The sequence below is a fragment of the Vitis vinifera genome, chromosome 7 (genome assembly GCF_030704535.1).
Source record: "Vitis vinifera cultivar Pinot Noir 40024 chromosome 7, ASM3070453v1".
Lineage (NCBI taxonomy): Eukaryota > Viridiplantae > Streptophyta > Magnoliopsida > Vitales > Vitaceae > Vitis > Vitis vinifera.
This window is the reverse complement of record NC_081811.1, coordinates 7,641,668-7,713,756: the sequence shown is the minus strand read 5'-3', so window position 1 is coordinate 7,713,756 and position 72,089 is coordinate 7,641,668. Positions and strand designations below refer to the sequence as shown.

General features: G+C 33.3%; 4 protein-coding genes across 9 annotated transcripts; 2 read left to right on the top strand and 2 right to left on the bottom strand.

The window, feature by feature from the left end:
- Positions 1-18,670: 18,670 nt before the first annotated feature.
- On the top strand, positions 18,671-23,576 carry LOC104879820 (homeobox-leucine zipper protein ROC7-like). Of its 3 annotated transcripts, XM_019220908.2 has the most exons (12): positions 18,671-18,929; positions 19,412-19,484; positions 19,683-19,765; positions 20,079-20,132; positions 20,215-20,556; positions 20,970-21,083; positions 21,214-21,429; positions 21,594-21,774; positions 22,392-22,639; positions 22,715-22,822; positions 22,924-23,200; positions 23,303-23,576. In XM_019220908.2, the coding sequence occupies exons 5-12, from the start codon at positions 20,284-20,286 to the stop codon at positions 23,329-23,331; spliced, it is 1,446 nt and encodes a 481-aa protein (XP_019076453.1). In that variant the 5' UTR covers positions 18,671-18,929; positions 19,412-19,484; positions 19,683-19,765; positions 20,079-20,132; positions 20,215-20,283; the 3' UTR covers positions 23,332-23,576. The 3 variants fall into 3 exon arrangements, with proteins under 3 accessions (XP_019076453.1, XP_010652409.1, XP_019076451.1); XM_010654107.3 differs by lacking the exon at positions 19,683-19,765 and having other exon boundaries at positions 18,671-18,835; XM_019220906.2 differs by lacking the exon at positions 19,683-19,765.
- Positions 23,577-26,023: 2,447 nt separating this feature from the next.
- On the top strand, positions 26,024-46,624 carry LOC100243013 (probable inactive histone-lysine N-methyltransferase SUVR2). 4 transcript variants are annotated; one of them, XM_019221322.2, is made up of 13 exons: positions 26,025-26,335; positions 27,330-27,367; positions 31,462-31,548; positions 31,692-31,927; positions 32,037-32,072; positions 32,182-32,800; positions 33,385-33,627; positions 33,757-34,622; positions 34,884-35,149; positions 38,029-38,095; positions 38,208-38,258; positions 44,020-44,113; positions 46,240-46,624. In XM_019221322.2, the coding sequence occupies exons 4-13, from the start codon at positions 31,745-31,747 to the stop codon at positions 46,266-46,268; spliced, it is 2,454 nt and encodes an 817-aa protein (XP_019076867.1). In that variant the 5' UTR covers positions 26,025-26,335; positions 27,330-27,367; positions 31,462-31,548; positions 31,692-31,744; the 3' UTR covers positions 46,269-46,624. The 4 variants fall into 4 exon arrangements, with proteins under 4 accessions (XP_059593966.1, XP_010652406.2, XP_019076867.1 ...); XM_010654103.3 differs by having other exon boundaries at positions 33,385-34,622; XM_059737983.1 differs by lacking the exon at positions 46,240-46,624 and having other exon boundaries at positions 26,024-26,335; positions 33,385-34,622; positions 44,020-44,201.
- Positions 46,625-47,933: 1,309 nt separating this feature from the next.
- Positions 47,934-50,340, bottom strand: LOC100265305 (uncharacterized). The gene is made up of 3 exons (XM_002270319.5): positions 49,523-50,340; positions 48,323-48,572; positions 47,934-48,233 (listed from the first exon to the last, which is right to left on the bottom strand). The coding sequence occupies exons 1-3, from the start codon at positions 50,305-50,307 to the stop codon at positions 48,042-48,044; spliced, it is 1,227 nt and encodes a 408-aa protein (XP_002270355.2). The 5' UTR covers positions 50,308-50,340; the 3' UTR covers positions 47,934-48,041.
- A 4,377-nt stretch (positions 50,341-54,717) lies between these two features.
- On the bottom strand, positions 54,718-55,449 carry LOC109122879 (uncharacterized). The gene has a single exon (XM_019220974.2). It carries the CDS (start codon positions 55,447-55,449, stop codon positions 54,718-54,720), a length of 732 nt encoding a protein of 243 aa, XP_019076519.2.
- Positions 55,450-72,089: the final 16,640 nt, after the last annotated feature.

The window sequence follows — 72,089 nt, the reverse complement described above, 5'->3', positions numbered from 1 at the left end:
TGGGCAAGAAATGTCTGGTCAGCATTTATTATCAGGTTGACAAATGAATAATTAGCCACTTACTTGGGTTTGGATTGAACAAAATTCAAAATTCAAAATTTAAAATTTAAATAATTAATAAATATTAATTGTATTTCAAATATAAAAATATTTTACATTTGAACCCGGATGATCATGGGGTTGAAAAAAAAAATATTAAAAAATATTTTAAAAAATTATAATATTCTAAAATATATTTTCAAAATTATGATGAAAATTATCTTTTGAAAACATAACTTTGGTTTCAAAAAATAATTTCCTCCCTATGTTTAAACATGATTTAAAAATGTGTTTTTGGTTACCACCACAGGAATTGACATGTATGATTAATGGTTGGGAGGGAGCCTAAGCCTTCTTTACAATTGGCTTAAAAGTCAAATAGGACTTTTGACAAGAGGGCAGTGATTTAAAAAAATTATTCTTAAATTATCCTAGGAGAAAAAGTTATTTCAAATATATAATAGTTTTTGCTAAATAGGAAAGAGGGGTTGGGGATAAAAAAATTTTTAAGCAAAATCGTCTTTCGAAAAGACGATTTTAAAAAAAATTGAAAAAAAAAAATTTCAAAAGGGAAATCGTCTCTTCAAGAGATGATTTTCCATTAAAAAAAATTAATATTACAAAAAAAAATAATTTAAAGCAAAATCGTCTTTTGAAAAGACGATTTTAAAAAAAAATTCAAAATGGAAAAAAAAAAATTCAAAAGGAAAATCGTCTATTTATTAAAAAAAAATTAATATTAAAAAAAAATTTAAGCAAAATAAAAAAGACAATTTAAAAAAAAATTAAATGGAAATCGTCTCTTTAAAATTAATATTACAAAAAATAAATTTAAAAAAAATTCCAAATTAAAAAAAAATATTACAAAAAATTGGAAATCCAAACTAATTAAAAAAAATCAAAAGGAAATCCAAACTAATTTAAAAAAAAAATTCAAAGGAAAAAAAAAATCAAAAGGGAAATCGTCTCTTGAATAGACGATTTCCCATTAAAAAAAATTAATATTACAAAAAATAAATTTTTAAAAAAATTCCAAAATTAAAAAAATTTAATATTACAAAAAATTTGAAATCCAAACTAATTAAAAAAAATCAAAAGGGAAATCCAAACTAATTTTTTTTTAAAATTAATATTACAAAAAATTGGAAATCCAAACTAATTAAAAAAAAAAATCAAAATCAAAAGGGAAATGTAGACATCTTCATGGTAAAGTTTTTGAATGAAAACTTTATTATGAAAATATTAAAATTATAGATGCCAGTGAGTACTCAAACCTACAACTTGTTTTTGTTCAATTAATATGATGTTTATAAGACTTGAATAAAATTTAATTTGGTAGAAAAATATCTATATTGAGCAAAATTTAGATTAAGAGTTTAGACAATTCAAACTTAATTCAAACTTAATTAATTCTTTATATAAAATTTAAATTATATATTATTTATACTATTATGTAGATTTTTTTCTTAATATTTTGCTTTGTTTGTTTTCTTTTTCTTAATTATTTTTATTTTTTATTAGAAGTTGTGTATAAAGCTTAAGCTCAAATCCTAGCTTAGGCAAGGGGTCAAGATTAGGAATTAAATATTTAGGAAGAAAAAAACATTTAGAGGGAAGTAAATTTTAAACCACTTGAAATGCAAGGCACTTTTGAATTGGTTTAAAATGATGAAAAAGGAAAGATTAGAATTCAAAAATCTTTTTGTTTTTTGAGAAAATAAAATAATATTTGCATATGAAATATCCAGAATACTCTCTTGTTCAATCTCACCCATCCATCCTTTTCAAACCATAACCCTTTTCTTCTCCATTATATCTTCTTTTCCTTTCCCTTTTCCTTCACCTTATTCCTCAAATTTTCCTTCAACCCTCCATCTCATGACTCATCATTTAATTTTTTATCATTTGCTTTTGTGATATCCTATAAAAAATAAAGGAGATAGTTCATGATGCTACATGAATATGAAATCCTTTTAACTATATAAATACGTTTTAAAGTCGTAAGAACCCCCTTTAAACCCAAAACAGACCATATCTATATAGTTAGGTGTGGGGTGTTATAAATAGTATCAAAATCGATCCTCGACTCGGGTGTGCGAGTTTGTTTAGTTTCGTAAGAAGTGTTTGTCTATTTAACCTCGTAACCTCATGGGACACAATAAGGACATTTTCTACATTGAGGGGTGCATCAAATAAGAGAGAAAGTTATTGGCGCTATATAAGTATAGTTCCTCTTAACTATGTGGACGAGTTTTAAAAATGTAAGGACTCTTTTGAGTTCAAAGTAAATAATATCTATATGATTGAATGTGGATCGTTATAGTTTTAGTGGCACTAAACATGAAAATATCGATTTTAATAAATATATTGGTAGCACCAAACATGAAAATATCAATTTTTATAGATACATCAATAGTATTTGGATTATAGAAACATCAAGATATATCATAAAATATCTATACGAATACATCGACATGTACTAGAAACAATGAGACAAAAATAATGAAAACTTAAAAAAAATAATAGAAGAAACAATACATGTATGAAGTTGTTTTGTATTTTATTGAAAAAATATATGTATAATTTTTGTGATATTAAGTAATAATACATAGAACTTGAAAATATATTTATAGATATCTAATTTGGATGTATTAAAAAATTAAAAAGAAATGATTATATATTTATGGTATTTTTAAATGTTTATAATTTTATTTTCGAATTTATATTTATCTTGTATTTAATTAATATATAAAAAATAAACAAAGACTCATGAAAAACTATGATGATTGTTTTTATATTTTAATAATAAATAATAAATGAAATGGGATTTGAATATAAGATAATTAAAATTAATTTGTGTGGACCTTGCATTTCGCATGATGTGTTCCAACTCGATGGTAAAACTTATTTTTTATTTATTTTGTGAAAATTTGATTTTTTGAAAAAAAAAAAACTTGGAGTCGCCATTTATTTTTGTTTTATTTTTAAAGGGAAAGCAAAATAAGAAAGAAAAACCTTAAGTATGACTCTTGAAGGAAAAACAGGTCTATGAAAAACCAAAGTCGGATCCGGGGGTCAAGTTACCTATTGGAAAGATACGGTGGTGAGTTGTAGCACCCCTCTAAGCCCTATAATAAGGTCTCTATTAAATAAGGTAAGACAAGTGTGACAATTGATAAAGAAATCAATGGATACCAGTGAAATGATCAAATAATAGAACGAATCATGTATAAAAATAAGCAAAGTGGGAGTGAGATCGTACCTTAGCAACAAGTAATAGTGCGCTATAATGGAAATAAGGTTAGCCCAAATATAAAATTATCATATGCATAACAAAGAGTAAGATAAAGATCAAACAATATTCATTAAGCATAACAGTTGGTAATCAGAAGAGAAAACTCATATGTAGGGCCCCCACCAAAGCTCAATTGATTTTGCATGAATTAATCCCACAAATTTCATTATTTTGAAATTATGAAAAATTCATTCATGCTTATTAAAAAAAAAAAATCAAAGAAAACCAAAGATTATTTGAAAATCAAAGAAAATTTGTGAATTAAAAAAATTTTAAAAAATGGAGCGGAATTAAAACTATTTGAAAGAAAATTGGAGTTTTGAAAATTGAAATCTTCAAAAATTACATTAAAAAAATGGAATTAAAAAAATATTTGAAAATTGGAGTCCTGAAATTAAATTTAAGAATTGGAATTTTGGAAATTAAATTTGAAAGAAATTGGAATTTTGAAAATTATTTGAGAATTGGAGTTTTGGAAATTAAATTTAAGAATAGGAAATTTGAAAATTATTTGAGAATGGAATCATTAAAAAAAATTAAATTTGGGAATTGGAACTTTGGAAAATTATCCGAAAATGGACGTTCTGAAAATTAAATTTTAAAAAGTGGAATTTTGAAGAATTATCCGAAAACTGAATTTTTGAAAATAAAATTTAAAAATAGTTAAAGTTTGGAAAGTTAAAGATTTGAAAATTAAACTTAAAAATTAGAGTTTTCAAAAATTAAATTAAAAAATGGGAGTTTTGGAAATTTATTTGAAAATTAGAGTTTTAAAAATTACTTGGAAATTGATTTTTTTTTTAAATTAATTTTTGAAAATCAGAATTTTAAAAAGGATTTTTTTTAATATATATATTTGACACCAAGAGATGACAGATTAAGAGAATGGTTTTTTGGGTTGCATGTAGGAATAAGACCCATTTCCAAATGCTTTCCCTAAATTTTATGAGGCCAAACATTTTATTGAATTTTCTATTCCCCGTATCCAGGTATTTTAGCCTTCTATGTCAACATATAGTGTACCAGAACTCTTCTCCAAGGCTTGACTCAAGAATGCCGACATTTGTGATGATGCTTACTATGCAAAGAACCATAAATATCCAAACATGTCTCCCAAAAGCCACCACAACCAAAACAACCAACCCGACCATAATATTCAGTACCCCAAACACACTAGAAATGGACGAATGATAGCAAGAATATAAACTAGGGCAAAAACTAGAAGTTTTTTTCCAAAACTCCATTACCACTTTTTTTTTTTTTTTTTTTTTCCGACTCAAGCAATGCATGCAGACTGTACTCCCTTCCATATCTAAGCTTCTTTAATTTCTCAAGCCTCTCTTTGAATAGCTCACAGTCAGTAAAATCTCAAACAGATGGCACTAAAAAAAATCCAAGAAAGAGAACATGCTCTAAACAAACAACCTATAAAACTGGACTCCATTTCATGATGTACTTAATGGATCTAAGCAAGTGGAACAAAAAGGTAGCGTCTTGTATGATTAAACAAATACCGAGCTCTAAGAAAATAACCCATATATCAATCATTTACAGGAGGAATCAAAGAAACCAGAAAGAGAACAAAATAGAGCAAGCATGAAATGATGAAGAACCGTGAAAATGAGAAAGAAGGAATAAAAAATCCGCAAAAATATCCTTACCTCACAGTGCTCCTCTGATCTTCACCTTGGTACTATGTTTTTTTTCTCTCTCAATCTCTGTTTTTCTCCCAACTTGTCTCCTTCTTGCCATTGCCAATTTTTTTTTTCTATCCCCAACCTCCGAAAAATCTCTCACTAGTGGACAATCCTCCCTCATCATTTTCTGTTTCTCCCATCTTGCAAGCCTCCACCTGCTCTCTGCTACCACCATGGCAAGTCAAGTCTTTGCCACCCGTCCATGCAGCATGCTTCTAGCATCAAGAGGTCCCCCACTCTTCCAAAAATGCTACCAACTCTCCTGGGGTTGTGAGAAAAAAAAAACCTTTGGTCTTAAGAAGGGTCTACAAATATGTCCCTCTTCGGTAGAGTTCACCAGTGTAAGAAAATATAAACACTAGAGTGAAAAGAAAGTGTGAATAGTGAGTAGAACAAAGTGAATTGTACTAAAGAAGAAGAAAGACCCCCCAAGGTGCACAAGTAGAACACAAACTCGCTTAATCCAAAAACTGAACAAAAAATGCTCTAAAATCCTAAAACAAATGTAGCTCTCAGGGTGCCTCTAAAGCTGCACTAGGGATCTAGACTCTCTTTAAGATGTCTTTAAAAGTGACTCGAAAATCAATGCCAAAGTTGAGTAATAGTCGAACCACTTAGGAGCATAAGAACAAACGTATACAAAGAGAGAAAACACACATCTATTATATGAAAAATGATGGAATATGAAGTTGTGAGGGCAAGGTGTGCAAAGACTAGAGTCACCAAAAATAGAGAAAGAATGGGACATGATCGTAATGACCGGAATCACCAAACCAAAGGAAGGATCGAACGCGGTCACAAAGACCAAAATCACCGAACTAATGGAAAGACGGGACGCAACCTCAATGACTTAAACTAAACTGACATGATAATGACTGATCAATATAGGTGCGGTCCTAACTCGAAAACTCAAACTGACATGACAATGATTGATCAATATAGGTGCGGTCCCAACTCGAAAACTCAAACTGACATGACAATGAGATGGTTGATCGATAGGTGTGACCCCAAAAACTCAAACTGAACTCAAACTGATAAGACAATGACCGATTGATATAGGTGCGGTCCCGACTTGAAAACTCAAACTCAAACTGACATGAAGATGACCGATTGATATAGGTGCAGTCCCAACTCGAAAACTCAAACTCAAACTGACATAAAGATGGCCGATCGATATAGGTGCGACCCAAAAAACTCAAACTAATAGGAAAATAGCCAATCGATATATGTGTGACCCTGAAAACTCAAACTGATAAGACAATGACTGATTGATATAGGTGCGGTCCCAACTCCAAGATTCAAACTCAAACTGATAGGAAGATGAAAATGGTCGATCGATATAAGTGTGGCCCCAAAAACTCAAACTGAACTCAAACTGACAGGAAGATGGTGGATCGATATAGGTGAGACCCCAAAAACTCAAACTGATAAGACAATGATCCATCGATATAGGTGCGGTCCTAACTCGAAAACTCAAACTGACATGAAGATGATCGATCGATATAGCTGTAGCAAAAAAAACTCAAACTGAACTCAAACTGACATGGACAATGACCGATCAATATAGGTGCGGTTCCAACTCGAATTAAACTCAAACTGACATGGACAATGACCGATTGATATAGGTGCAGTCCCAACTCGAAAACTCAAACTGATAGGAAAATAATCGATAGATATAGGTGCGGCCCTAATTCAAATGAAATACAAACTGACAGGAAGATCACCGATCAATATAGGTGCGACCCTAACTCGAACTCAAACTGACAAGACAATGACCGATCGATATAGGTGTGGTCCCGAAAACTAAACACAAACTAGTAGGAAGATGACCGATTAATATAGGTACGACCTTGACTCGAACTCAAACCAACAAGACAATGACCGATTGATATAGGTGTGGTCCCAACTCAAAAACTCAAACTGATAGGAAGATGATCGATCGATATAGGTACGACCCTGACTCAAACTCAAACCGATAAGACGATGATCGATCGATATAAGTGTGGTCCTAAAAACTGAAATCTAACATAAGATGATAGAAAGATGGCGATCGATATGGGTGCGGTCCCAACTCGAAAACTCAAACTAACAAAACAATGACCGATCGATATAGGTGCGGTCCCGAAAATAACTCAAACTGACAAGAAAATGGTCGATCGATATAGGTACGACCCCGAAAAGTCAAACTAAACTGACATGATGATGATTTGATCAAGTGGCTCAAAGCCAGAGGACAACTAAAATAACAATGCAAGCAAACTCGACAAGAGATGATATGCCCTAGTATGACAACTCATAAGGATCAATAACTAGGTCAAAAGATAATGAAGCTTGTGATGTCCAATGATCCCAGGGAAGGAGGGTATGCCCTAGTATGCAACTCGCATGAGTCAACAACTAGATCAAAATGTGAAAGTCTGTTGAAACGTCTAGTGCTCTCGGAGAAGGGGGTATGCCCCAGCATGTAATAGTGAACAAACAGAGATACAAAATGCCTCAAAACTACTGTACTCTGAAATATGCTCATCCATCGTGTAATGAAAATGTCCAACCTCAAATAGGTAATGTCAAACATGACCATGTATCGTGATACCATGCTGACAAAACAAAAGTAACTGATAGATAAAAACAATGATGATCAATGCTCAAAATGCAAAGAGCAAGCAAATCAACACTCAACATGCCAATTATCAAAATGAAAACATAATCACTATAAATCAACAACCTGTCATGCCCTGCCATCATGGAAGATGTTGAACCTAAAGTCCACAAGATGTATGAAAGAACAACCAAGGAAATCGATGACTGATCTACATCTTCTCCTAATCGAGAGAGGAATGTGAGGTCACGTGACACAGTGAGATGTGTGGGATAAAAGAAGGTAATGATTAAGCTCTGGTAAGATAGAAAGTATCAAAGGTGAAATGTCTAAGTACGAAATGAAAGGTAGGTAGGTATCCAAGATCATCCAAGTACGCTAAGAAGACTAAACCCAATGTGTCAATAACTCCATAATCTATTGAAAACAACAATCATAAATAAAAAGTCAAATCTGAATGTCAAAACATCCAACTAGGTGGCTATGCCCCAGTATGCAAAGAAAACAACATGAAACAATCCAATGATCTTTATACCCCAGTGTAAAGGATCCAATGGGGTGGCTATGCTCCGATGAAAAATACTCTCCATCCCAGCTATGCCCTAGTATAAAGGAGTGTATCTGAGTCAACAACTGCTGAGGAGGACCATGTCTAGTATACGTCAACAAATCAATCAATCTCTACTTCTGGTGCAAAAAATGGAAACATCTCTACATAATCCATATGAATTAGAATCCCAGTGCTCTATGAATGTGAATGAAGTGGCTATGCCCCAATATAAACCATCTGAAATGACTATGCTCCAAGATAAATCAAAGTCCATCACCGATGAGAGGACTATGTCTCAAAATAAATCGTCATCTCAAAAATCAACCATCGATGAGAGGAGTGTGTCCTAATGCAGAATATCGAGTAAAATGACTGTATCTCAGATAAAAGTGCTCTTTGAAATGGCTATGCCCCAATGTAAGGTCATCCCATAACTCCTAATCCATCATAATCCAAGTGAAGAAATGAACTGGCTATGCCTCAGAGCAAAGCATCATCCAGAAAGAAAATGTCATTGATGAGTGGGGTATGCCCCAATGTAGATCACATCACCTCCGAAAATCCATCACTGATAAGAGGGGTATGCCCCAGTGTAAATCATATCATAGCTCCTCATTCATCATGCTCCAAGAAATAATCTCCAACCAATGTCAAGTATAGCCCATGTGTGAGCTATCAAGCACAATGTGAAGTCATGGCCTCAAGGTGGTCTTAAGACATGAGACGTAACATAGGCTAAGGTCTTAGGGTGAAAAAAAACGAAAGGAAACTAGGCTCAATAATCCCAATGATATAATCCTCATACCTCTTAAGCATGAGATGCAATGCATAGAAAACATCATGAGTCGCGAACCTAAGGATCCTCACATGAAAAGTGGTGATAAAGGAATAGACGTATCGAATAAGCAAGAATAAAGTGTGGATGCTGAACCCAAGTCAAACATCATGCAGGATGATAAAAGAAGGAAATCAGATGAGGTAAAGTGAAATGGAGGAACAAAATAAAGATATGAGAAGACAAAAAGATAGGAAAGTGAGTGATGGTCAACCTGCATCAAAGCATGGAGATAAGTCATATAAAAATGGATGTAATGGTGAATAGGGCAAGGATCCAGAGATCCTAAAGAAAGGTCGCTTGCCTCTCTTACAAAAAAAATCGAATGGGCGACTCATACTCTTATCCAAAACATATACCAAGATAGAATCTCAGAGAGAAGCTCTCATATGAACTCTCTCTAACATATAAACTCAATAAAACAAACTAACACATCCATACATGTGCTCAATGGAAAATGGTATTATCAACAATGCATTTTTTATTTTTATTTTTGTGCATACTCTAATCAATAATGAATGAACTCCCATGAAAATACATACCCAAATGATCAAACCCTCTCCACATATGGATGTAACATGAATCCTCACTAACAAGACAACTTCTCAAACTGAAATCTCTGAACCATTGCCCATGGGGTGAACGGGGGGAAATAATGTGACAATCCTCCGTGCAGTGACATGTGAAAAACCACCACTCAAGGTGAAACAAGGATAGTGTCAGGTAAGCAATGATGAAAGAAAAGACAGAGAACGAATATCACAAGTGGTGATATATGATGTCGGAAAAAGTGATGAGATGATGTTAAAGAGGAAAATATCACAATGAAGAGTGAGGAATGAGGCCTGAATATGTATATCAGATCTAGAACTCATGACGTATCTAATCAAAGCGTGCAAGCACTATAGGGTCTCCAACCCGGTGTAATAAGTAAATGAGGTGATGAAAGAAAAGACTATGGTGCTTGTGTGAGGCTCAATGGGCTAGCAACGGGTAACTCTATATGTAAGGGTGATAGGGTAAATGAGATCATGAAATGATGGCCTTCCATCCTTTAACCACAACCTCGAACATCGTGTTTTCAAAATCTCACATGGCCAATACTAAAGACTGACATCCGTCCAACATAGTCGTATCAACCTTTCTGAAATCGTGTGACAGCTCCCGCTAATGCTCTGTGATAATCATCAATGTCATCTGACAATCGCCTTACTCTATCATCACATGTCACTAATAACCCGACTCTTGGTAGCTTGGCATGTAAGGGTATCAACAAAATTTATACCTAAGGTCCTTACACTAAAGTAGCAAAGCTACTATAGCATAGTGGCTCTAGGATCGAACACTGGGAAGGGTTTTTACTTTAACTGGTGAAGTTCGGAGGATGGAGTGAACTTTTCTTAATAAAAATTAGGTTAAGATGAAAACATAAAAAGATGAAGGTGTTGTAAACTAAACTAACATGAAAATAGGTTAAAAGATGGAAAAAGAAGTTTCTCAAAGCTTTGGATAGCCATGCTTAACTCACTGTGTAAAAATGGAGATTTTGGGACTTTTCACCTCGAGTTGGGGAAGCAACTAAGGTGATGCTTACTTCCCGAACCGGTATGAGTTTAACAACTGAGTTTTAGTCCTTGAAAACTTACAAAAAGGGTAGCTGAACCTCATAAATGCTCTTTTATTGATATAGGTCATCTCCTCGACTTGCAATACAATGGCTCGTAGGAGATAACTAATGAACGTCAGTGGATCTAACAATAAGAATCCACTGAGACCAAAAGATTATCAAGTATTGGCCATTCAAAGCAAGTCAGAGGGATTAAAAGCTTTACTTTGAATGAAAACATTTATGACGCTCAGCTACTTACATTTATGGCTTGGAAATCTCCATCCTGACACGAGAGCTTCACATGACATCCATTACTTCAAGAAACTAAAAGGTTTTAGCCTCTCATCCTTGGGGATTTCATCCTCCAAGGATGTTTGGCTACTAAGAAAATGAGAAAGAAAAGAGAAAAGAAACGTATGAATAAAAGTGCTCTTATAACTTATAAAGTTACAGGTTACAAGATTAGATGATCATTGTCTGAGGTTCTTCACCTCTATTTAAAGACAATAACAAGCTAAATTACAAGAGCTATTACAAAAGCAACCTATTCATTGGTTGATTACAAGGGTAAAATAGGTATTTACAAAGCTAAAAATCAAGCAAAATATCTTGGAGAACCGGTAGTGGAATAACATCAACAACGTCTCAAAACAGGGGATTCAAAGGAATTTCGCAATGTGCCTAAATCCTCCTTGCGAAATTTTCGCAATGTGTTTCTTCATGGTGCGAAGTGGCAAAATTTCGCACCATGAAGAAAATCTCCTTGCGAAATGGCAAAATTTCGCACCATGAAGAAAATCTCCTTGCGAAATTCTCGCAATGTGAAATTCACATTGCGAAATTGGTCATTTGACATGATGCAGTTGCCTTCCAAAGGCCATATCTTCCTCATTTCAGCTCCAAATCATACACGGTTTGAAGCGTTGGATTCTTGACTTCCTAAGCTTTCAAATGGTATATAGCATGCAAAAAATGGACTTCGAGAAGTGCTCCAAAAGTTCAAAGGAAGACTGCAGCTGTTTTCTTCACTCTGTTTTCTTCACTCTGTTTTCCTCTTCTCCATTGCTTGTGCTCGTGTTTCCACTTGAAATTCAAGCCTATAAATGTACAAAATCCTTGCTTAACTCGCCCAAGTAGCTCCTCCATCAATTGGCATGCTTGAATCGATTCATAAGCTGATAAAAACATGTCAACTTTGCCACAAAAAGGTTAAAACCAATTACTAAGGACCTTAATGAATTAATTGGGTTAAATGAATATGATTACTACTCAAAGGTGCTTAAAACCATTATAATTAGGTCTACAAAATAGCACTTTTTGGTAGTAATCAGTCACTTACCATCGTCTCATAAAATCACCATCTCTAGTCATCCCGACTCTTTGAAGTCATGTGCAATGGCTCAGATTTGGATGTTCCACGATAACCCCTCTGCCTCAACAATATCATCAAGCAGTCAAACCTATCTCTCATCATGATCCATCTATCATCATACAAAGCTCACCTTAAGTCTAACCATCTCGGACTCTAGCTATCAGATCAAGGAAATGATGGAAAAAATAGACAATGGTACTATACTAGGGTAAGACAAGCAAAAATGGTATGGTCGTACAATGGTACCAAGGGGTGGTGTCATGTCAGGCTCAAAATGGGTAAGTTATCAAGTCTACAAAGTCAGGATATGGATATAGATATGGTATTGCTCTTATAAAAAAGTGAAATAGGTCACAATCTCGAACTCTTTATGTCAAATCTCTAGTCCTAGGCTAATAAGCTCAATATCCTCCATGATAGGTCAGGTTAGAGTAATCATGATGCATAAGTGAAAGGATGTCTCATATCGAAAACATAACATACATCAAGGCAAGATATGTAAAGCATACTCAAGAGAAAGAGAATAATACATACTCAGAATAAAAAGATCATATCACTAAATGAACCAATGAGTACATCAGGTGTGAAGCGATAAAAGACTACAAACGAACTGGACTCTCAACATGAACTATAAACAACGACTTTGAACCAAACTGAACTCAACAAAGCAAAAATAACCCTAATGAACTAAAAAAAACTAGACTCGACAAAATGGAAACGACTCTGATGACGACCATCATCAAAATGAAAAGTGCTCTGAGCTAAACTGCTACAAAATGATGTACCTATGTCGACTAAACCAAGTCCTCAACTTGGAATATCCCAAAATAACATATGACCATCAATATCATCAACATCCAAATCAATGTATTGGAGACTAGGAGAAGGGGGTACTGCATGTGTAGAATGCGTAGGCAGGGGATTGGTGGTCACACTTGGCCCAGACAAGTTGAACAACCCTGAATCAATCAAATCATGTATCGCATGATGGAGCGTCGCACAACGCTCAGTATCATGCCCCTGCATCTGATGATATAAGCAATGTTCATGTAAGCGGAAATGGGGAGGAATAGGATGCGACAAAGGGCGTGGTGCCAAAGGAACAATCACACTTGCATCTCTAAGCTTCTCAAAAGCTCTAGTCAAAGTCATGCCCAATGGAGTGAACTGTCTTATGGGCCTTTGTGCATATGGTCTAGGCGACGGGAGACCAATAACTCTCGAAGGTGATAGTCGTGGCAACATGCTAGTCTGAGCAATGTACGACTACTGAGCATAAATTGGCTGATATTGATGCTGCAAATGAGGGAAATAAACTCTAGCTGTGGGAGACCTATAGTATGAGTGATGTTCATGTCTTTGATGCTGGTAGGTAATAGTGTCAACCTCTCCAGATCTACTAGATGATCCAACTATCCTCTTCCCCTTACTATCAAAGGAAGGAATAATATTTGTCCACAATCCTCAAGCAATGGCCTCCCCAACACTGAAAACTGCCTGAACCAGACTCCTGAGATCCTGAAATGAAATGCCCACAAGACATCTAACAAACCTCGGTTGTAGGTTCCGAAGAACCATATCAATCTGATTCTGTTCCTTAGGTCGGTCTATCATACTAGCCACATTTGCCCTCCAACGACTAACAAATGAAGAAATAGACTCGTTTGGCCTCTGTCTAGTAGCCTCTAACTCTCATTTAAATACATCAATGTCGGCACTGAAAGAAAACTGAGTCAGAAACTCATGAGCCACATTATCCCAGGTGTGAAGTCTCAAAGGCTCAATTGAGGCAAACCATCTCTAAGTTGTCCCACAAGTGACATGGGGAAAAGGGCCACCAGTTGTGCATCATCTATCTCGTGTGCTCTCATGACTGTGCTGTATAGTCTCAAGTGGATCTTAAAATAACCAATCCCACTATAATGCTCAATGTCTGGCATGCGAAACTTGGCAGGCAAGCTAGCCGCCGGTATGCCATCCCTATCATCCCAAGGCAAACCTTCATCCTATAATTTGATCTATCTCATCCTGGACTCAAGTCTCTCAACTGTGGTTTCCTGCTCGTCCAATCTAATATCATTAGTAGTAATAACAATGGGAGGCGACACTGTGGCAGCAGGTGGTGGAGTAGTCTCACAATGATCTGATAGATGGAATGGAATGCCATATGAAGTCCCAGGTGAAAGAACTTGTGATGTTTGAGATGCATGGGGAGTTGTCCCGTTAGTGCTAATGTTGACTGGACAATGATCCTGTCGTAAACTCTCTATCTAATCCAAACGCCTATTGACCTCGACTATGAACTCCTGAATAGAAGCTAGCTCGTCTTAAATCTCAACTGAACTGTCTGAACTCTGATGTGAATCTACTCTAATCAATCGACCTCCAACTTTCCTCCAAGAATGTGGCTCTAGACTCAACCAATTCCTAAATTGACTCCCTACATTGCAAACGAAATGGATGAAGGACACAAGATAGAACCCTAAAAGACAACATACAACATGCAAACACATGGTCCTGAGGTGGCAATCTGAAATCTGGATGTATGATGAGAACTCTGGAGTCATAAAGGTGTCCACTGTGAGATTGCTACAGATGTGACTAGAGAATTTGTATCAATAATCTAAGATGAAAGAGGTGTGAGAAACACACTATCACGAGATCAGTACTCCATCTATAACCATATATCCTTAACTCAACCTTCAACTCGAGCTCCATGAATAGAAAAAATGATAAGGTGATCAAGACGAATTTCTTGAAAAAAAATGTGAATGTGAAAACGTGTCTTTCACCTTTCTATAATGAAAATATGAGCACCAAGTCGAAAATCGAATCAAGGATTGTACAAAGAATGGGGTATTGAGCCCATGATAGGTGTACGATGTAAAAAGATGATCATGATCAACAAACATATCCTAAAGCATCAAGCAAAGGACAACCAACTAAAAAAACGTGTCAAGCCAAGAAAGGAAGACGAAAACCCTAGGGAGAATAGAAATTTTGAAAGAAATTAGAATTTCGAAAATTATTTAAGAATTGGAGTTTTGGAAATTAAATTTAAGAATAGAAATTTTGAAAATTATTTGAGAATGGAATCATTAAAAATAAATAAATTTGGGAATTGGAACTTTGGAAAATTATTCGAAAATGGAAGTTTTGAAAATTAAATTTTAAAAAGTGGAATTTTGAAGAATTATCCGAAAACTGGATTTTTGAAAATAATTAAAGTTTGGAAAGTTAAAGTTTTGAAAATTAAACTTAAAAATTAGAGTTTTGAAAAATTAAATTAAAAAATTGGGAGTTTTGGAAATTTATTTGAAAATTAGAGTTTTAAAAATTACTTGGAAATTGATTTTTTTTAAATTAATTTTTGAAAATCAGAATTTTAAAAAGGATTTTTTTTTAATATATATATTTGACACCAAGAGATGACGGATTAAGAGAATGGCTTTTTGGGTTGCATGTAGGAATGAGGCCTATCTCCAAATGCTTTCCCTAAATTTTATGAGGCCAAACATTTTATTGAATTTTCTATTAGCCTTCTATGTCAACATATGGTGTACCAAAACTCTTCTCCAAGGCTTGACTTAAGAATGCCGACATTTGTGATGATGCTTACTATGCAAAGAACCATAAATATCCAAACATGTCTCCCAAAAGCCACCACAGCCAAAACAGCCAACCCGACCATAATATTCAGCACCCCAAACACACCATAAATGGACGAATGATAGCAAGAATATAAACTAGGAAGTTTTTTTTCCAAAGCTCCATTACCACTTTTTTTTTTTCTTTTTTTTTTTTCGGTTCAAGCAATGCGTGCGGACTGTACCCCCTTCCATATCTAAGCTTCTTTAATTTCTCAAGCCTCTCTTTGAATAGGTCACAGTCGGTAAAAGCTCAAATAGATGACACTAAAAAAAATCTAAGAAACAGAGCATGCTCTAAACAAACAACCTCTAAAACTGGACTCCATTTCATGTTGTACTGAATGGATCTAAGCAAGTGGAACAAAAAGGGAGCATCTTGTATGGTTAAACAAATACCGAACTCCAAGAAAATAACCCATATATCAATCATTTACAGGGGAAATCAAAGAAACCAGAAAGGGAACAAAATAGAGCAAACATGAAATGATGAAGAACCGTGAAAATGAGAAAGAATGAATAAGAAATCCGCAAAAATATCCTTACTTGACGGTGCTCCTCTAATCCTTACCTTGGTACTTTGTTTTTTTTCTCTCAATCTTTGTTTTTCTTCCAACTTTTCTCCTTCCTGCCATTGCCAACTTTTTTTTTCTATCCCCAACCTCCGAAAAATCCCTCACTAGTGGACAACCCCCCCTCATCATTTTCTGTTTCTCCCATCTTGCAAGCCTCCACCTACTCTCCACCTGCTCTTTGCTACCACCATGCCAAGTCATGTCCTTGCCACCCGTCCATGCAACTTGCTTCTAGCATCAAGAGGTCCCCCACTCTCCCAAAAATGCTACCAACTCTTACGGGGTGGTGAGAAAAAAAACCTTTGGTCCTAAGAGGGGTCTACAAATTGTTATTAAAAATTTATTTTAATATTTTTTATTTTGTAGGAATGTATTAAAAAGTATATTTATTTCTATAATTTTTTTTATTAAATTAAGATAAAACAACTTTAGTATATATTCAATGCTAGCAAATAAATCAAGGAAGATAAGTTAGCCCAAGTGGTTGTTACTTGTCATCTCTTTTGTTCTGCCCGAGAATTTGGGAAACATCAAAATATCATGGACGTTTTCCCGAAATATTGAGAGGATGACTTGTCTATTCAAATATTTTTTGGAACATCCAATTTATTAATGTGAAGGAAAGAAAATAAAGAGAAAAAATAGAAAGAAAAAAAATTTAATAAATTATTTTTTATATATTTTTTTAAATTTATTTTACTTATTTATCTCTATTATAGTAAGATTAAATAATTTAAAAATATATAAATTTTAAATTAAATTTAATTGTATTTGATTTACTTTTTTTTTTTCTATAGTGAAACCAAAATGAGAAAATTATTTTCCTTAATATGTATATATTTTAGCATTTTTCGAAAATCAAACATAGTTTGGGTTTTTGTCACCAAATTCGATATGTAGGCCAATGATTTTGTTTTTGTTTGCTTTTCTTAATTATGTATGGTACTAAGAAAAAAAATATTAAGGAAAATAATTTTTTTATATTTGGTTCTTGAAAATTTTAAGAAAAAATGCGAGGAAAAAAAAATACAAATAAAAATAGAAGGAAAATAAAAAATAAATTAAAACTTAACAAATTATTTTTATTGCTACTTAATATTCATTTTATTTATTTTAACTCATTCACATAAAGATTAAATAATTTTAAAATATATAAGTTTTTAACTAGTTTTAATTATATTTATTTTTTCTTAATATTTTTTTATAGGACAAGAAAATCATTTTTTAAACATTTTTTTGTCCTTTCTTAATATTTTTCGGAACCAAACATAAATATAAATAAAAAAATATTTTGATAATATTTTTTATAATATATTAAATAACAAAAAATGAAAAAAAAATGATTGTCCAAGAAAAAAAATATTATTTTCTTATACTTAATTTTATCGTAAAAATACGAAAAAAGTTAAATATAATTGAAATTAATTTAAAATATATATTTTAAAATTATTTAATTTTTATGTAGAAGAATTGAGATTGTATTTAAAATAATATATAAAAATAATTTATTAACTTTAAATCTTCTTTTTTTTTTTCCTTTTGATCATTGGTTGAAAAAAAATAGGGTTAAGTGGGTAGGGAAAAAAAATAGGGTTAAGTGGGTATGGAAAGCTGAAATGACGAGGGAAAGTAGGTGCAAGATTTTCCCCATTTTATCTTCGATCTTTTGGATTTTCCGATATTATCTCCGATTTTATTTTACTTTATTTTATTCTAAATTCTGGCTTTTCCCAAAAAATCTGCTAAATTTCGGGTGAAATTTTATTTCATGTGTATTGTAAAAATCAAATTCCCGCCCGAAAATAAACCCTTAACCATCGTGCTATTTTCACAATTGATAAACTTATTATCTTCGTAATAATTATTATTTTTTATTTTATTATAATAATTAAATAATAAAATTAAAAATAATTTTAAAAAATCATATTTATCATCTATTTTTTTTTTTTTAAGTACATATAAACTAAATAAATTATTTTAATATTAAATATATTTTTAAGTAATATCTATTATTATCTAAAAATAAATATTTTACATATATATATATATATATATATATATTTTTTTTTAAATACGTAATATTTTTATAAGTTTTGATTAATTTATATTTAATCTATATTTTTATATTTTGATAAAATTTGATGACCGATATTTTTGTAATTTCTCGATAAATTTGTAGCTGGTCATAAAAAAGTGGACCATTTCACTCCCATTAGGACACAAACCGAACCCCTCTCGCAAATCCTAAAATTATAATTTTGAACTATTATTAATATTTTAGTATAGTAATATGTGAAATATTTTTGGATGAGTTGAGTTTCTTGGCTGTTTTCCCAAAAAGGTACATTCCAACAGAAATTTCTAGATTAAATTTGCCTTCAATACTAGGGACAAATTTGTACTTTCACCTAAGAAAATAAGACTTCCAAGCCTGTTACGAGAAAACCGAAAGCCCTGGCGCGGGAAAGTAACAGAAAACAGAAACAAAACCTTTCAAAATCCACACTCTCGTTTTTTTCTCCTATCTCGTTTCTCTCCCCCCCTCCATAATCAAAGAAAGATGAAGACTTTGAGTTCTTCAACACCAACCCTTTGAATTTTTCACGGATTCTTCCATGTATCCAATCCTCAAATATCGATTGTACTTTGATTACTACATTTATGCTATTAGAATTTTCTTTTAATGGTTGGAGTTTGTTGTTAGGTTTTGGGTACGTTCCATTGTCAGTTCTCGAGGTTTTTGGTTGAGCTTTTTAAGTCATATAATCAAGATCAATTTTTATATATACCAGCATTTGGTTTCTGGGTTTAGGGTTTTAGATGTTAATTTCCATACCAATACAATGTTTGTTCAATTGTTTGCTCACATCGGTATGATTAGGTTTGAGTTCTTTCTTTAAATTTGGACTCTCTGGAGAATGTAGTGAGAAATTTCACTTTTTAAGGGTTTTGAATGAGTAGGAAACCAAAAAGCCCAACTGTGAATCAGTAGAAGTTTCAGGGCAATGCAAAATTGTAGCTTTCATATGAAAATTTATTTGAGTAGAAAGTTTCATCGATCATCTACCAAGAAAATCTGATTGATTCTTTTTAATATTGTTTAATGGTTTTGTTTCCTTTATTTTGCTTTCAAGAATGCTGTTCTATCAATTTTATTTGATTGATTTACTTTATTTTATTTTTGTGAGTATAGTGTTATGCCAGAAGTTGAGAAGAAGTAAAAAGTGGATCTTCTGTATTCTAACATGGATAAAGGAAAATCAAAGGTGGTCTTATAATACCCTTCATCACCCTGTTCTTTCAATTGATTTATTTGAATTTGCACTAACTTTCACTGCTCGATATAGAACAAAAAGTTTTGGACCAGAATATCGGTTCGGAGATGTTCATTCATGTCATGGAAACGGCAGATGTAATTGTTATCCGAACAAGATGGTTTAGGGCATAATACCTTTGTTTTGCAGGTTCAATTGACTTCTTTCCTTGAACCCTGATTGTTTGAGCAGTAATTCCAAGCCCTGCCAAACAAACTGACTTCCAACATACTGTGAGGATATTATCATTTTAGGAAGTTACTATCATCATTCCTGTTTTGGGATTTTTCAGAAGTAGGGAAATACCATATTTTCCTAGTAGTCAGTATGAATGATACAGTGTTTGAATGATCCTTATTGGTTTTTGACAACATTGGGATGCCTTGTCATTTTCCTCTCATTTTCCACAATTGGCTGCCTGCATTCCATGTCCAATTTCTAGCAGCTGACAACAGTCTTTTTGTTAGACTGTCACTGACTTTCTGAGAATGATATAGGTTTAAGGTACAGGAATCCATTGTAAATTTATTTATATATCCTCTACAGGTAATTGAAAGGGAGGCGGACAAGTGTGAGAATCCTCCTCCGAGAAAAGAGAAGGTTTGAACTGTTCAACCACATTTATCATTTGTGTTTACTTTGATTAGTATGCCAATGATGTCCTTCTATGCTTATGTTGCAGGGTTATGGATCATCTTCTAGGCAAAGTGAGGTTACTGCCAATAGGACTGAACAGCCAGTGAAAACATTGATGCGCGAAGTTGATGACTGTGAGGATGATGAAATGTTTTATCCTGAACTACAAGAAGCAAATAACATCTTCAAGGCGGTCTACAAGGAAATTATGACCATTGCTTTTGAAGCAAATTATTATGTTGAGGCTGTTCCAGCATTAGGTTCAATCGAGGAGTTGCAGAAAGTGTTCCGGATTTCACCTCCATCTGATTGGAGACTTGAAACTACCACTGAGACTGCCATAGTTCCAATTTCTGCACGATCGTTATGCATGAATATGATGAATCTCGTAAGATCATTAATCCTCACATTAAAAATGTACTAGTTTGCTGTTAATTGACTGAGCCAAGTTTTCTTTATTCGATGACTGTTGTCTTAGTCTTGTATTTAATTTAAACCTTGAAAACTCCTGTACAAGTATGTTTATCCTGGTCCATTACACTGCACCTATGCAAAAAGAATGCTTCAAAAGCCCATTAACAATGATGAAGGAAAAGGAATGGCTGCACATCAGTAATTATACTGTGAAAGCAAAACATTTGTCTCTCTGCATCAAAAGAATAATTTGGTACAGAAGGTGACAGAGCCCATATAAATTCTAATACATGATGGCTTGTTGTTAATGAAAGAGCAAATCTGTGCTTGCATTTCACTCCCAAATTTGTTTTTGTGTTCTTTTCTTACTTTGGTACTCTTTTTCAGGATTCATGGCATGCCTCAATGTCCCATATTTTCCACTATGTGGGTGGCTATATCCCAGATGGTGTTTTCAAGCACTTGAAAGATGAGGATCCTTCAATTCTGCATGTAGAAATGGTGAGCTTTCTGCAGCTCCCATGAAAATCACTATTCTGGATCAGTTTCTAACCCATTATAGCACAGCTATGCACCTACTCATGGAAAGGAATCAAATGTCACATCTGATCTGTGGTTTTCTGTGTCACAGGTGAATGCAGAATTTCAATTACCTACACCATTTGCAGCAGTGAGGAAATTCTCCTTTTTAAGATTCTTAAAAGAGATCATACCAGATGAGTTATGGGCCATTATTGATGTGTCAAAAGATTACTTTCAGCATATAGATATGGATTACATGTTTGAAGGGAAATGTCGAAGGAGGCCATCAGGGGTCATAATCAGGGCCCGTGATGATCATTCTGAGGTCAGTATAGTGGTACCATTTTTCTATATCATGCCTCGAACTTTGCCATTTGTATTTTATACCCAGGAGGGCTAGCTGTAGAAGAATCCTCATTACTACAATAGTTCTCATCGATCTTTGGTTTTATTGAATTACTTTTGCTTGTTTGCGGTTGACTCATGCAGATCATATGGATTGAGAATGTGGAAGTGCCCGTGCTGTCTCAATTTCAAGACAATATTTATTCTGCAATAATCAATTCAGATGTGGCATTCAGTGCAAAGCGCTGGGTTGATGCATTTTTATGGAATTTGAAGCGATATCAAAGCGCATTTTTTATTCAGGAGATAAAATGGGGACGCCCATGTATGATGCTATCCTTTCTAATTACAGCTGATATTGTTGATGAAAAGTAGGTTTGGAATTTCAAATGAATAGGCAGTTACCCTGGCGAATACTTTAGATCTACTGCATTGTTGAAAGAAGTATACTAAATTTATACACATGTCAAACTTACCAAACTGGATACTGATATGGCTTTTAATGAGTAGTTATATCTAGTTGTGAATATTCATCAAGGGGGTTCATCACCAAAGTCTAAGTAAGATCGAGTCTACTCAAGATACATCCACAGTTCCATATCATTGTTGAAGCTCAAAATTGTCTGGATTTTTTAACGGGTTGTCACTATGAGCTGTTCTTAATCAGCCTCTTTTGATATTCAATATTGTAGTGGATATTATAATCAGAATTTCGTTCTATTTTCTGTGGTTTAGATTTTCATCTCTATGGAAGTTCTATTATAATGCTTTATTACCGAATAGAATCAGATTAATATTTTATATGGTCGTATGGTATTTAAGTATGGTAATTCATTTGTATTGATCAAAACTTAAGCATCCATTTATTTCTTTCCCTTTTTTCCTGTTTATGATACAAGCAAATCCGCAACTAGATGTTTATATCAATTGTGGAATGTGCAGATTATTTGTTTTTACTATCATTGACAAAGAACATGAGGCTGGACTTCATGAAATGTCTGAGGGAATCTCCTGATGATAGAGACTGGACGCTTCTAACTGATCATGGGATGAGGATAATGCAGGATGCCACGATGAGATCTCCTGAAGCATGCAAGATATGTGGTTACATTTCTGTGGTCAGCTTCCGAATTCAAGCCAAACCCCACCTAGTTTTTCAGTACCTTGTCAAAAAGAATCGACAATTACAGGTGAACTACATCTCTACAAGTCCCATAAGTCACTATCATTTGTTTTTTATGATGCAAACCTTTCCATTGTTGCAGTGGCATCTGTTTCTTGATGAGAAAGAAGTCCTCAGGTTTGCTGCAGACGATGAAAGCTACCTTATTACTCTACACCAGAGATCTATCATAACAGAAAACAGTTGCGGGGTACTAGTTGTTTTTTTCTTTTTTATTCCCCTTGATAATTGTCTCCATCTTCTGATCCTAGCCTCACTTTGTTTACATGTAATGTTGTTCTAATGCAACAGAGTGAAGAATACATATTGCAAGAGGCTTCATGGGATGGATTTGGCTACTTGATCATATCAGCAATCATGAATCAGGCAGATGTTTTCTGTTCTCTCGTTGCAGGATACAAGGATGTTGACTTGAAGCCTTCGGGTTTTGCAATAGTGCCTGATGGATTTGATTCCTCTCTAGTGACCTTCTCCCTCCAAGAAGTTCTTCAAGTTCCAGACACCCATACAGGAATTAGAGTCAAAAGTTGTGTCGCGAAGAGAATCATTTCAGAGATAATAGAAGAGAGTAAGTTCCTAGCTACTGGAATTTATTGAGAAACTCAAAACCAGACATATTTCACTCACTGGTCCTTTTTTTTCTTTTTTCTTTTTTCCATTCTTTTTGCAGTGGCTGATGTAGTAAAATCAGCAAGTTAAGCTTTGGAATTGCTTGATCCCTGAAATCACAGATTGTTGCTTCATATTTCTTCAGAGAATTTCAATTTGGAGGTCATTATACACTACTAGTGTTGTTTTGAATCGATTGAAAAAGGTATATTGATTCTTAGACACCATCATATCCAGTTCAAGTTGCTTGTGAAAAAAAAAATATTTAGATGAAATATTTGATGATTGTGATTCACATAGTAGTTGATAGTTTATCAGTTGGATGGTTGGATTTTCTTTGATTTTTGCTGATTTTCAATCATCAAGGACTATGTCTAAAATGCTTGCCTTCCCATATTTTTCCTGCTCTTTTTTAATACTTACTAGGTGGCAGTTGATGGCTAGATACCACCTCTTATGCTCCTATGATTAATTGTGGATAAATATTAAATGCAATAAAAAATATCTTATCACTAAGTTTGGTTCCCGGAAAATTTGAGGGAAAATGTAAAGGGAAGAAAATAGAGATGAAAAGTAGAGGAAAATAATAAATGAAAGAAAATAAGAAACACATTTAGGTTATGTTTGGTTCCCATAAAATATTAGGGAAAAAAAAAATTGCTAAGGAAAAATGCATCATATTAGTAAAAAATGCATTTTCTCATGTTTGGTTTTATTATGAAAAATGCAAAAGAAAGTTAAATATAATTAAAATTATTAAAATTTTTGTATATTTTTAAATTATTTAATTCATATATAGAAGAGTTAAATCTATGAAAAAAGTTTGAAATAATAAATAAAAATAATTTATTGACTTTAAATTTATTTTTTATTTTCCTTATATTTTTATTTTCTATTTTCTTTCCCTCATATTTTCTTTCAAACTTTTTGGGAACCAAACATAGCTTTAAAGTTTATAATTATTTTTATATACTACATCTAATTCATTTCATTTATTTTAACTCTCCAATATAAAAAATAAATAATTTAAAAGTATATAAGTTTTTAATTATATTTAATTTTCTTTGATATATTCTATAAAACAATTAAACATGAAAAAAACATTTTTCTTAATTTTTTTTTCTTTTCTTAATACTTTCCAATGGTTATGTTTGGTTCTTGGAATATATTATGGAAAGAAAAAAAATGTAAAGTAAAACAATATTTTTATGCTTGGTTTTATTATGGAAAATGCAAAAAAAAGTAAAAAATCAAATGTAATTAAAATTATTAAAAAAATTGTATATTTTACAATTATCTAATATTTATATAAGAGAGTTAAATAAGCCAAAAAAAAGTTATTGACTTTAAATTTATTTATTATTTTTCTTCTACTTTTTTTTTTCTCTATTTTCTTTCCTAAGAACCAAACATAGCCTATATGTTGTTTCACCATGCACAAAATGGTCGAAATCTTGCCTTCACGAATCATTAAACTTGAAAATATGTTGTTCAACCAAGGTGAAAAATGGAAAAACCAACAAGGACTAAATAGAAACAACTCCTACATTTAGATTTTGGTTCGGGTTGCAAACCATTGTGAAAGTCCTCAGTCCAAAATGTTTTTGTTTTGTTTATCTAGTGGTATTTGAAAAAAAAAAAAAAAAAACAAACTTGATAGATGTAAGAGAGATGGGTCAAATGTGTTTAGCCATGCTAAAAAAAAAATGCAAAAGTTCTTTTTATAATTTTCAAATTAAAATTAAAACAATAATAATTTTAATAAACACTTTAAAATATTAATTTTTTTTTTATATATTTTGGGTGAGATTGGCCTTTTGAACCTAGCAAAAGATAAGTTATAGATATTTTTTTGAAATTATTATTTAAAATATTAAAAAAAAATTAATTTGAAATGAAAATATAATTTAATAATGCCATTTTTACATATATATATATATATTAAAATTACATTTTAAGATGTGATTTCCAAGTTTATATTAAAGTTGAAATTGTGATTCTTTTTAATATGTGTTAAAATTATAATTTCACAATATGATTTTAAAATTTATCAAAAAAAAAGTTATAATTTTTGAAGGGACTTCAAATTTATTTTTTAAAAAATAAATAAGTGATAAAAATGATCACGTCATACCTTAGTTTTATACATTTGATAGTAAAAAGTAGAAATTTGAATATGGCATATATTCCGTCTTTCAAAATAAAAGATTATTTTATTAAAAGGGTAAAAATGTAATTTTGGAATAACTTTTTATTTCGTTCGTTTTTAATAATTTTTGTTTTTAATTCACAATCCCCGTCCCCCTCAAAATAATATTCAAATAAGTGCTTTTAAGTAATCAATTAATATTTTAAATTTAAGATTAAGATTAAGATTAAGATAGCGTTTATTTATTTATTTAAATATAAAAGTTAAAATATTTGACTTTTTTATTAAATTAAAAATAATATATTAATATTAATTTAACTAAATTAAAGTTATTAATAATAAATTTAATTTAATTAAAATGGTTGATTTGGATTAATTTTAACCGAATGAAAAATTAAAATATTTTAATTTTTTTTATTCAGAAAAATAACAAAACCATGTCAGTTAGTCGTCGATGAGTAGTCGCGGTCACCTAAAAAACAGTAGTACTTTAGAAGTTATGATGGTAGGAGATCGAACTCCTGGACTTTTTTTTTTCCTTTAAATGAATTACTTTTTGCTCAAAATTCCAGCGTGGAAGCAGTCGAAACGTTCCCGGTAGGGGCGGTACATTACTTCCCTTTAAAAATGGGGAACACTAAACGGCCCTGCGCAAGATAGCAGCTTCAGGAGTTAGTAGTTAGGAATATCTCCCTCCACTGCCGCTTCCACCACCTTTGGCGCGTGGGCGCGTTCATCACAAGTGCCACTCTACACTCTCTCTGCACACGCGCATCGGCAGTGTGAGAAGCCATTTCTTCAACCTATAAATTGCCTCGCCACTCTCATCGTTCTTTCCTTACTCGCTCTTTCTCTCTCTGGAGCGATCGTTTCTTGTCGGTCCGTGCCCTACCTTTTACGTTTCGGAAGGCCGAGGAGGCTATAATACCCGGATTTCTTCGAAATGTTGGTAACCCTGGTTTCACAATCTCCCAGATTCTCTGCTTTTTGCCTTGTTTTTGGTTTTTTGAAGCATTTCTTGGATGAAAATGTCGTTTTATTGCAACACTTCCTTGACTGAGGGTTTTTGCAGCGTATTGAAAGTGTTTCCAAACTCTGAAACCTTTTCATTTTTATTTTTTCCATTTTTTTTGTTTATGCGAAACAATATTTCAACTCTGTTTCGAAAAAGAACCTATAAAAAAAAAAATTTTTTTAAATTCTGTTTCGAGTGTTTTTTATGCGTTTGGAAGTGTTTGAGTTTCATTTACATGTACATTAGTGTTGTTTGGCGACTGGAGTTCCTCTTGGAAAACTGCTTTTGACTTAGGCTATGTTTGGCTCCCGGAAAGTTTGATGAAAACGCACGGGGAAGAAAATACAAAAGAAAAGTAGAAGGAAGATAAATAGTGTATTAAAAATTTTAAAATTATTTTTATTTGCTATTTCAAATTCGATTTATTTATAAAATAATTTAAAAATGCAGTTTTTAACCAGTTTTAATTATATTTGATTCTATTTGGTATTTTTCATGGTACACCCAATGAGAAAATCATCTTCCTTATGTTCACCAAACATAACCTTAGTGGTTGTTTGATTGTGGAAAAGCTGAGGAAAAGGAAACGAAACCCTTTTTTTTTCTTTTTAATTTTTTTTTTATTGTTGTGATTTTTGTGATGGTTATTTGTTTATTTATAATTCAGCGGGAAGGTCGATTGGAGGCTTTTAGTCTCTGGAAAACTAAGAAAAAGTAGATGAGAAAACCTTGATATATTTTTTTAATGTAGTTTGGTTGAAGAAAATGGTGAACTCAAAGGTTAGCAATGATTGTATGACATGTTTAAAGAGGTCCATATTTGAAAACGTGGTTACTTTGATTTTCTACCTTCCAGATTTTCATTCTTAGTCTCGTCCATCTGAACTGTTTTTCTTATTTTTATTATTTGGGGGCAATTTTCAGGTTTTCATGGCTTGAATCAATTTAGAAGAAGTTTCATGGTAAGATAATTGCTAGCTCAGGTGTTTGTCTGCCCGTCTTTTTGAAGGTTGAATTCTCTTAGAAGATTGTGTTTATGTGCACATGGTGAATGTATTTGTTTGTGCCTGTGCCTGTTTTGCACTTTCAAGTTTTAGACTTTATTTCTTTACTGCAGAAGCTGTTTGCTTTTACTTTGGATTGAATTTCTTCTTTTGCTAGGCAACCAAGAATATATTAAATGTGCCGAATAAAAAGAAGGAGGTGCAATTCAAGCACATAGGGGGTATACAAAGGGAGCAAAAAAAACAAAAAAAAAAAAAACATAAGCACCACAAAAGAGCATACAAAACATCCTCCCTCTAACACACAGCCAGTTAATAAAATCTAACAAGGAACAAGGACTCTCTTAGGCGAGTCCAATGGAAAAGGGTACAAATAAAAGAGTCCTTTAAAGCTTGATCTAAGCATTGAATTCCATCGAAGTATCTTGGATTCCTCTCTTGTTGGAGAATCCAAAACAAGCAAAGAGAGGCTGTTCTCTAAATCTTTTTTCTATTTTTGCTAACAATACTTCCATGCCAAACCTTTAGCAAATCTTTCACAAAGAAAGGGAGGACCCAAGAATAGTCAGAAAGAGAAAATAACAAATGCCAAAGGCCCCTTGCCCTTCCACAATGGATTAGCAAGTGATTGGTGAATTCTTTTGAATTTATACATAAGCAACAATGGTTAGCTAACACCCATCCTCTTCTCTTAAGTTGATCTAAGGTTAGGAACCTTTCCCAAACAGCCTCCCAAGGCCCCAAGAGCCCCACACTAGCTTAGAGGGGAAGGAGTAGAGGAATTTCACCGAGAACTTCCCACTTTTGCTAATCTTCCAAATTAGGCTATCATCATCCTCCCCCAAGCCTCTTTATTGGAAGCAAAAGAGGAGAGACAAAAAAGAATCCTTTGAAGGAGCCTTCGCGCACCAAACATCAAGCCAAATGAGTTTCTTAGGACTCGTTTGGCAGTGATTCGTGTTTTCATTTCTTCATTTACAAAAGTTTCCTTTCTTTATGCTTTTTGATCTACCTTCATTTCATTCATAAAAATAGCCATCCTTGTATTGTTCAAAGGCATGAATATGTTGTAAATTGCATCCTACTTTCTTCTTGATTATCTATATCCTTTTTCATTAGATTTTGAAGTTTTCTCTTTGTTTTCATTTAAATTTCATATTTTGTGGTTTCTTCAAATATTTTGGATGTATGAGCACACTGTCCTACCTGTTGTAACTGAGGAAGGGAGAATACTATTTAGGTGAAGAAATGAATGGAAGCAATAAATGAGGCGATTTGGATGGTGCATCCATCTTAAATCAGTTACAAGAAGCGGTTTGATGTCATGCAGGTCTACATTGGGATTGGTGAGTTACTTGTGCCATAAATAGAATATTTGTAAAACTCAAAGAAGGAAATAACAAAGTGGGTATGAATTATGTGCACAAGTAGCTTCAACACCAAGAGATTCAGGAATTGGGGTAGAGGCTGGAAGTCACGACACTTTTATATTGACATGGCAAGGTCATGGTGAACAGTTGAATCAGAAGAAGAATCAATTGCAGTAAGCAAGAGAGAAGTGCAGTAATGGGCAGGGAGCTGGCTAGATGTATGTCTGTAATATAGAAAGCTGGTTAGAGTATAATAAAGCTCTTGCCTTCAGAGATCTTTTTGTGATTGTAGTAATGTGATTACTATTGTGTTCTTTTGTAATTATTTGTATTAACAGTATGTTGGTCTTTTAAGTGAAACAAGGTTGCATCCTTCATAATATGGTAGCATGTATGATTAATAATTAATAACAGTAACAAAAATGGAAAGAAAAATAAGAAACTACTAAGCCTGTTAAAGCTTGTAAAAGCTGGTGAAGATTATGCTCATATTCTATGAAGTTTCTGAAATTGTTGGAGAATGATACATGGAGTGCATATATTTGACCGAGTTACTGTAATATGATGGGAAATGTCCTTTTTTGAGGAAAAGAGTAAAATTAGAAGGCTGTAAATCATATGATTAGTCTTTTTTTATTTATTTATTTTTTCTTTTTTTGGCTATGTTCTCTTCAGTGAACTCATTCAACGTTTTCGGCAGTTTTACTAGTCCTGTTAAAAATGAACTGTCATGTGGAAGTGGCAATTTTTGGCTTGAAGTCAGGAAATTGTGTTTCGAAATAGCATTTTTGTCCATAATCTTGGTTTTCAGGTTAACATGGCAATTAAGCTGGATGCTAATCATTCTCTCCTTGGAGGGCAATAGCCTAGGAGGCCATGGTCTCCAATTTTAACCTATATATGCGCTACTTTGGCTAGCCTTAAATGTGAAAAAGCAAGTCTGCACCATCTGAGCTGTTTGAAATCTAGTTTTTGGCTGGGTATTGAACTTTCACTGGATGAATAGATGCATTGCCATTCTTTTGTCCAATCCTAGAAAACCTGATTTTTAAGTATCCTCTGATGGTGAAAATCTGGTGGTAGAAATGGGTGGGCTACATCTAAGCTGGCTCCTTTATGTGAACTTAAGCTCTTGCTTGATGCAACTATGGTAGGCACGAGTGCAATGTTGTAAAGTGTGTAATTTGATTGAGTTGTTTGAGTAGAATGTGCAAAAGATAATTTTTAGGAGTTATCTTTGTTAATATGCTTTAGATCTGCAAAAACTAGTTGTTTTGGTCTTATTAATATCTCCTCTGGTGGACTGCTTTATTGATGTTGCATCTTATTAGTGATATATGCTTAGTCAACGTCTTTACACCTGTATGTATCTACACAATGATTAAGTAATAATTTTGAATCATTTGTGAATATATTTCTTTTTGGTGGGCAACAATATGACAATAGCCTGCTCTATGTGTTCCTGTCTGAAAAGAAGAAGACACATAATGATGTGGGCTAGCTATACAATATATATATGTTTAAAATTTTATATTAAAGGTCTGGTATGTGTTAGTCATCATAGATTGTCAATAAGAACATGTCACATGTGATTCATTACTGTATGATTCTAAAAAGAAAATGAATTGAGGGACTTCTTTTAGGTTATGACCTTACTCCAAGACAATCTCAAAGATGTGTTAAGAGGATTAACTTTTCTAATTTAATGAGGGACTTATTTTAGGAGAGAAAATATTACGACAATCTCGAAGATGTACCAAAGAGATTAACTTTCCCTGTTTTCATCATGACATTCTTAAAGAAGTGCTAAAGAACAGGTATCCCCATTTTCACATCCTAGTTTGAAGCTTTCAACCTTGGATGAAGGTAACAACATCTTAGTTCTTGATTTCTTGGAGATACGATTTTTGTTTGCTAGATTTTGGATTGCATCAAAGATATCAGCTAATCCTTTTCCAAAATTAGGGTTTTTGGAATGAGTCAATCACAATATTTTGTGCCAAAAAAAAAAATTAAAAAAAATTGGCACAATGGCTGCAATGATTTCCTTCTTTTGGCATTTTTTTGCCTATCTAAAAAGGAGATCGGTGCAGCTATTTGTAGATTTTAGCAACTATATACTAAAAATTGAGCCAAAACATTAATATATTTGGTGCTTATTTATCAAAAAAATAATTGAGCCAAAACATTTTGATATTCTAGGTGTCTGAGAGAAAGAGATTTTTGGAAATTGGTTTCCTTATTGTGCAGAATATCAGATCTGTTTATGGAGTTGGGTGCTTTTTATATGTGGATTCTACAGTTGACCGACACCATGTAGTAGATTATTCAGACAAGTCTGCTGCTGTTATTTTAGAGGTTTTTGTGGGGGATTTCATGTCTCCCTCAGTTGTATCTTTGGTTGGCAAAAAGTTGCTTTTATAATTATATAATATAATAGAAGGCGTGTTAGCACTTTAGTTTTCAATAAGGCTAGTATTGGCTCTTCTATAAGATACCATGAAGAGGCTCTTTTGTGTCTCTCTTTCTTTATTCTTTGAGGAATGTTTCATACTACTTTTTGATTCATAATGCAATAAGTCTATTATTTCTCATAAAAGAAATTTGAGATTGTTGATTCCTTTTGTAGACTTTAATAATACTACTGTCTGCTATTTGCTTTCATAATTTTGCTATTTGCAGGTTCTTGTGGGTGGGTGGGTGGTGCTTCGGGTTGATCCATTTGGCAATTCTGTTCCCTGAAGATTTTTGGCTCTGCTGAGAACTGAGGTTTCTTTTGTCACACCTCTATTTGCCTTGTTCTTATATTCAAAGAATATCTGATGACTTTATGCATCTGATTTAAAAAAGTCTATTCAAGGAATACATAGATGATATTGTGCATCTTATTTTTCACGTATCTGAAAATGCAGGTCCATTTGGCAATTGGGAACCTTAGTGGGGGAAAAAGTGCCGGTGGTCTGAAATGGCAAGGAATCCAAGAGTTTTGGCAGCCTATCGTGCAATGAGGGCCCTGGGCATTGCTGAGGCAACTGTGAAACCAGTCCTGAAGAATCTATTAAGATTATATGAGAAAAACTGGGAACTAATTGAAGAAGAGAATTATAGAGCCCTTGCTGATGCTATATTTGAGTATGAGGAAACTAAGGTCCATTTTGCCCTTTTGTTGCTTAAAAGTGTGTGGTTTGTTTTGTTTTTCAATTATTTTCTTTTTATTTCTTTTTTATTTCTTTGATTTTGTCGATTTCATTTATCAGGTGGATGAACAGAAGAAGCAATCTGAGATAGCTGATGTATGTCACCCATTTCTCATTCTTGCATCACTTGTGTGTTTTTGAGATCGCATTCCCACTCTTCCATTTATAGCTGCTAACTAATTTGCTCTTTGACTTCATTGACTAGCAAGATAACATTTTGGGGGGAGAGACTCAGTTGCATGATGAGCCTGCTCGTCCCTTAAAAAGGTTGCGCTTAAGAAACCAAGAAAGTCAGGTTTCACCTTCTCTCGCAAATTCCAGCCAGACACTAGGTGGAGCTGTAATGAAAAGGCCTAAATTGGAGGATGCTGAACAACCTCAAACTCTTGCTGAAAGGCAACCACAGGGTATAGCAGAGACACCTGAGCCCAGTGTTGGAAACATAAGACCTGAACTGCATCCTGTTTCATCACCACAGGCACATCTTGTAAACAAAGGAAAGCAACCTGCTTTGCCCCAACCCTTGGCAGTGCAGGGAAGATCTGATTTATCTCCAACATCTGCTACAAAGAGGGCTGAATCTGATCTTCTTCATACTCAGCAACGCCTCAGAGACAAGGGAAAAGAGCCCCTGTCACCCCAAATTGCTGCAAAGGAGAAAAGATCAATTCCTGTCAGATCATTCCACCTGAATGCTGAGCCTGGCATTATTCTTTCGCCAAAACAGAAGGTGCATGATACTCCTGCCTTAATGAAGCCTAAAGATGAGCCATTTACTGATGACATACTGCAGCTTGAGGTTCCTATTGCTGTGATCCATCCAGGTAACTTGCTATTGTCTCTTGCTTAACTGAGTTTGTTGTTCTTAGGTTACCATTGTGTTAAAACCTAATTTAATGATTTCTAAATTGCCATTTTATATGTCTGTTGAAACTTATTAATGTATTTGTACGTTTTCATAATCAGCCTACTAATTATGTATCCACAATGACAAAATTTTGAACCATTGGGACCGGTAGTAATTTCTGACTATTTTGTGCATGGTTTTTAATGGTAAAAGTATAGGGTTTTGACATTGTAAATAGAAAAGGAAAAATAAATTAGAAAGAAAGGATCTGAAAAAGGAAAAGAAGTTAGAATAAAACTCCCAAGTGTGTGTAGAACGTTCATAGAATTTTTCTGACAGTAATTCCTTGCTCCCTATCTCTTCGTTACCTACTTGTGAAGAGCAAAGTGAAGTTAAGAATGAAAAAGAAAAAACAATTCTAGGACAGGATATACCAAAATTCATGTGACTGTGTTAATCATCCAAATCAGAGGCATAATGGTCTTGCATTTACCTTGTTATATATTATACTGCAATTCATGCATTTTTGATGCTTTTCTTTGTTTTTATTGACTTTTACAGATCCATTACATAAAGGAAATTTACCTGAAAATTATTCTACCGGAAAACTAGATGGCCCACAACCCCCTGTAAACAGTCGTGTAGATGGAGAAGATGAAGTTAATGGTGGTCCAGCTTCGTCAAGCGGAGCAGGGACCAATTGTGAGCTTGCAAACATCTCAAATCTAGAGATTGCTTCCTCTCCCTTGGGAGAGGTGAAGATTTCGCTGAGTTGCAACTCTGCTCTTGGAAAACCTGATTTCCGTATGCCAAGTCTTGATACACTTTTAAAGTTGGTAGAAGATAAATGTCTAAGATCGTATAAAATTATTGATCCAAATTTTTCTGTGACGAAACTGATGAGAGATATGTGCGACTGCTTTTTGGAACTAGGAACTCACACTGAAGAATCACATGAAGGATCAATAAATACGACACCAACTGGTGATTTGTTGGGAAAATCTACTGCACCAGATGCTGTAGGTTCCTGTGGGGATGAGGAAAATTTTAGCATGTCATCTTGTATAACGAATGGATCATTCAAGATTCAATGCTCAACTGAGGTGGCTGTGCCTCAGATTCCAAGATTACTTTCATCATCTTTGAATGGCCTGGGTGATCACATACAGCTCGATAGCAAAATTACTGAGAACAGTTGTAGAGAAAATGGCCAGGAAAAGGAAACAAATGGTCCCAATAATGCAAATTCACTTAGTCTGGTGGTGGTTCAACAGCGTCAATTAACTCCTGATGATATAAGGTTTATCCATGATGTTGATGACATAACAAAAGGAGAAGAAAAGGTCAGAATTCCATTGGTTAATGAAACCAACAGTGAGTTCCCAACACCCTTTCACTACATATCCCAAAACCTAGTTTTTCAAAATGCCTACATGAATTTGTCTCTTGCTCGGATTGGGATTGAAAATTGTTGTTCAACTTGTTTTGGTGATTGTCTATCTTCTTCAACACCTTGTGCCTGTGCATGTGAAAGTGGGGGTGATTTTGCATATACATTAGAAGGACTAGTTAAGGAAGACTTTTTAGAAGAGTGCATTTCAAGGAATCGTGACCCTCAACAGCACCAGCTTGCTTTTTGTCAAGAATGCCCTCTTGAAAGATCCAAGGCTGAAGATATTTTAGAACCATGCAAGGGTCACATTGTGAGGAAATTCATCAAAGAGTGTTGGAGCAAATGTGGCTGCTCCAAACAGTGCAGAAATCGTCTGGTGCAGAGAGGCATAACTTGCAATTTTCAGGTGAGAAATTGATCCTGGGATATTGTAATATTGCTGTTAATTGGTATTGGGACTAAATTATTTTCAAATTGCTAGTTTTCAGCTAAATCATCTGTGTGATATGTTCCATATTTTATGAAAATGTTTCTTGACTGCTATTCAAATTTTATGCTCAGATACTCATATGTTGTACATATTTTGGGAAGACTGCCTATTCAACACCCTCCTGTTAGTTACATACATTTTCTATGATTAATTGACCAAGGATTTTCTATGTTTTAGGTGTTTTTGACTCCTGATGGAAAAGGGTGGGGTCTTCGGACCCTAGAGGATTTACCAAAAGGTTCTTTTGTGTGTGAGTATGTTGGGGAAATATTGACTACAGTGGAGCTGTATGAACGAAACATGCAAAGTACCAGCAGAGGCAAACAAACATACCCAGTGCTCTTAGATGCTGATTGGGCTTTGAGAGGAATCTTGAAGGATGAAGAAGCTCTCTGTCTAGATGCAACATTTTATGGAAATGTTGCAAGGTTTATCAATCACAGGTAATTCTTTTAGAAACACACAAACACTTGCCTAAATGAATGTTGCCATATTTCTTTATCATTGTTTATTTTTTTTATTTAACTGGTAGTGCATATGTCAATCATATTTTTGGTTTCATTGCTGAAGGTTTCATTTGTCTAACACAAAAGAGATGGTCTTGGTCCTTGAGGAAAGTGTTCTATTATTCTATTATTCTCTTATTGATCCTTGTTCTTTTCACTGGCCTTTGGAATTAAAGGCCATGTTATTTTGGGAGCTCAAACCTGCAGAAAATTCATTGTCTTTCTTGGACCATTGCTTTTAAGAGCATAGAATTTTTTATATATTGAATAAGATCAAGGAAATACAAGGCCCATTCTTCTAGTACGTATTTTAGGAGGATTTTCTCTATTAAGGAGTTCACACATTTCTCATTTTCACTTGGGGATCAAGCTCCTATTGTTCTGAGTACTTTTGATGAATCTAGGGCAAAGTGAAAAAAATGGTTGCTTTTATATAGACTTTCCTCTATTAAGGAGTTCACACATTTCTCATTTTCACTTGGGGATCAAGCTCCTATTGTTCCGAGTACTTTTGATGAATCTAGGGCAAAGTGAAAAAAATTGTTGCTTTTAATATAGACCATAAAGGTAAACTTGTGTTTTCCAGATTAGTGGTTGAGGGTGGCTAGATCAGAAAGAGGGCCTTGGAGGTGCAATGAGTTGTTCCACCATATTCTAGATGTTGCATGCATTTTGGACTGTTCTTTCTCTTGGTCTTCTTGTTTGGTGAATAATGTTGTTGATCTTTTAGCAAAGAGAGAAGCATTGTATCAGGTTTATTTTGTAGGGGATTTTTTAACTCCTTGAGGAATGTCAAGTTGCTTTTCCTTGTATGTTTTCATGTGGTGATGCAGTGATATATACTCATCCTTATTCTTTTGGAGAAGTTTTCTCTATCTCTTCTTTTGCTCAGATCTTGTCTACTTTGGAAGGATTCTTCATCCTTCATTTGTACTTTTAAATTCATATCAATGAATATGTTTGTTTCTGATTTAAAATATAGAAAAAAATAGATTAGTGGTTAAGGTTGATTCTGTTAGAGCTGAATTTTTAACTCTCGCTGGATGTCTTGAGGAATGCATGTTTAGAGGATTTGGAACATTATTCTGGATGCATGATGTGGTTTGAATGTCTAATGATAAGCCCAAACCTTGTCTCTTCCATCATAGTTGCAGAGGGATTGTGGTTCTGCATGTCATGTTAGGAACCACTTATACAGTGGATTGATTGGGAAGTAACAGAGTTTGACATGCTTGCTGAAAGAGAGGTTAGGATGGGTTAGTGTGTGTGTGGTGGGCCCTTTATATAGTGGATTGTGGTTTTGTATATCATGCAGTGGACCCTATATACAGTGGATTAATAGGGAAGGAAACATAGAGTTGGTCTTGCCTGCTACAAAAGAGGGGTTATTGTGTTGTGTGTGTCTTGGTGTGGCTGGGAGGTTGTGGGCGGATGTTGGTATTGGAAGATGAGTTGGGATGGCTGGGATGTTGCTGTTGGAAGAGGTTTGGAGCCCTGGCTTTGGTGTTGTAAGGTGGGGTGGGAACAAACCATGGAATGGAACCAGAGAAAATAGGAAATTTTACCTGGGAAAATGCATATGTGAAATGAAAGGACTAGTCATTTCTTCTAATGGACTTGTCATTCCATCTTTAAAGCATCTGTCTCATTATTTTCAGAAGTTTCTGGGTAATTCCAATTAACACAAAAGGAGCCTACTTATCCTGGACCACTAGGAAGCAAATGAAAAGGCAGTTGAGTCACTCAATAACAAACCATGGAATGGAACCAGAGAAAATAGGAAATTTTACCTGGGAAAATGCATATGTGAAATGAAAGGACTTGTCATTTCTTCTAATGGACTTGTCATTCCATCTTTAAAGCACCTGTCTCATTATTTTCAGAAGTTTCTGGGTAATTCCAATTAACACAAAAAGAGCCTACTTATCCTGGACCACTAGGTAGCAAATGAAAAGGCAGTTGAGTCACTCAATTAGCGCCTGTAAATAATGATTAATCATAGTCCACTCCCGGCCTTTCAAATGATCAATAATCAATTTTTTTCTGCCATACTGCTGTAAAAAAAAAAAAAAAAAATGGTTACTTTTGGAAGGCTGAAGATCACCATGTCTCTAACACTAGGAATGTGTTTATCTCCTGAAAACACCACCTCGAAGTAGTATTTTTACTGAAAGCCTTTTTTGGAGTCTTCAGCCTTACTCTATCATTTCCTTACCAAGTGGATCTATGCTCGTGGGTAACTTACACAAAGGACTTCAACATGCCAATCTCCCCCATCCTTATCTCCTCAGGTTGATTGTCTCCATGCTCTGTTGGAGAGCTATAATCCTACACAAATGATTCCCGCTCTGCCCAGACCTATAGAGGTCTGGAAAACTCACCTTAAAAGGCCTAAGCTCTTCAGCATGCCAAATCGCCACTCTGCCCATTCTCCAGCAAAAGTCAAACCAATCTCGCTGTCTTGTATTTTTCTGTCTTCTTGCCAATGAAGTTCCTATTCTTGTTAGGGAAAACAACAATGATTATTTCTGCGCAGGTAATCTTTGTCAGGTTTGTGACATAAGCATATTGTGTTGAAGGATCAATTGTCCTTTTATATGTTATTAGTTTAATTGTTTCTATTGATTTCTCATGGTCTTGCTTTCTTGGTCAGAGGGTTTAGATAACTATGGCATCTTTGCCATTCTTTCTCAATTGACTTCTATATATTATTAATTTAATTGTTCCTGTTGTTTTCAATATCTTTGTCATTTGTTTCTCTTTATCCAAGTGCATTTTGTTTCAGTATCTTATAAGTTCATATTTTATGCTTTTAGGTGTTTAGATGCAAACTTAGTTGAGATACCAGTTGAAGTGGAATCCCCAGATCATCACTACTATCATGTATGGAATATTAGAAAATTTATATTCTTTTTACTGCCTCCTTTATTGCTAGTAGTTAAAACAACTTTTACAGTAGCGAATCTTATGGAGTTCTTTGTTTTCCATCTCGCAGCTTGCACTTTTCACAACAAGAAAAGTAAATGCTTTGGAAGAGCTGACTTGGGTAAGTAGTTTGACCTGTTTTATTACTACTCATTTGAAAAATATGGTTTATCATAGTTTTGATGGTATGTTTTATCCCTCTTGAATCTGGGTGTATGGATATTAAATCTACTAGTAAGACGCTAAAACAATAAAACACTAAACACATCATGAATGAAGTGAAAACTCAGTTGATGTTGTAAGTTTAGAAACCATGATAGAAACTTTTTGTTGCAACTACAACAATAACTCAGGTTAACCCAAGTTGATGTCGATACACAGCCAGCCACTCACATATCCATACACTCATACTTACCAATTTTATTAGTGTAATGTTGAATTCTTTCTTTCTTTCAACATCATAACAGGGCCATATATAGGCAACTTGTGCAACAAAGTATCCATACAAAAGAAAGCGGCTAAACTATAAGAATGCTTTGTTAACTATAAGAATGACTCAGTTCCCGGCAGAAGGGGAGGAAAGAACAGTTGGGAATCAGCACAAGTTTGTCATTGAAGCTACGCATTCTTTCCTGGAATGGAAGAGGGATCAATGAGGGGGAGAAGTGCAGAGTCATCAAGTCAATGATTCACTCACACTAAGTTGACCGTGTTCGTCTTCAAGAAATAAAGGTGTAGCAAATTTCGGACCCTTTGGTGAGGAGCTTGGGCATGGGGAGATGCTTAGAATGGGGGGCAATGGAAGCTAGAGGTCAATCAGGGGGTATTTTGGTATTTTGGGGCAACCAGGTGCTGGACCTTATTGAGATGAGAAGGGTGCTTTCTCAATCTTCTGCTGGTTCAAAAATTGTGAGGATAATTTTGTTTGGATGTTTATAGGGGTTTATGGCCTTGTTTTTGACTAAGGAGAGGGAAAATTTCTAGAATGAATTGAGTGATATTAGAGGTCTTTGGAAAGATACTTGGTATGTGGGAGGGGGCTTTAATGTTGTGAGGTTCCCAGAGGAGAGAAGGAATTGTCAAAGGAGTTTGGCTTCTATGAGGCGCTTCTTGGAGATAGTTGAGGACCTAGAATTAATTGATCTTCCTTTAACTGGAGGTTCTTTCACTTGGTGTGGTGGTTTAAATAATAGACTAGCTTCTATGGTAGGCCGTTTCCTTGTTTATGAAGATTAGGAGAACTAGTTCAATGGTTTGCTCCAAAGCATCCTTCCAAAACTTGTCTCTGATCATGCACCAATCCTTCTTGATGGTGGAGGGATTATGAAAGGAAAATCACCTTTCATATTTGAAAACATGTGGCTGAAGGTGGAAGGTTTCACAGAACTGGTGAAAAGCAGGTGGGAAGTGTTCAAGGCTAGTTGAGCCATATTTTGCTGGTCAAGCTAAAAGCCTTGAAGCAGGATCTTAAGGCTTGGAATAGGGAGGTCTTCGGGAATGTTTCTACTAAGAAGCTAGCAACCTTGGCATAATTGGGATATTGGGACTCTCAGGAGAGGGAAAGGCCTCTTACAAAGGATGAAAGGGAGGTTAAGAGGGGGGTGATGGAAGATTTCAAACAATGGGCAGCAATAGAAGAAATCTCTTGGAGACAAAAATCAAGAAAACTATGGCTAAGAGAGGGGGATAAGAACACGGTTTTTCATAAAATGGCCAATGCTAGAAGAAGAAATTTTCTGGCCAAGTTAAGAGTGGATGGTGAACTGCTAACTGATGAGATCAACATTAAAGTGGGTGTAGCAAATGCCTTTAGCAGGATTTTTGCTGACTAGGGGGATTGGAGGCCAAGCATCAGTGGGCTGAACCTTGACTTCTTGTCTAGCGTTGAATCAAAAGCACTGGAGATCCCATTCTCTAAGGAGGACGTCCTAGCTGCCTTGTCCAGCTTTAGTGGGGACAAAGCCCTCAGTCCGGATGGCTTCACCGTGGCTCTTTGGCAATGCTGTTGGGGCTTTTCATAAAGTGAGGTTATGAGGTTCTTCAAGGAATTCTATGATCTAGGGTCTTTCTAGAGAAGTTTAAATATCACTTTCCTAGTTTTGATACCAAATAAAGTTTTTTTTTGGGGTGGGGGGGGGTTGGGGTTGGGGTTGCATTGAAGATCTAAAGGACTTTAGACCAATTAGCTTGGTAAGAGGGTTATACAAGCTTCTAGCTAAGGTCCTTGCTAATAGACTTAAAAAGGTGGTGGTGAGCAACTTAGTCTCGAATTTTCAGCATGCTTTTGTGGCAGGGAGACAAATCTTAGATGATGTGTTGATAGCAAATGACGCCATTGATGCTAGAATTAACGACAAATTGAAAGGAATCATTTGCAAGCTAGACATTGAAAAGGCTTATGACCATGTTGATTGGAGTTTTGTTCTTGCTCTATTGGAGAAAATGGGGTTTGGATCCAATTGAATTAAATGGTGTATCTCTATAACTTGTTTCTTGGTTTTGGTCAATGGATCCCCTTTAGGTTTCTTCCAAAGCTCTAAGGGGTTGAGACAAAGAGACCGTTTGCCCCCCTATCTATTCATTCTAGCAGTGGAAACTCTCTCTCGCATTTTGCTAATGGCAAAAGAAGGGGGTTTTACTGATGTCTTCTTGGTAAAGGGTAGAAATGGTTTGGGTGTGGAGGTCTCTCATTTGTTATTTGCAAATGACACACTGATTCTTTGTGATGCTAGCAAAAAGAACTTAGAATACTTGAATTGGATCTTCATGTTGTTTGTAACCTTATCAGGACTAAAGATCAATATGGAGGAAAGTGAGTTGATACCTGTTAGAGATGTTTCTAACTTGGAGGAGCTTGCAGGGATTTTAGGTTGCAAGGTGGGTGCTTTTCCTACCACTTATTTAGGCCTACGCTTGGAAGCCCCTTACAAGTCCTATAGGGTTTGAGAAGGAGTGGAAGAACGCTTTCAAAAAAGGCTTGCCTTGTGGAAGAGATAATATCTCTCAAAGGGGGAAGGGGGGAAGAGGGGGGAGACAGAATCGTATAAAGAGCACGTTGTCTAACTTACCTATCTATTTCATGTCTATCTTTGCCATCTCGAGGAGGATAGCTGTGAGATTGGAGAAGATGCAACAAGATTTTCTATGGGGAGGGGAGTCTTTGACTCACAAATCTCATTTGGTGAATTGATCTGTTTGCTACATGGAAAAACTAAAAGAGGGTTTGGGCATAAAAAATTTATCCATTCTAAATAAGGCGTTGTTAGGAAAATGGTCTTGGAGATTTGTGAGAGAAAGGAACCTCCTTTGGAAATAGGGTATTGTAGGAAAGTATGAGCAAGAAGGAGGGTGGTGTACTAAAGAGGTGAGAGAGGGGTATGGTGTTGGTGTGTGAAAGACAATCAAAGGTGGATGAGAGGCGCTCAATGATAGAACAGGGTTCAGAGTTGGAGCCGACAATGGGGTGAAGTTCTAGATAGACAAGTGATGTGGGGACACTGGTCTAAGGGATTTGTTTCCAATGCTTTATTCTATAGCATCCTCAAAAGATGCTTGGGTGGCTAACATTTGGGTGGTTGTAGCATTGTCCCTAGGTTTGTTAGACAATTACATAATTGAGAGCTTAATGAAGTGGATGTATTTTTTAGGAGATTGTATGAATACTCCATTAGGGTGGACTTTGAGGATGCTATGGTGCGGCTGGGATCAAGGAATGACACCTTCTTTGTTAAGTCTTTTTACCCCTCTTTAGATTGTAGGTGAGTGGAGCCTTCCCTCATGATATAGTTTGGAATTCTTAGGCCCCAATGAGAGTTTTTTTTGCTTGGGAAGCTACATGGATTGGGATTTTGACTCTAAATCAACTTAAAAGGAGGGGTTAGAGGATTCCTAATAGATGTTACATGTGCAAAGAAGATGGGGAAACAAGTGATCATATTCTCCTTCATTGCACAAAAGCACTCATTGTGTGGCAGTTGTTTTTTGCTTTATTCGATGTATAGTGAGTGATGCACTCTTCAATTAGGGGATTTCTCTTAAGCTGGGGTGGCTCTCTGGTGGGAGATAAAGAAAAAAGGCTTGGAAGGTTGTTCCGTTATGTGTGTTCTAAACCATATGTAGGGAGAGAAATAGGAGAGTCTTTAATAATTGTGAAATTATAGATCAAACAATTAAAAATTCTTTCTTGAATCTTTTTTGGGATTGGGTTAAATTGTATATTGGGGGTGGCTTTTTGTTGATGTTAGGATTTGTGGATTGGTTAGGCTCTATGTAGGGCACATTTGCTGGTTTTTGTGTTTTCGCACTTCTTTTTGGGTATTGTGGCTGCTTTGTATACATTGTGTATACCTTTTTTTATTTATTATACATATTTTTTATCTATCAAAAAAAAAAATTGTATAAATGTATAAAGATTTCATGAGGGATGAGGAATCCTCCCACAACTATACAAACCCAATCTAAATCACTAAAAACCTCTGCTATACAAGGAGATTTGTACAAAAAAAATTGATCACAAAAGCATGTACCAAAGGAACTTCTCTTGAAAAGACAGCTAGGCTCCTCTCAATGGTGGCCCAACCCTAGTGGTGTATGTACCGCACACCAACTGTCCCTATTACTGTTGTCAGATTTGAAGTTGCATCTCATCCCTCCATTTCTCCAAACTTCAAAACAGAAGTCCCTTTCTCCTGTACTTGAAGCCTTCCAAAAGCACTCTCCTTTTCGTAGCTGATTATTTTTTTCATTTTAATTCTGCCATCTTCTTTTACAAATTAATAGAGATGCTTTTGTTTCTTACTCTTGCCTTCCATTGATATTGCCTTAGGAAGGACCTTTTCTTGCCTTGGGATGCTTCTATGCTCTTCTGTTGAACTATCAATTGTTCCCAAAATTCTTTCTCAAGATTGACTATAAAAATCCTGTCCCATTGTAAGCATGCAGCTCATCTTTTCTCACTGTCACAAATCTATAAATATATTTGTCTCATTGTAAGCATGCAGTTCATCTTTTCTCACTGTCACTAACATTTATTAGTTTGAGCCTGTTTGGTGCTACTGTGGCTTTTAGGAAAGTGGTCCTTTGATGAGAGTTTTATGGAGAAGAGTGTTCTATCCAAAGTTTTTTCTTTTGTTCTTTGAAAACAGTTTGAATTCCTCTTTTTGCATCCTCTTCTGCAAAGACATCTCAATATAGTGTTGCTGAAAAGATCCCTTACAGCCCAAAATCTGCTTTTAAAAAAAAATTCTTTGATGCATAATCAAACATGCTTTCAGACAGTTAAAAAGCTGCACCCAAAAGGCTGCCATCTTCTTTCTCCTTATGAACACACTTCATGTGGGGAATCCTAGCTGCTGGAATAGATTTCTGTTATGATAGTGTTATCTTTATTTACCCCTGGTTTTGCATAAATATGCACAACTTCATTTTGACATACCTTTCGATTTGTACTGTTTATTGTGTCCCGTGTGCGAGGATGCAATTTTGATCTTTGTTTTTTATTTTAAGGAAAAATTCTGAATATTTGTTGGCAAATATGTCTGATTATCATATTCTTACTGTCTACTTTTAAAAGTTAAACATCTTTGAAATATAAAGAAGTAGAAAAAAAACTGTACCCTATCTATGTCTTTCATGTCTAAATGCAGAAAATTTATCCAATCAACAATTCACATCCACCAATCTAATTAAATGAGTAACATTTATTCATCAGATTCCTTTCCCTTTATTGTATACATGCAACCAACAGATCTCTACCAAAGCTTATTATTTTTGTATGTTTGCTGATATTAAAAAGAAAAAGTATGTTGAGTTAATTAATCCATTTATAAAATGAAATTGTGGGAGTCTATATTTGTAAGCAGCTCAAGTTAATGTATTTGCAGGATTATGGCATTGACTTTGATGACCAGGATCATCCAGTTAAGACATTCAGATGCTGTTGTGGTAGCAAGTTCTGCCGTAATATGAAGCGCACAAGTAAGTGTATCTACTCTTCAATTACCAGAATCTAAGATGGTATTTAGTTTTTTGTCTAAAATCCAAATAGACCTGTATTTGACTTGAATCTGAATAGAGTTTATTGATGTCTGATACTTTTGAATATTAAGGCTTTGTTTGGGTAGACTTCCTGTTTTTTGTTAAAATAATAAAATCTTCTCTATAAAAAATAGAAATTCTTATATAAAAAGTATAAACTATATATATATATATATATATATATATATATATATATATATATATATATATATATATATATATATATATATATATATATATATATATATATATATATATATATATTTTTTTTTTTAAATGACAAAAAGCATGTATTAAGAGACCCCCAAAAAGGGAGCGCACCCAACGTATACAGACAATATACACAGAATAAACCAAAACAAGCACCAATTAAGATAGAGATATCCAAAAAAATAGTGCAAAGCTAGCCACAATAAAGAGCATCTAAGAAGTTCAAAAGAGAGGGGTTCTCCAATTCCAAAGGATCTTGGGACCACTCTAAAAGGGATTGAATGAAAAAATCCTTCAATCTTTGATTTGACAATTCTTCATCTTTAAAAATCCTTAGATTGTGCTCTTTCCAAATACCACCAAGAGCCAAACGCCAAACTGTTCTTTTCTTCTTTTTTAGCCCTTTACATTTCCATTGTTGGAGATGATTTCTCATTGAAGCTGGAAACACCCAAACCAAACCAAAGACTGCTAACAACAAGGTCCAAAGCTCTCGTCTTGTCACAATGAATTAGAATGTGATCAACTCATTCTTCACTATCTTTACAAAAGCTACATTGATGATCATGGACCATCCCCTCTTTATTAACGTATCTATGGTTAAGATCTTCCCCCAAACAGCTTCCCAAGCAAAAAAACGTGTTCTAAGAGGAGCACAGGATCCCCAAAAGTATAGACTCATCTTATGTGTTTAAAAATTACTTTCAAAAACTTTAAAATTTGAGGTATTAAAACATTTTTAATCAGTTTTTTAAAAACCATTACATTTTCAATTTATACCTCTAAAGAGTTCTTGTATTTTGCATAAAAGTTACTACTATTTATTGCTTTTAAAAACAGATTATTTGAATACCACTTACGTTATGTCGTTAAAATTTATGCGTTTAAGAGTTCATGTAATAGTACCTTATATATAAAATGTAGTAATTATTGTATAAAAGGTATGGACTTACCTTGTGTCCTTAAAAATTAAAATTAAAATTTGAGGTGGTAAAATTTTTTAAATAGATTTTAAAAGCTATGATATTTTTAAGGTGAGTCTCAAAAAGTTCTTGCATTTTATATGAGTCATTAAAAACAGAAAACAAGAAGTATACCCAAATGACACTTAAGTTGTTTGTTTTTATTAACTTTTTATTTTTGTTAATGTATGATTACTATTAAGTGTTAGCTTTAAATATGTTTATGAACTATAGTTTTCTTGAGAATATAATGAGTTGCGAAGCAAAAATAGGCTGCATGTGGTTGAATTTTGCTTTCAGTTTTTGGAACATTGTGGATTTAATTTAGATTAATTTCTTTTCCAAATCATGAGTTTTATGTTGCAGGTTTCTTTTTTAAACAGGAATTTGCAAGAAAATTTTAGATCCAAATTTGCTCAAAAATAAGAAAGAAAATGGACAAAAACAAAACTTATTTCACTCGTATTCAATTTTGTGATAATGAGAATGTTGCTAATCTGTGGTAAATTCATTTGTCATTCAAATTGCATAAAAATGAGGTGGTTTGATTTATTTGTAAGTTAAAAATTACCCTAAATTTTCAAAAATGACGGTAACAAGCAAACAAGGCCTAAGTTTGTGTATCCTTGTTACAAGAATATGTTGACTGATTGCTCGAAGGATATTTTGAGGTATCTATCTCTTGGAAGCATTCAACTTGATGAAAGACCATGGAACAGTATATTTACCTAATAACAAAAAGTTATTTTCCACTTCAACCATCCACAGGAACTATGTCAAATTTTCATTGGTTTGTTCAATAATATGCCAATACTCGGGTCTTGTTTAGCATGAAATTTTCTTCTTGAGAGTCAGTGCGCCACTGCTACTAACGATTATTAATCTGTGGTGCAGGGTCTAGGTCTGCATTAAGTTTGGGATGAATGGAAGTAATGCTATTTTGACATTAGAATCCTTTTTGCCGCAGTGAAGAGAAATACCTATGAAACCAATTTTGCTGGACTGTATTTTCTGGTACAGGCTATCATCCTTCTTAATTGACTGGGCTTTCAGAAATCCTTTTATAAGTATTGCAGGTTGTTGCTGTACAGGATCTTGTGTATGGACCATACATGGCCCAAGCTGTTTAGCAGTAATTTAACGGCTCTTGCCAGCCACGCACACAATGGGCTGTTGCGATCAATTCTCAGGTTCCTTGTACTCGAAACTAAGAAAATGATCTTTTCCGCATCAGCTGAACTTTTTTCTAAAAGATATAAATGTTTTAACCTTTCTCACCCTTCTCTGATTCCTCCTCTTTAATATTTGAATTTCCACAATCACCACTTCTATCTATCTAGGAACATGAACACATTAAAAAAATATTTTAAAATTTTATTATCTTTTTTATTGGTAAAATAATTTTTATATATTTGATCATTTTTTAAATAAAGAAGATTTGGTAAATTTTATCAGCTAATAAGTAACTCTCCTAAGTGAATTAATAAGATTTAGGATTATTTAGGTGAATTATATATATTATTTTAACTAAATGATATTGTCTTTAAATTTCACTTGTCACTTATTTATTTGTAAATATATTTTTTAAAATTAAATATAACAGTTTCATATGTCTCAATGTAAATCTAAATTTTATAAATATGCATTTATTTGTAATTGATTGATAATGTTCATGTGTCAGAGTGTGTGGAAGAATTTAATAGGATTGGAGTTAAATTTTCTAGATATATGTCATTAATCATTCCACATGCCAATATGTAAGATGTGTGTAAGCAATGTTCTCAGTGGTATAAAAGACAAACAAAGAAAATAATGAGCAAGCTGGTCTAGACCTTGTATAGTTAGTGTCAGTGTTGTGTACATTTAGTAAATTGGCTTGTATATGTGTGAAAATGTATAAAAAAATAAAATAAAAAATTGTATTTGACGTTTATATATGTATGTAAATAATGATTTGTGTATTTAATAATATTTATAACATATATTATTCTATATGATAACGCTCATTTTATTTTTATATTTTTAAGCAAAAATATCATATTATATTATATCAAATACCTTTTTAAATATCTATATATATATATATTGTTATGTCCTATTTACTATTTAAATTCTCATATAAATATATAGAATTTTTTTATAAAAAAATATTATAAATGGATTTTAAATTATGCAATCCGATCAACTCGATTAACCGAATTCAATCTGATTAACCTTAGTCTAACCCGATCAACTTGAGTCTAAGCTAAACAATCTGAACTCAACTCAAGCTTATAGTAATGAGATAGGATTAAACTTAGGTTGAATACCCCGGGTGGGTTAGGGTTGAGTTGAATTGAACTTAAGTAGATTGTTTCTTAATTTAGGTTAAGCTTGAATTAGCCATCAACCCGACCAACAATCTGTCCAAGTTGCAGACCTATCACTAAACAAGTGTGTTTAGAAAACACCAATTTCCTTTCAAGGCTATCTTTGTCCAAAAAATTCTATAAACTCCATACCAAATTTACATCTTTTGCGGAATATAGCTCCATAATCACCTATTCTTACCACTAAAGCACAATTTTCCCATCTGAAAAGATCAAATCTGATGTAAAGCATAACACTTCATAAGAAGGTGAATTATATATCTGAATTTTCGACTACATACAAATACAAGAAACTGATCTACAAGTATAATGTATAGGTAGGCACCCTCATGAAACATGGGCGGCCATACTCTGATCAACTGAAGACAAGGATTCCCTGTTATGAGGTCTGATGAGGGCCTCATGCTCACAACCCGACGGCATGGTTGGCCGTATGCTGCCTGGGTTCAGCGGAAAAAGAATCCCGTAATACCCATCCATAATTGCTTGAAAATTGCAAGTTGCTGCAACCTTAGGAATCTGTTCAGGGAATAGATACACACTTTTTAGGCACACCCACATGAAATCGTACCATAAATATAATAAATGTTTTCAGAACAAACTAGTACCTGGTAAATGTCTCGCATGTATCCATGAAGATTGGGATACTCAAGAAGCTTCTTCTTCGTGCATTTGAAAAGAACGTTGTACACAAGATCGAAACGAACCAGAGTAGTAAAGAGGCAAATGTCTGCAAGAGTAAGCATATCTCCACACAAGTAGCGGCATCTGCCCAAATGATCATCTAACATGTCCAATGTAGTAAACAACTCGTTCACTGCCATGTCATATGCTTCTTGACTTTGGGCAAATCCACATCTGCAAAATTCAGATTCAAACTTAAATGTCAAATAAACACAAAATCATGTGGACTTTGCATATGGAAAGGTCAACCGTGCTATACAACTTAACAACTTCTACCAAATGTTCATGCTAGACAACAATGAATTCAGCTCAATGACTCTGCGACACTAATGGTAGCATCTCCCACTAATTCGAAAGGTCTCAATGATTACCTATAAACCCCCATTATTAACATGGTGTAAATTTGGGATAACAAAGTTTGATATGATTCACCAATATGATTTCAAGCCGATATGTTTTTCATAGATTTGGGTAAAGGATAATTGTGTTCAGATCAATTTTATGTCATACTGTATAATTCGTTTAATAAATGTTATTTTTAGGTCTACTCGTATAATACAAATTTGACTTGAATAGACCTATTTAATAATTATATTGATTAAGTTTATTACAACCATAACCTATTTAACCTGCATTTGGTTTATTTAAAATTTGATTTTGAATAAATAGGTCAATTGAGTAATGAAAAATATCATGTTAGGAAGTTAATAATATTGACTCAAACAAGACGCGGCTTGACCTAAATATTAAATATGTTACATGATAATGTTAGTTGTTCAATAATTAGATCATATTTAGGTTCGTGCTTTTAGCCCGTTTGTTATTCATGTTCTATTTGGATTGACCTATTTAGTTGAGTGCTTGAATTTTGACATGACCTACTAACACGAATTGCCACCAAAACGAGAAATCATGCATTTTCTAATTTCCCTTTTGAAAAATCATATAATGATATACTATACCTAAAAGCAAACACCATATACTTAGACTTTGTACAAAATAATCATTGTCCAAACAAGACTATATATTATCAGCTCAGAGAATTTCTATTGGAACTTGCTAATATGAGAGGTATTCTCCATAAACATTATACTGAACTGGATGCAAAAATCTCTGGTGGTTACCTGTAAACCCCATTGTTAACACCAGGGTATATCACACGATTCCACTCCTCAATCCTCTCCTTCAAGGCCGGTGGTGCCAAGTCCAAAGCCGGGCTGCTCGCCAACCCATTCAACCCGGAGTTGAACAATTGAATTATGTCATAACTCTCATTGCACACAACCTCCTTGTTCTCTACATCCCACAGCATTGGCACCGTGGACCGCCCATTGTACCCGCCTCGTCTTAGCCTATAAACCTCCCTCAGTGTTCTGCACCCATTGGCCTTATCCAAACCAGGGACAAACGTATCCCCATCAGGGGCAGCTCCATCCTTGAATTCCCATGAACCATCGGTCCCCGGGGCTGCAATCGACACCGGAATGGCGTTCTCGAGGCCCTTGAGGGCTCGGACAATTAGGGTTCGGTGAGCCCAAGGGCAGGGCAAGGCCACATAGAGGTGGAGGGAGCTAGGGTTTTGGCGGGAAAATTGGAGAGAGTTGAAATTGGCGGGGAATTGGGAGGGGGGTCTGGAGTAACGGCCGGAGGGATCGGAGGGGGCGAGCTGGGACATGAGGAGGTGCCAGGTGGCGGACCAGGTGGAACGGACGGTGGAGATGAGGAGTTGGGGAGGGAGGGAGTTGCCCCAGAGGAGCTTGGTGATGGCGGTGAGTGGTTGTTGGAGGGACATTCTAGGGCTGACGTGGGATCGGGAGGTGGTGAAGGTGATGATGACGTGTCTCTTCTTCTTCTTCCTTGTGATGGGGAGGGATGGGGTGAGGAGGGCATTTGCACTATAGGAGGACATGCTGCCTTCTGCTTGCTGGATCTAACGGTTGTAAGTTATAACCGCCCTATCTGAAGGGAATGTTTTTTTTTTTTTTTCCTCACTTTTTTCTCTTGGTTTCTATTTATATCAACATTTTAAATAATTTTTGGGATGCAAAATCAATAAATTATTCTTAATCTTGGTAACAATTTCGTCTTGCAAAAGGATCAATCCAAAAAACTTATACTAATATTGATTTTAATACGTTTCTTATTTTTTATTTTTAAAATTAAAAATTTCTATACAAAAATAAAATATTTTGTACAAAAATTATGAATTTATTTTATATCTTTAAAATTTTATACTTTAATTTTTTAAATAGTTTTTAAAACTGTTATTTTTCAATAGAAGTTTGTAATAATTTTTTATAACTTTTATAAAAATTACAATTATTTTTTTATTATAAAAGTAAAAAAAAACAGAAAATATATCCAAACAAATGCTAATTACTTCAAAAAGAATATAAATAATGATTGAATATAAAAAAATCTACAATAAAATTTTATTTATTTGATAGAAAATGAGAAAAAGAATATAAAAATCAACTTAGTCAATTCACATTTTCATCAAGCATTGATAACTAAGATAGTAATCAAGATCTATATACAAATTGTTGTTTACAACGGTTGGGGTGATGATAGAACAAACCTATAGTAATTCAAAAGAAGAAACAAGAAAATTCGAATGGAAGTAAAAAGAGATTTGTTTGTTTAGAGGCTTGCAAATTGCAATGTCCTAAAGACAAAATTTTGGCACCCTGTTCTTGATTGCAACAGTAAAAAAATGGTGTCTGTCTTTCAGGATACAACTCTTAAACAGATATAAAGAGGGCAATCTCCTATTCATATCCTTGCAAACCAAGTGTTGTGTCTCCTCCAAAGGTTGTGTCTCCTTCATTAGACATGTTCTTTTCATTCACCAATTTTTCAACAATCCCCCACATGAATGAAAGGACTTAGAACATTATTGGAGAGACAGATGAGAATGCATCAGGTAAGGTGTCTTTTGGATTTGAACCTACCTTAGTGAATATCCATCGGATTTGCTCAGCGACAAAGTGAACTTAAGTCTTGAACTTGTCCACCTTAGTAGCAATCAAGAAAATGGATATCACACATAACTCATCTAAACACATTTTGGTTTATACGATTGTGTTTATTTTGGTCTTGAACAGATCTTGACTTCATGAGAGCTTTAGAGAATGAAGCCTTCACATTCTCATAGAAGCAACCCCACTTCTACCCTCATATAGGTGACATCAGTTAAAAGTATTTTGCTATACTTCTCTTAGTACAAGATACCGATGTCATTAATTGTATAACATACCCTAACCTTCCACAGACAACACACTTATTTACATATATAGGAATGAGAATAGTGTGTTTTTCTAGCATGATCAACTCTTGCTAGTTGGCCTATTGAACCTAGATCTTGGGATCTCCTGTCAACTAGGTTAGGTTTCCTCCCAAGTCGATCATTTTATAGGCTTTAAACCCATTCCTCTCATAGTAACTACAACTTGCTCTCTAGACAGTCCCTTTGTAAGTGGATCTGCCATATTATCTTTTGACTTCACAAAGTCGGTAGTGATCACTCCATTTAAGAGCAACTGTTTGATTGTATTATGTCTACGTCTTATATGCCCTTGATTTACCATTATAAACAGAATTTTTAGCCCTTGCTAATGCTGCTTGGCTATCACAATGAATACATGCTATACACGTTTGTTTAGAAGACTTCCATGATATTGCTGTTCCACCTAAAGTGAATATATATCCACTTGTTGATTTAGATTCCAAACTTTCAAAAATCCAATTGGCATCACTAAATCCTTCAATAACATATAGATACCTTGTGTAATGCAATCCATACTCAATAGTATGCTTAAGGTATCTTAGTACCCTAACAAGAGCAAACCAATGCTCTTTGGTTGGGTTATTAGTGTATCTTGCCAGTCTATTTACAAAATAGGTAATATCAAGTCTAGTACAATTTGTAATGTACATTAGACTTCCAATCACCCTAGAATACTCTAGTTGTGATACACTTATCACCCATATTCTTTTTCAATTTACAGTTTGGATCAAAAGGTGTAGCACATGATTTGCTATCATAATGACCAAACCTTTTGAGCACACTTTCTACATAATGGGATTGGGTAAGAACATATCCTTCATGATTTTTCTTAACTTTAATACCAATAATCACATCAGCAAGACCTAAGTCTTTCATGTCAAATTTTGATCTTAACATTTTCTTGGTAGAATTTATAATGTTCTTGTTTGTTCCCATTATGAGCATGTCATCTACATATAGACATATTATGACATGTGAGTCATTAGTGCTCTTGACATACACACATTTGTCACACTCATTTATCTTGAAACCATTAGATAACATGATGTGATCAAAATTTTCATGCCATTGTTTGGGTGTTTGCTTTAATCCATAAAGGGACTTGATAAGTCTACAAACTTTATTTTCTTGTTCCTTTACCACAAACCCTTCAGGTTGTTCCATATAAATTTCTTTATCTAAATTTCCATTTAGAAAGGCTGTCTTGACATCCATTTGCTGAATTTTAAAATTATGGATGACAGTTATAGCAATTAACATCCTAATGGATGTAATTCTTGTTACAGGAGAGTAAGTGTCAAAGAAATCTAAACCCTCATTTTGTCGATATCCTTTAGCTACTAAACGTGCTTTGTACTTGTCATCATTTACTACTTCTTGCCAATAAGGAGCTTTTGGTGTTGACATAGCTTCTTTATATGTTTGAGGTCCCGCTTCTATCAAGAAGGTGATAAAATCAGGTTCAAAAGACATGCTAGTTCTAGCTCTTTTGCTTCTCCTAGGTTCAACATCATCCCTTTGTTCATGTTGAGTTCTATGCAAGCTATCACCAATTTTTCTTTTGATGATTTCATTGTGTCTTTCTTTGAAAGAAACTATCTCTTCAAAGAATTCAGCATCTATGAATTCCATAATGATATTATTATTAATATCAGGAACTTCAGATTTGATCACTAGGAATCGATATGCTAAACTATTTGAAGCATATCCAATGAAGACACAATCAATTGTCTTTCGTCCGAGTTTTGTCCGTTTAGGTAATGAAACTTGCACCTTTGCAAAACACCCCCACACTTTCAGCCTTTTATAAGAAGGTAGTTTTCCTTTCCACAACTCATAAGGAGACTTTGATGTTTTCTTATGAGGTATTCTATTTAAAATGGTATTAGTTGTAAGAAATGCTTCCCCCCGCATGTAGTGCGGTAACCCCAAACTATTTAACATAGAATTAACCATGTCCTTAAGTGTTCGATTATTTCTTTTAGCAATACCATTTTGTTGTGGTGTATATGGTGTTGTAGTTTGATGCACTATACCATGTAATGCACAAAATTCAGAGAGAGTTGTAGACTCATACTTTTCTCCTCTATCAGACCTTAGCATTTTCAAAGTCTTATTCTTATGATTTTCAACCTCATTCTTGTATGTCTTAAAGACATCAATGGTTTCATCTTTGTTGTGTAACAAATAAACATAGCAAAATCTGCTATAGTCATCAATAAAAGTTGTAAAATATTTTATGCCACCTCTAGTTGGAGTCGTTTCAAATCACAAAGATCACTATGAACTAATTCAAGTAGTTCACTAGATCTTTCAATTGATTTAAATGGCTTTCTTGCAAACTTTGATTCAACACATATTTCACACTTACGTGTTTTATTAATACCAAATTTAGGCAATAAACCTAAGTTTGCCATTTTATACATGGAACGATAATTAACATGTCCCAACCGAGAATGTCATAATTCACAAGACTCAACAATGTAAGCAGAAGACATAAAACTTTTATAAATAGTTGAAGTAATTACATTGTCATTGAATACAATGAGTTTGAACAAGCCCTCACTCATGTATTCCTTTCCCACAAAGGTTCCACCCTTGGTCAACACAAGTTTGTCACTCTCAAATACAAGTTTAAATCCCTTCTTACAAAGAAGAGAAGCAGATACAAGGTTCTTTCTAATTTCAAGTATAAAGAGGATATCCATCAAGGTGAGTTTCTTCCCTAAAGTGAGATTCAGAACCACATCACCCTTGCCTTCCACCATAGATGAAGAAGCATTTCCAATGTAGAGTTTTTCTCCACTTTCAATCTTCTGGAAATTCACAAAGGAATTTCTATCACCACAAATGTGTCTAGTGGCTCCAGAATCAATCCACCAATCCTTAGAGTCCATCACAACATTTGACTCTAGGATTACAACAAAAATTTTCAAATTTTGTTGCTTGACTGGTTTTTCCATTTCTTTCAAGTTTCTTCTTATCATTTTTGTGCCAGCAATCCTTGGCATGATGGCTGAATTTTCCATAAACCTAACAAACCCCTTTGATCTTCTTATTACCAGGCTTATTGTTGGCAGGTTTCTTCATCTTTCTATTGTTGAAGGGAAGTTTCCTCTTATTGGAGCACTCTCTTTCCACAATATGGGCCTTGGCTTCCATGAATGACTTGCCAACAAATTTGTCATTCTTTCTGTTGTCTTCTTCAATCCTAAGCCTTACTATCAAATCCTCCATCAACAATTCCTTGCGTTTATGTTTCAAATAGTTCTTAAAGTCCTTCCATGAAGGAGACAACTTTTCAATGATGGAAGCAACTTGAAATGCTTCATTGAACATCATTCCCTTAACATGGATTTTATTGATGAGGATTTGAAGTTCTTCAACTTGATTAATAACAGTAATAGAATCAATCATTTTGAAATCTAAAAACTTTTGAAGTTCTTCAACTTGATTAATAACAGTAATAGAATCAATTATTTTGAAATCTAAAAACTTAGCAACAATGAATTTCTTTGTTCCAGCATCTTCAGTCTTGTACTTCTTCTCAAGTACCTCCCACAACCCTCTTGTTGTAATGAATGAAGAGTAGACATTGTAGAGGGAGTCAACCAAGCCATTGAGAGTGTAGTTTCTGCATAAGAAGTCTGAATGCTTCCAGGCCTCTATAATATTGAATGTCTCATTTGTTGGATGTTCTGGTGCTTTGGGGCATTCCTTCTTCAGGACATGAACAAGGTTGAGGGTGGTGAGATAAAAGAGCATCTTTTATTGCCACCTTTTAAAGTCATCTCCATTGAATTTCTCTGGTTTTTCATGGTGTGTTTCTACCTTAATAGGAACAGGAACTTCAGTGTTTGGTAAGGTAGAGTCTAACTTGAATGTTTATTCCATGATCACTAAATAAAATTCTGTCTTTAGATTGTTGGGGTGATGATGGAACAAACCTGCAATAATTCAAAAGAAGAAACAAGAAAATTCGAATGGAAGTAAAAAGAGATTCGTTTGTTTAGAGGCTTGCAAGTTGCAATGTCCTAAAGACAGAATTTTGGCACCTTCTTCATGATTGCAACAGTAAAAAAAATGGTCTCTGTTTTTCAAGATACAACTCTTAAACAGATATAAAGAGGGCAATCTCCTATTTATATCCTTACAAACCAAGTGTTGTGTCTCCTCCAAAGGTTGTCTCATTCATTAGACATGTTCTTTTCATTCACCAATTTTTCAACAACAACAAAGGATAACTCTCCATTTTTATCAGAGTATACAATACTAAGTCAATCCATATCTTCATCAAGCAATGATAACCAGAGTGGTAATCAACATTTGTATGCAAATTGTTATTTGTAATCATTGTTGTCAAAGACGATCATCTGGTTCATTTAGGCCACCAACTGAGGTGAGAAAAATAAAAATGCCTTTTGAAGACCCATGTGAGCGACTTCAAAGAGGTAACGCCAAAGTGGTCGCCTTAGGATAAAGTTTAAGGCATAACAATGATTGTCTTCTTTCACGAGGCGAAAAACTTAGAAAAAAATAAAGTAAAATATTAAAAAAAAAAAAAATTAAAGTTGAGCTATAAAAAAATTGATTAGTTGATAATATAATATTAATAAAAGAAAAAAAAAGAATAAGAAGATTTAGGACTTAGGTAAAAGATGAAATGAATGAAAGAAGAAAAAAATGTTTTTGGTTACCTTATAGCAAGATGAAGACAAGATGGAGGGAAGAAGATTTCAGTAGCTATGTGGTTTACTTCAGTAAAGTTTTTTCCTCTTTCTATTCTCTATAACTCTTATACAATTTTTTTTTGTTCTTCACAATTTGAATTATGAAGTCAATTTTTTTTTTTTTAAAGTTATCTTTGTTTGTGTTGTGATTGTTGTCACAAACTCACCTCACAACTAACCTATTTATTTTATTCTCTACAAAGAAAAAAGAATTTTTGCTTCTATTGTGAAGACTCATAACTAATATTTTTTTTTTGTCACCGACACATTGCAGAGAGTCAGCCCACTTCTTTTTGTTTCTTTCTCTGTTTGTATTGTCATTACACACCATAGAGAGTTGACCCTTTTTTTTTGTGCTTGTCATTGCACATTATAGAGAATTGATCTTTTTTTCTTTTTCTTTTTTCTCTGTGTTGTTAATATACATTGCAAAAAGTTTTCTTCCACTTTTTTTCGACCCATCTATTCAATGGGTCTCACCGCTTAACAGTTTTTATTATTGAAAGTACACTTCATTTAGACTACCAAGCACAACCACACTTATGTTGTTTTCCATGAGTATTTTATAAATTTTTATGAAAAAATAAAAGTATTTTTTATTTCATAATTTTTTTACATTGTTGTCTTGTTTCCCTTATCTTTTAAATTTTAATTCTTAAAAAAAAAAGAAAAAAAAGAGAAAAAAAGACAACAACAACAACAACAACTAAATTTTAGATTTGGGAATGACATTGAAAGATGACACCTCGTCAAAAGGTATGAACAAAAAAAATCCAACTTAGAAATATAATTATTGAATGATTATAAGAATATAAATTTGATTACATTTTTATATTGTGGGAAGGAGAAAGAAAGTGAAAATTTTAAAGCAAAGCAATATCAAATAGGAAAAATGGAAATACTACAAGGTGTTTAAAATGTAAGTAAGAGAAGAGCTTGAGCAGTACATGACTAATAAAAAGAATAAAAAAGACAACTATAGTTATTTTCATGAGTTTGGTAACTTAGAAAACATTGTTGATATAGATAAGGAAAAGGAACTTGAAGAAGTCAATTTGAATGGGAAAAAAAAAGTTGATAATAGAAAAAGTAACATAGGAAGTAATAAGAAAATGAAGTCAATAACAAAAAGGTTTCATTGATGCTTTTGTATCTTAAAAGTTAAAAAAGGTAAGTCAGCTTCGTAAAAAGGAGAAGATGAAGCAAAGTTCTATAAATGATGTGTTTGATAAAAAGAAAAGGGAAAGTGTATGTCAATACATTGGTTAATTCTTCTATTGAGCAAAGATATCAATTAATTGTGCAAATTTGGATAGTTTTAACTAAATGGTTGAAGTTATTGGACAATATGGCTCAAATATGAAACTTCTTGGTTACCATGAATTAAGAGTTTCAATCCTTAAAAAAAAAGTGGAGTATACAAAAAATTTATTGAAAAATCACAATGTTGCATAGATGAGGTATGATGCTTCTATTATGTCTGATGGGTGGATAAATAAAAGAAATTGAATCTTGATGAATTTTTTTGGTAAATCACCCAATTGGAACAATGTTTATAGAGTCCATTGATACTAGTTCATTCATGAAACTAGGAAGAAGACATTTGAATTATTGGACAACTTTGGGGAGTGCATTGGAGAGAAGAATGTTGTCCAAATAATAACTAATAATAGATCTAACTATGTATTGATAGGTAAGATTTCATTTGATAAAGTTATTTAAGTTTTATTAGTACCATTTAAATTGAAACATTATATTACAACATTATTTATCATTTTTACTTATTATGTTTTTTATGTTAAAATTTTATATAGGAAAGTTTTTAGAGCCAAAGTGACCACATTTGAATTGGACATCTTGTGCAACTCATTGCATAGACCTCATTGTAGAAGATATTGGAAAACTTCCTACAATTAAGAGGACTTTTACTAAAGTCATCTCATTGAATGGGTTCATCTACAATCATATGGGGGTGCTAAATATGATGAGAGAGTTCACCAAACAAAGAGAATTGATTAGGTCGAGCATAACTCGATTTGCAACATGTTTTCTTACCTTATAAAGTATCCATATGTGAAAACGTAATTTGAGATTAATGTTCACTTCTGACAAGTAGTTAGCTTGTAAATATGGAAAGGAAATCAAAAGGACAATAAGTCTTAGAAATTGTTTTGATGCCTTCATTTTGGAATCATATTGTCTATATTCTTAAAGTGATTGGTTCTCTTGTTAAAATTCCTTGACTTGTCGATAATGAAAGAAAATCAGCTATGGGGTACATATATGAAACTATAGATAGATGTAACAAGATCACTAAAAAGTCATTTAACAAGAATGAAAATAAGTATAAGGAGATATTCTCTATCATTGATAAGAGATAAGAATGTCAACTTCACCATCCTTTGCATGTAAAATGTCACTTCTTAAACCCAAAATTTTTCTATGAAAACCATCTTGTGGAGTTTGATGAAAAAGTGACATTGGGATTATATTCTTGCATAGATAGATTTCTTTTTGACATTGGTGTGCAAGATAAGATCATTTGTGAATTGTCAACTTATAAAAATGCAGAGGCTCTCTTCAATATTCCAATAGCCATTAGATCAAGAAACATGCTAGCTCTAGGTATAAAGTATTTTAAGAAAGTTTATATTTTTAAATAAGATATTATATTACTTACTTTATAAGCTACTAGATCAAATATTACTTCTAGTCTACAAATTTTTTGTTTACATTTGAAACATTATAGCTAAATGGTAGAAATTTTATGACAACACAACCCCAAATTTGCAAAACTAGCCACAAAGATTCTTATCTTGATTTGTAGTGCATCGAGTTGTGAATGTAATTAGAGTATATTTCAGCATGTAAGTATTTAATATTTTATTGATTATATAATATATAAATTTTACTTTTTAAGTTCTAATATAGCATGCGATAACAGTTATTGATAAATGTTTATAGATTCTCACCAAGAAGATGAACAAAATAATGCAAAAACAACCAAATGACTTGGTGTTTGTTAAATACTACCAAATTCTTAAAGCACGCTATGATAGATGGAATGTCATTGACCCCATCCCATTGATAGACATTGATTAAGGTAATGAGTGGTTAGTTGGAAAAATAAGTGAAGAAGACACCTCCATTCATGCAAATGATGACTTGGTTTTTTACGATGATAGCTTGACATGAGGTGTAGTGGTAATGGCAAGTGCAGTAGGTGTAGGAAATACAAATGCTTTCACTAGACTTCAAACAAGATCAAAGACAAGTTTAGAAAGGAAGACTTTGAACTTGGTTTTTGACAATTTTCCTTTTAAATTATTTTTATTTGTTCAAGAGAGGATTTCTATTATAAAAAAAAAAAAAAAAGGAAAATCGTTTCTTCAAGAGACGATTTTCAAAAATGAAAAAAAATTGATCTTTTCAAGAGACGATTTTCAAAAATTTATTTTTTCCATTTTCTCATTTTTTAAATAATATTAACTAATAATATATTTATACAATAATATAATTATTATAAATATATGAATTATAAAATTAATTAATTTTATTTACTAAATTCAATATATAAAAATAATTATAATTATTGGGATATTTATCAACAATAATATTTATAAAAATATAAATTATGTTTGACATTGATATTAAAAAATATTATTTTATATTAAGTTAGATATTGATTTAAAAAATATGTTGGTATTTATGTCTAATTTTACTTTAAATTTATTCAATTAATTATAACTATAAATAGAAATTAATTTAGTTTTATATTGTTTTTTATTTATAAGATAAATAATATTTATGTATTACTTTTTATTTCTTTCACTTTTAGATTAAAAAAGAACTATTATCAATTTTATGTGAAAATGAGTTTATAAAAAAAAATTATTTGTTTTTTTAATTTATTAAATTATTATTTACAAAATAATTTTTTTTTGTTTTAATTTTAAAATTAATTTTATTAGATAAACTTTAAAATTAAAATTGTTATTCTTTAATTTAAAATTTCACAATAAAATATAGATTCACATCTTTTTAAGAGAATTCTCACTACTTCACACATCACTTTCCCCTGCTACTTCACACATTAGTCCAACAATGCATTGCACCACTGCACTTCATCACTTCACACACTATTACACTATAATATCATTGCAATACTCAACCAATTTGACATTTTCACGCAATTTGATTGTTTCAAGTATTGTCTTTTCTTCTAAAACATTTAAACGTTATTTTTTAAAAAGAAAAAACACACCCTCTATCATGCACACTACACCCATCCTACCTTAAAAACTTTTTGTTTGTCATCTTCACTTACAAAATAAAATTTGATTCAATCTTCATCCTTATTTTTTCTCTTTCCATATTTGACTCTCCTTGACTTCTTTTCATATCCCTCATTTCCCTCTATGGAACTTCTATGCAGATCTTATATCTTTCTTTACACACTCACACCACTCATCTTGACAAGTAATATATATATTTTTTTTGTTATTTTTGCTTTATTTTTATTTCATGTTATTTTGTAATGGTTTTTATTGTGATATAAGTTTTTTAAATTTATTTGGATTATGCAACATTTGTTTGAATAATATTTGTTAGAAATTATTATTTTAAATAGATGAAATCATTCAAAAAATAAAAATTATATTATTTTATTCCTAAGTAATATTTTTTCTCTACTTTGTTTCATTTTTCTTTTATAATGCATGATATATATATATATATATACACATATATATATAATTTATTGGATTTATGTTAATTCTTTTAGAATACTATTTGTTGTAAATTATCATTTTATAAAAATGAACGGATTCAATCATTCAAAAAATAAAAGTGATATTAATTTATTTAATTGATATGAAATAATAGTAATATTGTTTATGTTTATCAATCAAATAATATGTTTTATAAAATGTTAAAACTAAATATATATATATATTAGTAAAATGAGAATGGAAAATAATAATAATAATAATAATAATAATAATAATAATAATAATAATAATAGAATAATTATATATCTATAAATTTGCATAAAATATGATTTAAAAAATATTAAAATCTAAACTATAGAAATACAACATTATCCAAAATTATGAATTTATCTTATATATTTTTTAAAATTAATATTAGTCTTAAATTGTTGAAAATTTTATTGTAAAATATTGAAGTCTAAAAATAAAAATATAAATAAAACTAATATGTTATTTGATTTAGTTAAATGGATATTTAAATGTATATAACATAACAAAAAAAAAATAGTGACCATGTATTTCAATGTATAGAATATGTAAATATACATTTAAAATGTTATATTATATACATTTAAATATCCATTTAAAAAATAAAAAATATTTATATTTGTAAAATGTTAGAATATATAATAAAATAAAATTAACTATGAATTTAGTAATGGATATCAGTATTAAATCATTTTTTTCATACAATATTATTTCAAAAATATTAAAATCTAAGAAATAGAAATAAAATATTATTTGAAATTATGGATTTATCTTATATATTTTTTAAAAATTAATATTGTCCAAAAAATTCTTATAACATATTAAGAGCTTAAAATATAAATATAAATAAAAGTAGAAATAAAATTAAAATGTCATTGTAGACTACTCTTTTTGGACCAACCGACATTTGTTTTTTTTATTACTATTATTTTATTTTATTTTATTTTAAGAGATTTTATTTTGGTTTTTCCTATCACCATTGAAGAGCACCCAAGAGTGAGCTGGGTATTTTGATTTGAGATAGGGAGTGAACGTTGTTTTAGGGGGAGCGAGTTGAGAAGAAAAGAGAAAAAAAAACGAGCAACGAAAGAGAGCAGAGAAAATACCTACATGAGGCAAGCTGTGAGTAGCAAGAAGAGTATAGGAAAGTTTACTGATCTTTGGAAGAGCAGAGGAACACTTCAGGTATGGTTTCATTGCACATTTCTTATTCATTCCTCCTCATTATCATCGTCCTTCATCATCTCACCTTGCTACTTGAGTATTGTTAATCTGTTTTGTTGCGTATTAAGTTTTGTTGAATCTGAGTTTATTTTGTGCTTTCTCTATTTTGACTCTTTTCAAATTTCTTAGATTTCTCCAATAAGTAACTGACATGTGGATTTGTCTTTGAGCTTGATATCTGATTAACCACGTTACTGATCCTTATTTTTTCCATTTTGTTCCGGGTCTTTTGATTAAAACATGAAATTAGATCTAATTCAATGACTTGTTGGTTTGTTTACTCTTCTTAGGTTATACGCTATTTTTCGTTTGTGTTTCTCTTTTCTTGTTCATAGAGGTTCTAGCCACCACCCGGACATTAGGGAAAGTAAGCAATAAGTGGTTTCAGACTCTCAACTCATCCATTCAACAAGTTTCTTCATACTATCATGGAACAGATAACAACAGAAGGGTCGATGGGGCTCATTCCTAATCATGTCAAGTCGGATTCATGTTGTGATCAAGGATGAAAATATCGGTAATCACGGATATATCGGTACTTCGATTTTACGGATATATCGGAGATATATCGGCGGATATTTTGGAAAAAAATATCGGTAAGCTTAAAATTGTTAAAAACTCATGAAAATGTAAGGAAAATCTCATAATAATATAATTAGAAGTATAATAGACATTTTAAAGTTATTTTATTGAAAATTTTGATATATGTATAACATGATTTATCATATTTGATAATAATATCGTATCTATCGATAAAAATATGAATTTTATAAGTGTACATTTATTATTAAATTACATATAATATTATGATATTTGATTATAATATGTCTAATTTTAAAATATATATTAATATTAAAATATGATCCATTTAATTCAGTTGTATTAAACAATATAAAATAAATTATGATATATATATATAATTTTTTAATATTTAATTAATTATTAATGATATTAAAAACATTATGAAGAAAATTATATAATTTTTATACTTTTTGGTAATTAATTAAAAGAAAATTTTGCATTTAATTATAAAATAATTATAATTAATTTTCTATTTAAAATATTCTTTTAACATTTTCTTTATATAATGACTTTAAGTATATATATGTTTGGTGCACTTTATATTACAAGGGCGAGTTAGCCCAGATGGCAAATGGAGTGAACCCCAAACCTTTTGGTTTGGGGTTCAAATCCCCTCGGAAGCAATTTCAAGCAGGAGGTGCATTGTAGCGAGGGGGCACTGTAGCACATTTGACTTTCACTGTAGCGCGTTTGACTTCGTTGACCATGCGATATATCGGGAAAAATCGCCGATATATCGCGAGATATCGCCGATTTCTCAAGATTTCTCCCGAAATATCGTCGGACCGATATTTTTCCAAGAAATATCTTGTCGATACCCTTCGATACACGATATTTCAGCGATATATCGCCGAAATATCGCGACATTTTCCTCCTTGGTTGTGATGGAGTAGGTAACAGTAGAAGGAAGGATGGGCCTCATTCCTAGTCCTTTCAAGTAGCCCCTTCCACCTCTTTTCCACATGCACAAAATATCAACTTGTATGACCACTTTTTTTGTATTCCAAGTCATAGCCTTAACTTAGCTCTTTCCCATCTCAGGCCCACACATATAAATTCTCCATGCTTGGCCACCCCACAATTTCTAGAGTCATTGTACACGTATCATTCGGAGTTGGCCGAATGATGTAGCTTTCTTATAGATCTGTACCAGTAGAAGCTCTGGCATCAACTCACCCTCAAGCTTGAACAGTCCATCGCCCAGGGAGTTTTTCAGTTTTTGGGCATGATTCAGAGAAGAAAGTTGTATACAAGAACGCCCAAACAAATTTGAAACTTAATTGTGCAACTTTGTTATGGAGGATAAAAATTCAAAACTAATGAGAGTAATCAATGGCTACCTTCACTCATTTGAAGAATTCCCAGAATTTTCATGTAAAACCACAAGAATTTCTCTTCCCTTTGTCGGTTTTATATTTCAAATTGCAATAACAGTTGCAAACTTCAGGTTTATGATGAAGTGAGTGATTTTTGGAGCAAACATATTGACTATAAGATGCATTTGAGGAATTCCCGAGCTTTGGAAGCAGCTATACTGGTTCCGTTTAGCAGAAAACAATGCATCATCAAGAATAACATGAGTATTTCATTGACTTATGTTTTCAAAATCTGAAGATGTGAATGGATCTACTATTCCTAGATTTTTAGTTACTATGACGCCTTTTGATCATTTGGCGTCAAAATTCTCGAAAAGCAACCAACAGGTCCATGGTAGTGTGCAATTCGTTGAAGTCTAAATGAAAATGAAGGTGAATACGTGGCTACCAGCAAGGAAAGGCCACTTTCAATGCACAGTCTCGGGCATTCCATTCCTCTGTTTCTGGCTTTTGTATGGCTTTTATGACCGCCTTTTAGTGTCCCATTTTCAAGCACTTCTTTCCGGATGCAATTCCTTAGTTTCGTGGAATGGTGCCTAAGTCAAAAATGAGTACGGGGAATCAATTCGGATATTGAGAAAGCTCATTTCCATCCATCCCCATGTGCATGTGACCCATGCACGTATGGCCACCCAAAGCCTTGGCAAAACCTCCATCAAAATCCTTATTTCAGAAAATCTAAACCTCAAGCCGAAAAACTTTATGTCGGAACCTCATTACCATGCTCACCACACTATGGGTTATCTCTCTGGGTTTACTGTTTATGTTTTCTAGAGTGAGAGGTGTTGCCCCAAGGAAGTGTATCGATGTGCCATTCAATAGAAACTATGTGCCTACATGGGTTTTTAACCACATCAAGTCCTATAATGGAGGCTTTGAGATTCAACTCATCCTTGACAAATGCACAAGAACTATTACTGTTTTCTATCCATCTTCTCAAAACTTAGAGCTTGATGAAATAAACTTTGAGTTCTCGGGAAACAAGTCCAACCAACCCTCCACTTTACAAAAAAATGTCTTCACAAGAAGAAAATGAGAGAGAAAACAGAGGATCTATCTTTGGTTTGACCCAACCAAAGCTTTCCACTCGTATTCAGTTCTATGGAATAAATATTTGATAGTACTCTTGGTGGATGATGTCCCAATGGTAGTGTTCAAGAACAACATAGATTTAAGAGTGAAGTTTCTCTTTCGACCAACCCATGAAGGTATACTCAAGCCATCAAAAGGTCAGCAAACAAGTTACTTACTTTAAATTGAAACCACCAACATCTACAAAGAAGACATAATTGCACCCCGGGCCCTACTCCTGCATGGCTATGCATGGCCACCCTCTAGTGCACCACCTAAAGGCCACGTATCATTCTCTTTGATTTTTCATTTTTTGTTGTTAAAATTTAATTTTCAAATAATTTTTAAAACTCCAATTTCCAAATAATTTTCAAAATTCCAATCTTCAGATTTAATTTTTGAAAAACTCCAATTTCCAAGTAATTTTCAAATTTAATTTTCAAAACTTCAATTTTCAAATTTTTTTTTTTTATAAAAAAAACTCCAATTTTCAAATTTAATTTTCAAAACTTCAATTTTCAAAAGACCAATTTTCAAAACTCCAATTTTCAAAACTTCAATTTTCAAATAATTTAAATCCCATTACGGTTTTTGAATAATTTAAAGTTTTTTTTTCCTTCCTTCCTTAGGGTTTAGGGTCACCAAAAATCATTTTTTTTTCAATTTTCTCGATTTTTAATAAACATGAATGAATTTTTTCATAATTCTAAAATAATGGAATTTGTGGGATTAATTCATGCAAAATAAATTGGGCTTTGGTGGAAGCCCAGCATCCATGATATTTTCTTTAAAAATGATTTGAGTGAAGCACACAATTGTCATTAAGGATTTCTTACTCTATCTTGTGACACATGTGATATATTTTGTATTCATTATTCTGTACTAATCTTGTTTCATGATAACGCACTATTACTTGCTACTAAAATACGATCTCACTCTCACTTTGTTTATTCTCATATATGATTCGTTTTATTATTTGATCATTTCATTGGTATCTATTGATTTCCTTATCAATTGTCAAATTTTGTCTCACCTTATTTAGTAGAAACCCGTTTCTAGGAGCTTAAAAGGGCGCTACGGTCTTTTACCGTACCTTTCCAATAGGTAACCTAACCCTCATATTCGACTTTGGTTTTTCACGGACTGTCTTTTCCAAATAAAGAGTCACACTTAGGGTTTTCTTTCTTATTTTGTTTTCCCTTAAAAATAAAACAAAAATAAGTGGCAACTCCAAGTCTTTTCTAAAAATCATATTTTTTTACCAAATAAATAAAAAACGAGTCACGTCATCGAGTAGGAACGCATCATGCAAAAATGTGGGTCCACAATTATTTAATTTATTTGAATGTATATAATATAATAATAAAAATTATAGTCGTGTATTATTATTTTAGAAAAACAAAATAAAGATGACTTGTAAAATGTTAGAATACATATTAAAATAAAACTGTGAATCTAGTAATTGTTATTCGTATTAAATTATTATTTTTGCATAAAATATTATTTCAAAAATTGATGTCACCAACCGCCACAACAAAAAAGGAAGCCTCCTTTATGTGACACACATTGATGACTTTTATATCTTTTAGTAAATATAAATTGATGATACACGGTTTTTTTTTGCTTTATTTGCTTTATTTGCTTTATTTGTATTAATGATTTATGCTAGTTTATTTATATTTAGTTACATATGTTGATTTGCAGTCTGCTAATATTGAAGTCTATCTAGTAATGTTGAACTTTAATATTTTAGGCTTGCTAATATTCATTATTATTATTTTTTTAGTTATTAGGATGTTTGTTGGTTTATTAGTTAATATATACGGACAAGGTGGTTTATTAGTTAATATATATGGACAAAGTATTAGGTTTTTTTTATTCATAATAGTAGTTGATATTTGATTATTTAGTATTTGAATATGTTTGATTTATTAGGGATTGAATGTATTAATACATGTGTAGACCCTCAATTTTGTCCCTTGACACTTTCATTTTATCCTATGGGTGTCATATGCACCCATGTTTTCATATGACCCCACCATGGCCCTCTTTTGGCCTTGATCGGTTTCTGAGCCTTGTGTAGGTTCATTTGCGATCCAATGTAGTGTGGGTGTGTAGTTCATTTTGGAATTCCGTCATGGCCAATTTCCTTAGTTGTTCACATCATGCTATAGGGAAGGAAGTGAGGCCCCCCAAAAATTTCAGTTCAGTTGGAATTCATAGGAGCAGGTTTGAATTCGGAGCACTTGGGCTTGTTTTGATCATATCTCCCTCATCTGAACTCGGAATTGTGCACCGTTTTTTTTTATGGACTCCTTATTCTTCAAGGAACATTCTTTCAAAATTTTAATTTTTTTCTCAACCGGCTCGACCAGTTCCCAAAGTTTCAATTTAGGTAGTATAATTCATTTAAGCAGGTCCGAATTTGGAGCACTTGGGATTGTTTTGATCATATCTCCCTCATCCGAACTCGGAATTGTGCACCATTTTTTTTATGGACTCCTTATTCTTCAAGGAACATTTTTTCAAAATTTAAAATTTTTTCTCAACCGGCTCGACCGGTTCCCCAAAAAATTCAGTTTAGGCAGAATTCATTGAAGCAAGTCCGAATTCAAAGCACTTGGGATTGTTTTGATCATATCTTCCTCATCTAACCTCAGAATCATGCAACGTTTTTTTTATGGACTCCTTATTCTTCAAGGAACAGTCTGTAAAAATTTCAAAATTTTTCTCAATTGGCTCGACCGGTTGGCATCCAGTTCAACCGATTCATCGAGTCAACTTGTATGGAGCACTGATTTTGGTGATTTTGGAGCCCAATTCCTACATGGCTTGGGCCCATGGGCTCCAAATCAGTTTTGGGTTGTATTTGGATCCAATTTGGGCCTTATTTCGGATTCCTTGCAGCCCACCATGAATCCATATGGATCCTTGGTGGGAAAGCAAGTTGAAAGCTTAAGATAGTCAGCTTGCATGGAGAATGAGGAGGGGAGTTAATGGGGAAGCTGATTTTGAGACTGACTAGAGCTCTTTCCAGAGCTTGAAGGAGAGAAAAACGAAGAGGCTTTGATGGCTGGAGGTCTAGGACTATAAAAGAGGAAAAAAAATCATATTTGAAAGGACTTTCTTCTTTTTTTTAGAGGAGGGACTCTGTGGAATTGTGGGGGGAGGAATTTTATAAGAGGTTTTTGGAGGGTTTCTTTTCGTGAGTGGTCTGAGGGAGTGGAGTGAAGAGGTCCTTAGAATTTTAGGGGTCTCGGATATGTTTGGAGAGGCTTTGCAAGCTAAAGGAGCACCTCTCAAAGGTCGCTTCTTCAGGTACGTTTCTGGTTCCTCATAGAGCTCTTGCTTGCATTCGGTTCCTCTTTCTGATTGTTCCATAATGCTTAATGCTTTATTGATTGGTGTGGACGAAAAGGGCCATAAATTGTTATGTTGAAATTGGTTCTTTATGTGTTTGTCATGATCTTCATTCAATTGATGCCATTGATCCCGTTTGATTTTGTTCATGTTAAAAATCTATTTTGAATCATTCTCCAGTTTTATAAATGTATTGCCTTGTTTTGACCGGTTCTCCCTCATCCGGGCTTGGAATTGAGCGTCGTTGTTTTTTTTTGGATTCTTTATTCTTTGGGAAATCTACTATTAAAATTTTAGAATTTTTCTCAACCGGTTGAACTGGTTGGGAACCAGTTCAACAGGTCTTGTATGTCCAACCCTGTTTTATAAATGCATTTCCTTGTTTCGGCTGGTTCTCCCTCATCCGGGGTCTAAATTGAGCGTCGTTTGTTTTTTTGGATTCCTTATTCTTCGAGGAATCTTCTGGTAAAGTTTCAAATTTTTTCTCAATCGGTTTTTCTAGTTGGGAACCGGTTCAATCAGTTCTGCTAAGTAGCTCTAGTTTCAGCGTGTTTTGACCCCTATTTTTGTTGTGGCTTGGGCCCTTAGGCTCCAAGGCACTTGTAGGCCACCTTTAGGGTCTGAATCCAGATTTGGTTTGAATTAATGTGGGCCCACCTATGAGTTGAGGGTATTATTGGCTAGGAAGGTCGGGGGTTTATTGTGAATGTTTGGCTTGGGCACATTTTGATGTTTGATTAAAAATGCTTGTGTCTATTGATTTGCCCCTGTTTGCAGCGCTTGGCTGAGGACCCGAGGTACATACTTGACTTGTTGGGAGTTGGATTCATTTACATGCAGAGGGCATGGATATGTTTGCTCGTTGTGTTTTTATATTGCTTGATTAACCTCTTATGTAGCTATTGGCTATGGACCTCAGGTACGCACCTTTTAGCTTTGATTTGTGGAGACTAAGTGCACACTAGATACTGAGCAGGTTCGTGTGATCTATGTCATTTGTTTAGCCTAATCGATCGATTGATCTTTGACTCATATGCTCCCATGTACCCAATTCATTAGTAGAGACCGAGTTCCGGGCTTAGAGGGGTGCTACCTCGCATGAGGTACCTTCCCAATAGGTAACTTGATCCCTGGACCCAGAATCTAGTTTTCGCAGACTACTTTATCCATATTGGAGTCATTAAGGGTTTTTGTTCTTACTTGATTTTCCCCTTTATAAAATAAACATAAAAAGTAAGTGGCGACTCCAAACAAAACCGTTCCTCACCGAGGACAGATTTTCCAAAACCCGAAAACACACTTACTTTCTTATTCTTTTAAAAAGCAAGTCATGCCGGCCCGTGGATCGGGTGAGGGTCCACAACATGTTATTGATTATTTATGATTTTTTCCTCAATTTTTTCTTAATAAAAAAAGTTATTTTTTCTTAATAAAAAATGGTTAATCATTTCTAATTTTAAGTGTATTAAATTATTTTTAAATAAATATTTTATTATTTTTTCAAATACTTTAGTTATTTATCATTTATAATTACTAAATAAAATGTTTTAATCTACAAATGATTAATATTTTTTTAATTGATTAGTACTGAAAAAAAAATTATATATCTTAATGTTGAATTTTTATTCAAAATTAACTTATTAAATAAGAAATTAATTTAGTTTTCTATATTTTATTCATTTTACAGTCAAATTTTAAATTAAAGAATAACATTTTTAATTATAAATATTATCTAATAAAATTAATTTAAAAATTAAAAACAAAAAAATTATTTATTTTATAAATAATTATTTAATAAATAAAAAATAAATTAATAATAAATTTGTTTTTTATAAACTCAATTTTCCCATAAAATTGATAATGGTTTTTTTTTTTTTAATCTGAAAATCCAAACATAAAAACATAAATATTTGTTGTCTAATTCTATCTAATTTACTGCAAAAATTTAACTATAAGAACACAAATATTTGAATATGAAAATAGTTTTTGTATTGAAAATTTATACCTTGATTACAGAGTTGAACTTGAGTACAAGGTTGATGACAGAGATGAATACAAAGGAAAAGATTTTTGAAAGGAGAATTTTTTGGAACACTCGTTGCTCGCTCTTACGTTCTGCCTTGTGATGAAGGATGGTTTTCTATTTATAGAAGAAGTGGACGGACTTGAGTCTTGATGAAATCCGCGTAGTTGAAAGTTTTGAAATCTGCAATCAAAACTTGGACAGTTGGATGTCTTTTTTAAGTTTGCCGAATGAGGTAAATTTCTTTTATTGTCAAAGATTATTGGAAGAAGTCTAAAGAGAATAAGTTCTCTTTCTCCATGTTTCTCTTTGAAAAGCACTTTGGTAGACAAAAGGCATTGTTGAAAAAATATTTAGCTATTCAATACTATTGAACACTATTCACTACTCTTTTTTTTCTTGGTGCGTCTTTCCTTTCTTTCTTTTACAACATTTTTTTTTACTGGATAAATACAGGGAGACAAATGTACAACGATACAGATATACAAAAGATTCTTTGATATATTTTTAACTGAGCATTTCCAAGAGATATTTCTTAAAAACTTGTTGAACTTCATTTTCAATGTCTTAATTTTTTTTTTGTATTTATCAACAAGATAGGTAAATTGGCTTTGGAATGGAAGAAGGACTTCTAGAAAGTCATTTGCAAAGATAATTTTTTTTAATATTATCTTCAGTGATGAGATTATAGTTAGAAGAACTATAAATCTTAGAATCAATGTTTCTTGCAATCATTTTTTTACCTCTAATATTTGATTTGTTTTTTTGAGGCTGGCTTTAGTATAGGGCCAAAGGTCCTCTGTGCCAAACAGTTGATGTTTTTTGTGATTGGCTTTGAGAAGAATTAGATGTTGAGTCGGATAGACTCCTCCATCGTTTGACCATTCAGAAGGCTTGTTTTCGATAATAAGTTCAACTGATTTGAATTCTCAAATGAAGGCATCTAACACACAAACTGCTAATTTTCTTCCAAATCCATCGGTTTAATCAGGATGGGAGAAAATTAGTTGATAAAGTAATCCATAATCCATGAGGAGAACATGGGGTTAGCTCTATTAACTCATTATTAAATTTGATTACTATAGGCTTATATTTGTCTAAGTCAATGTTGGCTTTGCAAATACTGTAAGTAAGAGCACACTTACAATCATGCCTTTCTAGTAGAATTTCCCTACACAAAGGATCAAGATTTGGACATTCATAATTGGTGTTGCCATAATGAGTATGTCAAAGGAAACTCATCCCTTGAATAGTAACTCCAAAAGTGTTACAGTCAACAAGA

Bases quoted from the DNA above. Each gene is read 5' to 3' on its own strand.
- LOC100265305 (XM_002270319.5), bottom strand. From the start codon at position 50,307: ATGTCCTCCTATAGTGCAAATGCCCTCCTCACCCCATCCCTCCCCATC. The intron at 48,573-49,522 runs GTAACCACCAGA...TGAATTTTGCAG, and splicing joins GTTAACAATGGGGTTTACAG to ATGTGGATTTGCCCAAAGTC. The intron at 48,234-48,322 runs GTACTAGTTTGT...TTCCCTGAACAG, and splicing joins ACATGCGAGACATTTACCAG to ATTCCTAAGGTTGCAGCAAC.
- LOC100243013 (XM_059737983.1), top strand. From the start codon at position 31,745: ATGGCAAGGAATCCAAGAGTTTTGGCAGCCTATCGTGCAATGAGGGCC. The intron at 34,623-34,883 runs GTGAGAAATTGA...TCTATGTTTTAG, and splicing joins GCATAACTTGCAATTTTCAG to GTGTTTTTGACTCCTGATGG. The intron at 38,096-38,207 runs GTATGGAATATT...TCCATCTCGCAG, and splicing joins CAGATCATCACTACTATCAT to CTTGCACTTTTCACAACAAG.
- LOC109122879 (XM_019220974.2), bottom strand. From the start codon at position 55,449: ATGCTCTTTTATCTCACCACCCTCAACCTTGTTCATGTCCTGAAGAAG.
- LOC104879820 (XM_010654107.3), top strand. From the start codon at position 19,464: ATGGATAAAGGAAAATCAAAG. The intron at 21,775-22,391 runs GTATGATGCTAT...TGGAATGTGCAG, and splicing joins GATAAAATGGGGACGCCCAT to ATTATTTGTTTTTACTATCA. The intron at 22,640-22,714 runs GTGAACTACATC...CCATTGTTGCAG, and splicing joins AAAAGAATCGACAATTACAG to TGGCATCTGTTTCTTGATGA.